General features: G+C 38.6%; 1 long non-coding RNA gene across 1 annotated transcript; it reads right to left on the reverse strand.

Moving 5' to 3' along the window:
* Nucleotides 1-31751: 31751 nt before the first annotated feature.
* LOC131874520 (uncharacterized) lies at nucleotides 31752-55919 on the reverse strand. Its single transcript, XR_009371882.1, has 3 exons — nucleotides 55699-55919; nucleotides 55409-55590; nucleotides 31752-31852 (listed from the first exon to the last, which is right to left on the reverse strand). It is a non-coding gene; the product is annotated as an uncharacterized LOC131874520 (long non-coding RNA).
* Nucleotides 55920-69602: the final 13683 nt, after the last annotated feature.

Here is a 69602-nt window from a genome sequence, read left to right on the forward strand (position 1 = left end):
GGAGATCACGTTGAAGATCATTTATACCTCAATTTTGCCTAGGCGAATTTTGTTCTTTTTGCATTCTAGAGCTAGCTCTCTATTGAGGTATGGCGATTTGATTTTATTTCTTTATTCATTCATCGTCATATTTTAAGTTTTGAAGTTTTGAATTTTGAATTTTATTGCTCAATCTTTTGTTTTTAGGAAATGATAACTCTAGAGACTTATCATGAGGTTTCCTAAAAACTTTATCTCTCTAATCAACGTTATTCATTGCAAAATATGGTTCTCATAATGAAATGGTGTGTAGGTATGGCGACCCCAAAGGCGGGAGCATCCACCAGTCGCTCAGCTCTCATGAAAGAAGATCAGAAGACCGAAGAAGTAGAGACCAAGATCGTGTCGAAGTGGAGCAACATTGGAGATACAAACTTGGGGAACTTTAGCACGAAGAAGTTTCGAGAGATCCCTTACATTGGCAAGCCATCACCTGTCGCCCGGAGAATAATAGAGAGTGGCATCATCAAGGCGGCCGGTTTTCCTCCAGCTATTCGGTGCCACGAGTTGATGATCGAGTGTGCCCGTCACTACAATCCACAGTCCAGGACAATTGTGTCCAATGAGGGAAACACTTTGGCGTACCTTTCAGAGGAAGCTATAAGTGAAGCTTTCCATCTTCCAGAGCACAGGGACATGATATATAAGAGCATTGAAGGAGCCAGATCAGTGTACGATGATGATCCAGATGCTTGCCTAAGCATAATCAACAAGAACTGGCTACTCAAGAGTCGTCCCCGTCTAAGCAAGGTACCTAACACACCGCACCGGATTGATTTCTAGGAGGAATACAGAGATTTGATTACTATGCTCAACCGAGTTACAGGAGCACCTCATGCCTTCTATTTTGAGAAGTGGATTTTTTACTTCATCCAGGTGATTGTTCAAGGAAAGGGTACGATACATTGGGCTAGGATGATTAGCCATTGCTTAGACGTACAGTTGAGGAGACTCAGGGCTACTAAGTCCTTCCACATGAGTTCATACGTCATCTATGCTTTGATCAAGAATGTTGAGTACGCAGGACTACCTCACAGAGGAATGATTGGAAGAGGACCCGGCGAGGTCAGAGCTTGTGATTCCTATACCTACTTGCATCATCCGCCAGGGAAAAACTATAAGTTAGTTAATGATACTTTCACAATGAACATCACAAGGACGTTGCAAGGAGGGATTCACAATAGATTATCTCAGGATGCCCAGGAATTCATCAAAAGGTACGGTGCTTGGTTCATTCAGTTTCCCAAGTTCACTTACATTAGAGTGCATGGATGTCCTTTACCTCCATACATGTTGCCGAGGTATCCGACAGACAGAATTGTGTTACTTGAGGTAACGAGGCAGTTGGCAGCATATGTGAAGGCATTCAGACACAGACATCAGAATGGAGTTCAGGTACCTATTATTTTGGGTAATTCAGTTGAGGTATGTCCTAATGTCTTAGCCATGGATGACGCAGAGAAGGAGTTAGCCTTGTGTTCTTTTTCATCTTTTGCTTGGAGAAATAGTTTTGATCCACATGGACATTTAGAGGAGACGGTCGGTAGAAGATTTAAACATGAGCACCAAATTGAAGATTTTATGATGAACCTCCTAGATGATCTTGAAGTGAAACGAAAGATACATTCTAGATTTCCTTTGGATTTCATCAGGAAATGCAGGATTTACAGAGTGGCCGACCAAGCTCAGGACAATGGCAGGCACATCCAGTCTTCCTATGATAGAGAAAGCAAAACCATAAGGTTGGATTGGAATGAGCCCGAGGTCGTGGATTTAGATGATTTGATGGCACCAGTCTTGTCTTGTACTCGCAGATGGGTAGACGTTCAGCATCAGAAGTTGAGAGAACAAGGCATAGCTATGTCTTTTACTTTGGAAGAGAAACCAGCCGAAGGTGGAGCAAGTGTGAGTGAAGGCAATCCTAATCCTAGGAATTCAGGTGAAGGTAACCTTCGATGTGCCAGTGAGGGCAATCTCCATCCGAGAGGTTCAAAGAGAAAGGAAAGATCAGAAAAGAAAGAGCCTTCCAAGAAAAAGCAAGGTGCCAACAAAGATCAAACACCAGGTACTTCTTCCAGACCAGAGGATAGAACAATTCGAGTGGAAGAGTCCATGGAGTCGATGGTACAGAATGACAGGCAGGAGGAAGGACAGGCACAGCATGTTTCATCAGATGGATCTCTCCAAGACTATGATTTAGAAGAAGATAATGAAATAACATCTCCTCCCAGACAAGAAGAAATAGTACATAAAGAAATTCAAGTTCACGAGACAAGATCGAATATCCCAGATTGGTTGAAGGAAAGATTGACTAGGGTGATCGTAGTTGAGGACGAGGACAATGCAATTGATTTAGAGAGCCTTGTTAGACGTTCACGTGAGGTAACAGAGAAGAAGAAGGCTACAAAGATGTCCAAGATGATTCGAGATGAGACTGGATCCAGAAAACTGCAGATAGCTACACCGGCAGCAGATAAATATGAGGGTGAGATCCTAGCAGAGGATTATGATATACAGACTATTGAGTTAGGACCATCCACAGCAGAGCAGACTTTAGATGATGCCACCGACACATTTGAGGCATTGAAGGACAAGCTTAGAGAAGAAGTGGAAAAGAATAGAAAGCTTGAGAGAGAAGTCGGTGCATGGAGGACATATTTCAGTCACATCAATGAACCTTTGGGACGTCAGGATCCAGTTAGATCACCAGTGCAGGCATTGCCCCTTCAATCGATCAATGAAGCAGAAAGATTCAGGAACCTGGTCCAGCGTACATGTAGTTGGATGGATAGATCTCATACAGTGGCCATAGAGTTTGTTACAAGGATAACGAAGATTATTCATCAGGCTATCCAAGTTCTTGAGATAATCCACAGGTTGATGGTAACAGTAGCTGCATTTGCCCATACCAAGGACGTTATCATCCCTGTCTTGAAAGTAATAAGACATACATCCAGAAGAATTTTAGCGCAGGAGAGGATCTTGGAAGGTGATTCTCACAGTTTATTTCAGTGGTCAACCTTACTCCATATAAAGAGTGTTCTCTTCGAGGACATCAGTGTTAGATGTAGTCAAGTTGAGGAGGTGATCAATCCGATCCAGGACAGAGTATTTGAGGTACTTCGTACCATTCTTGGCAGAAGGATCGAGGTCGAGACAGATGTGGATATGCAGGAATTTGAGGATAGAATCAAGATCATCTTTCGCAAGGACGCAGATGTTACAGATGAGCAGTATGATCAAATGTTTGCCACCATGCTCCTGATTGATAGAACGAAGGAACTTGAACCTACTTGGGACGCAGCTCTTCTAGATGCATTCGATCAGGTCATCCACTTAGAAGAGAGTATCAAGAATCTTCCCGAGATTCCAATCACAGAAATCGAAGGAATCGTGACAAAATTCATTGCATATGCTAAGAAAGAGAATTGGAAAGGGAATAAGATTCTAGATGAAAGGTTGTTACAGATGACATGACATCTTATTTCTCATTGGTTGATACCTCCTAGGTTTTTGTGCCGAATTTAATATTTGGCTATGTATTTAATATTGTTCAGTAAAAAGGAGGTCATTTGTAACAAACCCTAATTAGGGTTTAGGTGTCATGATCTTGTCCTTTGATTTACTTTCAATCTGGACCTTTCATTGTAACTGGGGATGCTATTTATACCCCCATTTTTCATTTCATTGGATAATAGATAATAGAGTAATAGTCAGATAATAGTCAATAGTTGATGTAAGAGAGATTAGAGTTAGAAGCAATTTTATTTTGTAGCAAGATTGAGTCTTGAAGGGAGAAATTCAAGCAATTGTTGTACATGATGACTTGGAAATCAATAAAATATTGAAGTTATGGTGTTTTGTTGCAAATTTCTTGAGTTATCTTCATGGTTGTTTGATACACTTGAATCATGCTCAATCGAAGTAGTTTGTTAATTTGAAAGACTAAGTGTGAGATTTGATATTTGGTAGGATTCGTAATCCAAACCACTAGCTTCTTGCTGATTGTAGGAACGCCTTGTGTGGTCGACTGGAGAACACTTTGAGTCCTTAATCTTCAATTATCATTGTGTCTTGGATATGTACCTTCGTAGTAGTGTCCTTGATCTTTGATGCATTGAACACCATTATATTACCTTAGAAGATCGCACTAATTTCAATTGAGTTGTTATCTTATGGTAAAATTGAAGTTGGTTGAGTCTTGCCAAATCTCGTCCATACTAAGTCATTCATAGGGTTAGGCTAGATTAGACCTCTTTAAACCCTATCTTTTGCTATTTTTTTTTGAAAGTTCCTTTTAGTTTAGTAAAATCTTCGAGCTTTAGAATGCGTAAGACCCCTTGGAGGAAACAGCAAATCACATCATACCACTAAAAAGCTTGTCCACACGTAGAGACCCTACTAAAAGAACCTTGGAGTCTACCTAACTGATCCTTTTTGCAGATCTTCAGCAGTTAGAGACTATTTTCTCAAGAGAGGATAAGATGCCTATTGGTATTTTATTCTGTGTATGATGGTGTACAAAATACACGTCAACAAAACCCAAAGAAGACAAATAAAGAATTCACTACAGCGGCTTCAAACATTGTATGCCAAATGTTTGACAATATTCCTTGGTGTTCATATAAGCAAAACAGGGTCAGATTAGCCAACGGATATTACAAGCGACTTTTGCATTTTAGCCTAGGATTATCAAGTTTTGAAGTCAAATCTTTGTTCACCATGCTTTAGAAGACCCTTTCCACCCTTGTACAACCTTGCCTTGATGTAATCTTGGAGGGAAGTTATTGGTTTTGTAAAAATCACCATGGTCCTTCAGTGAGGGACAGGAGCGCTTCTGAGTCCTTTGCACAAATTCTTAGTCACTTCAACCTTCAAATTACCCCCAAGGCGTAGAACATCATTCTCCACTTCCTTTTGAGTCTTGGAAACAAAAAATTATCTCGAAATGCAAGGAAAGTGGGCACACTTAGAAATTTCGCCCTGGACCCTTGGAGAGGGACAGGAGCGAATTTGCAAATTGTCATCAAAATTTGTAATCCTTGCATCTCAATTCCACTTCAAGGCATTTTAAACATCATTTCAAACTTGCGCCTTGGTTTAGATTTGTCCAAACTTGGCGAGAAGTGCTGGATATTAGGTTTTTCGCCCTGGTCCTTCAGTGAGGGACAGGAGCGATTTTGTAATTTCAAGCTTATCCGTCCTTTGCTAGCCCTCCAAATTATCTTCAACGGGCAAAACACACCTTCTTCCATTCGTTTCAATCACAAAACTAGCCTTGTCCTTGCAAGAAAATTGCACTTTTAGAAAATCGCTCTGGACCCTTGGAGAGGGACAGGAGCGCCTTTTTACTTCTTAGTATATTTCCTTGTTCTTTAGACTCCCAATTGCACCTAAGGTATAAAACGTCATTTCTCCCTCCTATCCAAGTCAGGCTTTGCCTCAAAATTTCAAACAAAGAGGAGAATCTTGAAAAACGCCATGGTCCTTCAGTGAGGGACAGGAGCGCCTTTAGTCATTTGGGTTGATTTCCTCCTTTGCTGACTACTCAAATTATATTCAACGGATAGATCATGCTTTCCTTGATCTCTTCAAATCATAAAATCACTTTGATCCTGCAAGAATAGTGCAAATTTGAAAATCAAGCTCTGGACCTTCAGTGAGGGACAGGAGCGAACTTTGTCCTCTAGGCCAAAATGCCTCATCTTTCACCATGAAATGTCTTTGCTAGGGAAGATTTCATCTTGTTACACGCTATGAATATGAGTTCAAGTCCAAGAAAGGTCTAAAAATGTGGATATAAAGAATTTCGCCATGGACCCTTGGAGAGGGACAGGAGCGAACTTACCCCTCTAGGCAAAACTCCATCATTTCATTGTCTTTAATCAAGTCTGGATGCTCTATCACGTTCAATCATCTCTCCACCATGCCTTTGATGTTTCAATTTGACCAAACAAGGTCAGGAATGACTCAAATAAGCCTTTTCGCCCTGGTCCTTCAGAGAGGGACAGGGGCGAAATTATCTTTGTTGCCCAAAATTCAACAATTTTCAAACTTTCAAACTTTCAAGCGCATCTAGTAACGTCCAATCTTCTCTCCGGGAAACCCTGCACAAAACAAGTTAGCCAAAATTAGCGAGAAATAAACTTGAACAACATTTTCGCCCTAGACCTTCAGCAAGGGACAGGAGCGAAATTCGCTCTGGATCCTCAGCAAGGATTAGGAGCGAAATTTACTTTTTGAACTCTCCGATAGGATAATTTTATGGAATATAACATTTAAGTTGTCACTTATACTTTAAGTTATATTCCATATATACTTTCAGGATAGACCTCCGGGAGTTATATTGCAAAATCTAGTTTTTGGAGGTTTTTCAGTTTCCAGACTTAGTCAAATTTCAGGATCAGGACATTCCAGACTTAGCCAAATTTCAGGACATTCCAAACTTCATCACTCACCAACTTGACCTAACTCAAGCGGAACCTGCTATCCAGGTGATCCCCTAGGCGACCCTCAAAATGCAAAGGCTAACTGACAAAACCCTAAAAAAACTAAAAACAAACCCTAGAAAGCAAAAAAAAGCAGGGGTCCCCATTTGCAATGGGGCGATGTGTGAAAACGTCACAACATGCCCGAAAACCACTTCAAGCTTCCAAAGTATCGATGTAGACCGAATAAACTTAAGCCTCTCAAATTCGGCTTCCAGGCCGAAACTGGCTGCAAACCAAGTCACCTTTCGGGTCATTTGCCCGAAATGATAGAAGACCCTTAAATCGCACTCTAGAGCCGAAATGAAGAAAAATCCCACAAGTTCGCCGAATCCCCAATCTGCCCGAAATTGAAAATAGCTCATAGGCCGAGATAAACTTAAGCTAGCAAATGATTCAAGCCGAGAGTCATAAAAGAGGGAGAAAAATCGCGCAATATGCCCAAAATCACGAATTCAGCTCATTAGCCGAAAAATGATGGTAAACTCTCAAAACACCTTAATAGGTCGAGTTTGCAAAGCGTTCAAGGAGCCCGAAAAATTGCAAAGGGAGGATGTCTATATTTGAAATCTCGCATTTTTAGGTCTATACCCGAACTTCAACTAGGCCGAAAATGAATGAAAACTTTAAAATTGCGCCTTGTAATTATTCAGACCAAAAAAAGGAGGCAAAGAACGAAATCGCTTCATAGTTTGCAAAAAGGCCCTATCAGCCGAAAAACTCAACAAGGCTCTCAAAATCGGCTTAGAAGCCTAAATGTCAAAGCGATGAAGTTTGCAAACACCTCTTCCGGGCCGAAATTGGAGGAAAAGAACAATTTCACGAAATGGTCATTTGGCCTAAAATGAGAAAAGCTCACAATCGCGTCATAGTTTGCAAAAAGGCCCTATTAGCCGAAAAACTCAACAAGGCTCTCAAAATCGGCTTAGAAGCCTAAATGTCAAAGCAATGAAGTTTGCAAACACCTCTTCCAGGCCGAAATTGGAGGAAAAGAACAAATTCGCGAAATGGTCATTTGGCCTAAAATGAGAAAAGCTCACAATCGCGCATCCAGGTCTAATAGGCCGAAAATCTCTCACTTTGTTCAAAGTCGCGAATTTCATAAGACATGAGGGCGTTTTTTAAACCAAAGTCTCTCAAAATGGTCTAAATGGCCGAAATTAGCAAAGGATGCATTTAAAAGACACTACAGTTCAACCTTTTAATAAAATGTCGAATTTCAATCAAAAGTTAGACATTTTTAAAACAAAGTGAAATTCGCACATCTTGGAGGAGCTAGCCGAATTTTGTCTAAGTAGGAGAGCGGATCGAAAAGACAGATCGAACTTCATGTAAGAAGTGAGAGATTCAAAAGATACATCTCACAAAGAGCTTCTCGAGCCAAACGTTAAAATTTAATATTTGTTAAATTAATTTAATTAATTTTTCAAATTGATTTATTAAAGTGAGATTGATTGTTCGCAGGTTGAAGGCATCGTCCCGAAGAACCAGGAGAAGGCCTGAAACGTCAAGGAGCCAGGCACTGAGCTGAAGAAGAAGATGCAAGAGCGCAAAATCTGAACCGAGCATTGGGAAACGTGCCACTATGCCACCAGACCACAAAGTTAAAGTCCACCACCGAGACCAAAGACAAAAGAACACTCTGAATGCAACAAGTCTATGCATTCTCGAGAAATACACAACTAGATTTAATTCCTCAAGTTCAGTTTCTGAAAACTAAAACTGTTTTATTGTAAAACTACCTGTGGGCCCCACTCAAGATATTTTGAAATAGAGGGGAAACAGGTCAGTTGTGGACAATTATGTCCAACTACCGGATAGACTCAAATTGAATCCAGACAGTTGCAGGTAGTTGAGATAGTGGTTGGATAGATGACTAAGAGTTTAATGGGCATGGGTTAAGGCTGCCAGCTTCTGGATGGTAGGTTGCAGCCCTTGGATGCAGTCAATCCTGCCCTTCGATTCAAAATTGTAAATTCTATAAAAGGCAGAGGCCTTTCTTTTGTAAGGGGTTAGAATTTTGTTGGTTAGAATTTTGTAGTTAGATTTTAGAGTTAGAATAGGTTAGATTTTAGGCATAACATAGAGATGCTGTAGAAATTGTTGTAATGGCAGCTGAAGCAAATATATGAACAATGAAATATGGTGTTTGTTGTCTTGTTTTTAGTCTGTTTGCATGGTTTCTTTCAGCTGGTTAACTTTAGAGTGCAAGGATTTTAATGGTGAAGTGTAGAGGGGTATTTGATGCATTTCTGGTTCATACCATTGGGGGTCTACTGATTGTAGGTCACCGTGCATGGTTAGTCTGAACCCAAACTGTAGACACCTAAAAATGGTCAACGCTTGCGGGATCATACTTTAACATTTGCGCATTGCCTCATCTTAGGTTTTTGCGTCGCATTAACATTTCTCCTATGTCACGCACTTGGTCTTTATCATTTGCGAGCATCGAGTCCTCCTTCTACATTCCTCATTTTTCTCGCTTTCAAATTAGGTCTTGTCAATAGCAATTTTCAGTCATGATTCGTCATCAATCCTTGTCCTCTTGTCAATCTCGTCAATTTTGTGATCGATTTGTCATCGATCCTTGTCCTCTTCAATCATGTCAATTGGCGCATATCAATTTGGTCTCTTTATCAATATTGGTCAATTTGTCAACCAATTTCAAATGTTTATCAATCAAATCATTTATAAGTCAGAATCATGATCAAATCGAATCGACATCAAATCAATCTTACATCAAGACCTAATTGCCATCCTTGCATTTCTAATTCATTTAATCTTGTTTGTCATTTTCCCTCTAGGATTAATAAATTATTTATTTATCCTAAGTCTTCTCATCACAATTAAATGTTCATTTAATTGGCTAATAATTCCTCTTTTTGTGAATTAATTAATAAATGACAAATTATTAATTAATTTACCTAATTCTTAATTCCTAATTTTTCCTCTTTTTCTAATTTTCTAATTTTCTAATTCATCTAATTTCAATTTCCTCCTATTTCTCTCCTAAATTCATGGGAATGACATTTCAATTTGTCATAATTTGTCATAATTGACAATCAATCAATTTTTGACATAGAAGTTGTCATAATTTGTCATAAAATATCAATCAACAAATTTTGCATAGAAAGTGCATAATTTGTCATAATTTGTCATAATTGACATAATTGATTTGCAATTTCCTTTTGAATTGAATCATGCTAATCTTGTCTTTTCCCCAATTTTTCTATAAATTGGATGATTTTCTTCAATCAAGATCCCCAATTGATCGCATTTTGATCCCCTAATCAGATTATCGAATTTCTAATCAATCACGCTTCGAGTACTTTTGAGCAATTTTCTTACCTACTTGCTTTCAATCATGTATGTGCACTTGTAGGTGAGATCCACAACCAAACTATTTGAAGAGGAAAGAAGAACAATGGAGCCGCATGAAGGAAGCATTTGGATTTACCTCTGGTTTGCAGAATCTTTTTGAATGTTTTCTCTTTATGTCTCTATTGGATGTGTTTAGGATAGATCATGGCAATTTGCTTTTGTGATTGAGCTAATGATTAGTATGTTTACCTTGTTTGTCCATAGTCCCGACGAGGTTATCGCCGCAAGCTCACAAATATTGCTCCATTGCCAGCCAGGCGTCTATAGACCGATGGAGTTACTCGTAAATTCCCTTTAGCCAATTTGATATTTCTTTTAGCTCATCTTTTTCCTTTTGATTTTCTTTTTTCTTTTTCTTTTCATCTTTTCTTTTGATACTGCTTTTCAGTTCCGTCAATTCTTTTGGCTTGTGAGTAGTGAAACTCACTAGGGTTTGAGGATTGCGGTGGCGCTGAAGTTAGACTTTAGATTTTTCACTGATCACAGCTTCGCCTGGAAACCATAATGACTCGGAGATTATAAGTGTGTGAAGATATAATAACTGGAGGACAAAAATACGTGAGTTCAATAAGCTAATCTACTTCAATGCAAATACGTCCTGACTCAAGACTTTATTAAAAGAAACTCCCTTTGTGTTTCCAAAAGACCTCATGATTTTCCAGATGCAACCAACAACCTAGTGGGAAGTTAGAGCGTTACATAACAAAATCACCCAATGTCAAATGGATACCCCTCAGGACAAAACGACTAACCTAAAACAAAAACAAAACACCTAAACTAAAAAAAAACGAAAAACAAAACAAACCAAAACAAAAGGCAAACAAACGGAAAACAACGAAAACAAACTAAACTAACTATGTACAAGGGAAGGCCTTGGGCATTTCAGGACTGGAAATAATGTTTGAGATACCTCCCATTGACAGGCAACGGGATGTCTTCTCCAGTTAAAGTCTGCAACCTAAATGCGTTTTCTCCCAATATCTCTGAAATTTGATAAGGGCCTTTCCAAAGCTTATCAAACTTATCATGTTCTCCTCTTTTCTCATGTGCTTTGTCCCAATACAGGACGAGATCTGAGATTCGGAATGCCTTAACTCTTGCTTGTCGATCAAACCATCTCTTCACCACTCCTTGGTGTTTCGCAAAGTTCTCTAATGCTTGATCTCTCTTTTCTTCCAGGTTCATTAATTGCGTCAATCGGGCCTGTACTGCATCAGTGTCTTCCATGTACTCCTGAATGAATCTTAAAGTCAGGATCCTGAGTTGCATGGGGAAGACTGGGTCTTGGCCATAAACTAGAAAATAAGGCGAAATGCCTAATGCGTTCTTTGTTCTGATTTTGTCCGCCCATAAGGCGAATCTTAACTGGGTGTGCCATTCTCTCAGACTTCTCTCTAGCAATTTCTTGATAACGCTGAGCAAATTTTTGTTGGTAGACTCAGCTAACCCATTACCCTGAGGATAATAATTTGATGAGAACTTAAGGGTTATTCCGTATTCAAAAGCCCAATTTGAGAATCTTAATGATGTGAATGCCGATCCATTGTCGCAAACCAACGCATAAGGACATCCAAACCTTGTGATTATGTTTTCCTCCAGAAACTTGATTACAACTTCAATAGAGCAAACTTTAAGTGCTTGTGCCTCTGACCATCTGGTACAATAATCTGTAGCTGTAATGATGTACATGTGTTGTGCTGAGGATGCGGGGTTAATGGCACCAATAAAATCCATTCCCCATTTGGCAAATGGTCTAGCTTCAATCACTGGATTCAGTGGCATGGCAGGATTCCTTTCTCTAAATGCTGCGACTTGGCATGTGTGGCAAGTCTTGATATGATTAAATGTATCTTTGAAAAGCGTAGGCCAGTAATATCCTGCTCTCAGGATCTGATGAGCTGTAGCAAGGTTGGCTCCATGTCCGGTTCCAAACTTGGAATGGAAATGTTCAATTATTTGCTTTGCTTCGTCTTTGCCAACACACCTCAAATATACTCCTTCATGATTCCTACGATATAAAACAGATCCTTGAAGCATGTAGTGTTGACACTTTAATCTTAGTGCTCTCTTCTGTGTAGGTGTCATACGAGCAGGACATCTGTGATTAAGCAAGTATGTCACAATATCTTTGTACCATTCATCAGGGGTGACATCTTCTAATTCATAAACTTGTTGGACTTATCCTGGTCCATCAATTGCCAATGTCTGCGCCAAAGCTTGTCCTCGAACAAGTTTCATGGGCTGTATTTCAATATCAAATTCTTGGATAATGGCGACCCACTTTCCTCTTCTTTCTCCTAATTCATTTTGCATGAGAAGAGTCTTGACTGCTGCATCTGGCACAATTGCATAAATCTTGGCTCTCAGGAGGTAATGTCTGAATTTCTTAACTGCCTTTACTAATGCGTATGCTTGCTTTTCAATGTTAGGATATCTGAGCTCTGCATCTTTCAGCGGGGTGCTCATAAATGCAATCGGATTCTCATCTCTTTCTTCACTTCTCTGGGTCAGAATAGCGGCACAAGTGTAGTCAGAAGCGAAGGAATATAAATAAAAGGGCTTGAGATAATCTGGACTGATCAAAACTGGTGCCTCTGAGATGGCGGTCTTTATTTCTTCAAACGCCCTTTTGGCTTGTGGAGTCCATTCAATTTTGGCGTCCTTCTTCAGCATCTCATTCAAAGGTCTGACAATTTCTGCAAATCCGGTGATGAACTTTCGGACAAAGTTGATCTTGCCGAAAAATGACTTGAGTTCCTTCTTGCTTGCTGGCAAATTGATAGTGGATATAGCCTTCACTCTTTCAGGATCAATGGATATTCCCTTTTCTGAAATGACATGTCCTAAAAGCTTTCCTTCTGTGACCCCAAATATGCATTTCTTCGGATTGAGGGAGACACCGTATCTTCTGCATCTTTGGAAGACTCTTCTTAAGTCGTCCACATGATCTTCTCTCTGCCTAGAGAAAACTGTGATGTCATCCATATATATAATAATGCATTTACCAATTAAATCTCTGAAAGCGATATCCATAGCTCTCTGGAATGTGGCCCCGGCATTTATAAGTCCAAAAGGCATCCTCTTGTAAGCAAACGTTCCCCACTTGGTGGTGAAAGCAGTCTTTAGTCGATCTTCAGGTTCGACTAGAACTTGGTTGTATCCTGAATATCCATCTAGAAAGGACATCATCTGCGATCCATTGACAATTTGCAACACTTCATCTAATGATGGTAGCGGATAATTATCTTTCTCTGATGCTCGGTTGAGATTTCTGAAATCAACACACAATCTGATTTCTCCACTTTTCTTTCTAACGGGTACCAGGTTGGCGACCCACGTCGAATGTCTTACTGGGAAGATAATCTTGGCTGTGAGTAACTTCTTCACTTCTTGGTATATCAGTGGTTCCAATAGAGGATTAACTAGTCTTTGTCTTTGCCTGAATGGCTTGCTTCCTGGCTTCAACGGGATTGTGTGAGTGATAATTGCAGTATCGTAGGTCTTAAGATCTTCATAACTCCATGCGATGACATCTAGGAAGTCCCTCATATTTTTCAGGATTCCATCTCTTTCAGTCGCTGTGCAGGACTTACCAATGAATACGTTCTTGGTTTGTATCTCATCACCTATATTGATCGTGTCGCACATGTTTCCTTCCGAACTGTGGTTCTTCTTTTCTTTCAACTTGTCAGGATCAAAAATCCTTTCTAATTCTACCATTCCTTTTGGAATAGTGTTTGTCTTTAAATTCAGGACACCTTCGGCATCGAATTCGGCTTCACCCACTTCATCTTCATCTATGATCTGTGTTAAGAACACATCTGTGCTGGTTAAGAAGTCTAGAATGTGCTTGTCATCTTCGAAAACCTGAAAATTGGTAATGTTGTCTGGGACTGAAGGGACTGATACTAACTCGACCGTGAACTTCTTCAATCCTTCCATTGCTAATGGTATCAAGGAACTTGCGGCTTGTGCAAGGGAATTAGCCACCTGATTCTGATGTCTATAAATAGAATTGATATTGAAAGCTTCAAAACTCTCAATGAGATCCCAGACTCGATTTCTGTACTTAGTCAATCTTTTATCGTGGCAAACATACTGCTTCCTGATTTGCCTTACGGCAATTTCTGAGTCTCCATATACTTGCAGTACTTTCGCCCCTTTTTGGATGGCTAATAATAATCCATGAATCAAAGATTCATATTCAGCTACATTGTTGGTACAAGGAAATTGTAATCTGTGAGCGGCGAGGTAGGTTTCTCCCGCTGGGCTAATCAATTCATAACCGGCTCCAGATCCTTGTTTAGATTTAGACCCGTCGAACCTTAATGTCCATATTTGATCTTCTGGATTTTCCGTTTCTGGACTTTCTTGACTTTCAGTTGATGTATCGGATAAGGTTCCGTCTTCCATAAAACTCTTGGTCTCTGTAGAGCTTTCATTCTCTAAATCTTGAATTTCTTCTAAGACCAATGTCTGTGGGGCTCTTTTGTATACTTGCTCCAATGCGGTCTGGCATAAAGCACAAGATAATTCTGAGTGGACGGCATTGTGAATTCTACACCAATTTGGAAGAAGCAAATCTCGGACGGACTTCAAATTACCAAGTTGCACACTTTGCTGGATGTTTCTATGTACGAACCTCCTGAAATTTTCAAACATCCCTTCATCCTCTTGGTCGGATCCTTGATCGCTTTCAATAACTATCTCTGTAGATTCTATCACCTCTTGCTGGGTATCTTTATCTTGTATGTTTTGTATCATCAAGACTTCCTCCACTTTGGGCTTGTACGTCCCCAAGTCGGATTCCAAAAACAGGACTTCGTTGTCTTCCCCATATTCAGTTATCATCAGTCTCAACCTTGGAGTACTGTCAATTTTGATCTGGTTCGGGACTCCTCTCCATGGTAGCCACATGTGTGCGAAATCAGTCGACACATACCCATTCAATTTTCGTGACCAATCTCGACTTAGGAGCATCCCATATGAATCTGGAATATCCACTACTGAAATATCTATGAAGTTCTGGACTCTTGGATCTGCTGCCAATTGCATATGAATGTTGTTCAACTCGCCCATGACTGGAACTTCTGTCTTGTCAAGCTGAGTGACTTTCCTCTTGGTAGGAGCGGGAGTTATACCCAGTCTTTGACAAACAGCCAGGGGCATCACATTACTGGAAGCTCCTGAATCATAAAGGCAATTGTGCAATAATTTTCCAAATATTCTTACTGATAGCAGGAACGGGGCCGGTTCGTCTTTTCCTTGAGAAGGGCCTGAGGTCTCCTCACTTGGTTCTTGATGTTTGACTTCATTAATCTTTGAATGATCGTCCTTTGCTAGGTTCTCCTCTTTTGAGTGATTAGCTTTGTTTGTAGATTTTCCTTTCTTGACTACATCTTTCTTGATTGCGACTTCCTTTTCTGGAAGAGTCTGATTAGTAGCAAGGCCTTCCTTGACGGTAGGTTGAGTCTTCTTAGTTTCTCCCCTTTTGAGTAATAGTTTTCCTTCCAACATATCTTCCTTTTTAGCTGGGAAGGTTATGGTCTGGACCATGCATTCATTCTATTCGAACTGCCCTTGGTCAGCGGCTTCCTCTTGGGTCACATTAATAGTGGCTTGAACATTTGACCTAGCTGTACTAGACTCACTTAGGCTATTCATCACTGCATCCTTGATTTCTGAAACTTTGAGCAACTCATAGAGTGGTAGACTTACTTTAACTTTTTTAAGTTCATCCAACACCAACGCGGCCAGCCTTTTCATTTCATTACCTGCGGGAGGTGCAATATTTCTTTGTCTGTATTCTTGTGTGTTCTGCAGGTACTCCGGAATGTTGCTGGCTTGGGGATCCGGCGGAGTAGAGAAATTGTTTGGAGGGATCGACGTAGTTAGAGGTTCTTGATTCCTTTGATTTCTATGATAAACTCTTTGATTCACGCCTCCTGAAGATTGGTGAAACACCTCCTTTATTCCTTCTACCAAGACACTGTCGTTCAATGGTGGAAAATAATACTCTGAATCCTCTACAGGTCCATTTGCAGATGCAGGTGGGAATTGAGATCCTAGTGGTACCATCGGTCCATTAGCTGACTCTGGTGGAAATCTTCCATTTTGTACTTGACTAATTTCTTCTGGTGAATACTTGCAGGTTTCCACAATCATGGCTTGACCATATTGCGTGGTTGGAACAATTTCGTATCCTGTCGTGGGAGGATTTTCAGGTGGATTAGTGGTGCGCATCTCTTGTTGGAAAATGTCAGCCGCAATCTTGAACTCAGGACACTGCAACTCGGAATGTTGATTCGTATTGTGGAGTCTGCACCAACTGGACAAGGCTGCTTCGGCTAAAAACACTTTGCTTGCAGAAGGATTTTCTTGATTTTGCGAATTTGGTGGGTTGTCTAGAGGCGTCACCACGTTTCCATTATTGGGAGCCGTATTCCAAGGTCTCCTCTGGAAGCCTTGGTTGTTATTTCCTTGATAGTTGTTTCTAAAGCCTTGATTATTATTTCCTTGGAAATTTTGATTGTGATTGATCCTTTGCATGCTTTGTAGTTGATTATTCTGGTTCCTCAGGTGGGTCACCTCGGTTGATAGCCTCTTGACTTGCTCAATCAACTCTTTCATCTCGTCCTTTTCTTCTTGTGTCCTTGACGAACTTGTGGCATTTTGCAGGTACACAGGTTGAGCGGGTGGAGCTTGAGAAATTGGAGCTCCAGGGTGAAGGACCAACTGATTTGCCAGTTGTATGCTTGGATATGTTGCTTGCGGAATTGGATTCATGACTGGAGTTTGGTTGGCCAACGCCGTACCAACTGCCTGCATCTGGTTTGGTGCTGCGACAGGTCCCATGTGTAGTAATGGCCCAGTGATATTCTGTCCCATGTGCTTACTCACTTCAATAGCCTTTGCATAGGCCGCATTTAGATCATTCGGAGTAGGATGCGTCCTTACGAACATAGCTATGAGATGATCTAAGGCTCCATAGTAAATTTCTCTTGGATCTACAATGAGATAAGGAGGACGTAGCATTGTGTATGCGCGGTGAAATCTGTTGTTGAAGGAAGTAATGGGTTCATGTTCTCTCCTTCGGACCTCTACAAATTGTCTATATAACTCAGCTGGTGTAGTTGGGATACCAAATTTAGCAATGAATGCATCTTTCATCGTGTCCCAAGTCCTGATGGACCCTGTAGGCAAGTGAATGAACCAAAAGTATGCCTCTTCTCCCAATGAGTAGGGAAAAAGCCTACATGCCACATCTCCATATTCAATTTGTCTGTTGCGAAGAAGGTCCTCGAACATCTTGATATGATCTTCTGCCGTGCGATGAAAATCACTGACATTGAACTTGGAACAAAAGTGCTCTGGATTCTTCGGCATATCATGATAAACTGCAAACTCCAACGGTGATGGATTGTTGACTAGCCAAGTCGCACCATTGAGTATATGAGGAGGAGGAGGTGGAGGTGGAGCACGTTGAGCCATCGTACCTTTTGAAGCTGAACTTGATGAACTAGCTTGGCCTTTTGTTTGAGAAATTGCCTGGATACTGGATTGGATCGCCGCTTGTACTTGTTCTTGAAGAATTTGTGATGACTCAGGAGATTCTTCCAATCTTAATTCGAACTCTTTGGGAGTGTCTTCTCTTTTAACTCGCTTTGCCTTTGAAGTAAACTGAAGTTCACTTAGATTCTTGACGCCTGGTGTGGACCTCAACAACCTTTGATGTTTCTCGGGCGAGAATGAACCAATGCGATCCAGCGTGAAGTCTTGTGAAGATTATTGTGGGTTCCTTTGATTGCGAAGTTCTCTAGCTATGACCCTTCGATGTTCTTCGGCTCTATCTTCCTCTTGTTCCAAGATAATTCTGACTCTGTTATACTCAACTTCACTTCTCCTTGCATTCCACGCTACTTGATTCAATTCTGAAATGATATCTTCTTGGGTATTGCCTATCTGCAAATTTGGTTGTACCACTTGATTCAATCCTTCATGTGGCAACACCATCGTACTTCATGATCACTTTTGCAATGTATTTCCCTTCAAAATCTTTGCTTTCAGAAATTCGGAAAACTGCCCTCCTTCTAGCGCCAATTCTGTTGACGTGTATTTTATACACCATCATACACAGAATAAAATACCAATAGGCATCTTATCCTCTCTTGAGAAAATAGTCTCTAACTGCTGAAGATTCGCATAAAGGATCAGTTAGGAAGACTCCAAGGTTCTGTTAGTAGGGTCTCTACGTGTGGACAAGCTCCCAGCGGTATGATGTGATTTGCTGTTTCCTTCAAGGGGTCTTACGCATTCCGAAAGCTAAAGATTTGCTAAACTAAGAAACTATTCAAAAATAACAAAAGAGTAGGGTTTGAAAGAGGCCTAATCTAATCTAACCCTAAAAATGACTTCGTGTAGACAAGACTTGGCAAGATTCAACCAACTTCAATTTTGCCATAAGGTAACAACTCAATTGAAATTGATGCGATCTTCTAAGGTAACAAAATGATACTCAATGCATCAAAGATCAAAGACACTACCACGAAGGTACATATCCAAGATACAATAATGATTGAAGGTTAAGGGACTCAAAGTATTCTCCAGTCGACCACGCAAGGCGTTCCTACAATCAGCAAGAAGCTAGTGGTTTGGATTACGAATCCTACCAATGATCAAGTCTCACACTATGTCCTTCAAACTAACACACTACTTTGATTGAGCATGATTCAAGTAAGTTAAACAACCATGAAGATAACCAAGAAAGTTGCAACAAAACACCATAACTTCAATATTTTATTGATTTCCAAGTCATCATGTACAACAATTGCTTGAATTCCTCTCTTCAAAACTCAATCTTGCTACAAAATAAAATTGCTTCTAACTCTAATCTCTTTAATCTCTATTCTCTCTTACATCAACTATCATCTATTGACTATTACCAAATGAAATGAAAAATGGGGGTATAAATAGCATCCCCAGTTACAATGAAAGGTCCAGATCGAAAGTAGATCAACGGTCAAGATCATGACACCTAAACCCTAATTAGGGTTTGTTACAAATGGCCTCCTTTTTACTGAACAATATTAAATACATAGCCAAATATTAAATTTGGCACAAAAACCTAGGAGACATAAACCAATGACAAATAAGATGCCATGTCATCTATAACAACCTTTCATCTAGAACCTTATTCCCTTTCCAATGTTCTTTTTTGGCATATGCAATGAATCTTCTCACGATTCCTTCGATTTCTGCAATTGGAATCTCGGGAAGATTCTTCATACTCTCTTCCAAGTGGATGACCTGATCGAATGCATCTAGAAGAGCCGCGTCCCAAGTGGATTCAAGCTCCTTTGTTCTTTCAATCAGGAGCATGGTGGCAAACATCTGATCATATTGCTCATCTGTAACATTTGCGTCCTTGCAAAAGATGACCTTGATTCTATACTCTAATTCCTGCATATCCACATCTGTCTCGACCTCGATCCTTCTGCCAAGAATGGTACGAAGTACCTCAAATACTCTGTCCTGGATCGGATTGATCACCTCCTCAACTTGGCCACATCTAACACTGATGTCGTTGAAGAAAACACTCTTCATATGGAGTAAGGTTGACCACTGAAACAAACTGTGAGATTCCCCATCCAAGATCTTCTCTTGCGCTAAAACTTTCCTGGATGTGTGTCTAATAACTTTCAAGACAGGAATGACGACATCCTTGGTATGGGCAAATGCAGCTACTGTTATCATCAAATTGTGGATTATCTCAAGAACTTGGATAGCTTGATGAATAATCTTCATCATCCTTGTTACAAACTCTATGGCCACTGTATGAGATCTATCCATCCAATTACTTGTACGTTGGACCATGTTCCTGAATCTTTCTGCCTCATTGATTGATTGAAGTGGAAGTGCCTGCACTGGTGATCTAGCTGGATCCTGACGTCCCAAAGGTTCATTGATATGACTGAAATAAGTCCTCCATGCACCGACCTCTCTCTCAAGCTTTCTGTTCTTCTCCATTTCCTCTCTAAGCTTGTCTTTCAATGCCTCAAATGAATCGGTGGCATCATCTAAAGTCTGCTCTGCTGTAGATGGTCCTAGCTCAAATGTCTGTATATCATATTCCTCTGCTAGGATCTCACCTTCATATTTGTCTGCTGCCGGTGTAGCTATCTGCAGTTTTCTGGATCCAGTCTCATCTCGAATCATCTTGGACATCTTGGTAGCCTTTCTCTTCTCTGTTACTTCGTGTGAACGTCCAACAAGGCTCTCTAAATCAATTGCATTGTCCTCGTCCTCTACTACGATCACCTTGGTTAATCTTTCCTTCAACCAATCTGGAATAATCGATCTTGTTTCTTGAACTTGAATCTCTTTATGCACTATTTCTTCCTGTCTGAGAGGAGATGTTATTTCATTGTCTTCTTTATCTTCATCTAACTCATAGTCCTGGAGAGATCCATCGGGTGACCCTTGTTGTGCTTGTCCTTCCTCCTGCCTATCGTTCTGTACCATCGATTCCATGGATTCTTCCACTTGAATTGTTCTCTTCTCAGGTCTAGAAGATGTACCGGATGAACGATCTCGGTTAGCCTCTTGTTTCTTCTTGGAAGATTCTCTCTTTCCAGGTCTCTCTTTCCTCTTCGAACCTCTTGGATGGAGATTGCCCTCACTGGCACATCGAAGGTTTCCTTCACCTGAATTTCTAGGATTAGGATTGCCTTCACTCACACTAGCTCCACCTTCGGCGGGTTTCTCTTCCAAAGTGAAAGTCATGGCTATGCCTTGTTCTCTCAACTTCTGATGTTGTATGTCAACCCATCTGCGAGTACAAGACAAGACTGGTGCCATCAAAGTATCTAAATCCACGACCTCGGGCTCATTCCAATCTAACCTTATTGTTTTGCTTTCTCGATCATAGGAAGACTGGATATGTCTGCCACTGTCCTGAGCTTGGTCGGCCACTCTGTAAATCCTGCATTTCCTGATGAAATCCAAAGGCAATCTAGAATGCATTTTCCGTTTCACTTCAAGATCATCTAAGAGATTCATCATAAAATCTTCTATTTGGTACTCATGCCTAAACTTCCTGCCGACTGTCTCCTCTAAATGTCTATGTGGATCAAAGCTTTCTCTCAAAGCAAAAGATGAAAAAGAATATAAGGCTAACTCCTTCTCTGCGTCATCCATGGCTAAAGCATTAGGACATACCTCAACTCAGTTACCCAAAATGATAGGTACTGGAACTCCATTCTGATGTCTGTGTCTGAATGCCTTCACATATGCTGCCAACTGTCTTGTTACTTCAAGTAACACAATTCTGTCTGTCGGATATCTCGGCAACATGTATGGAGGTAAAGGACATCCATGCACTCTAATATAAGTGAACTTGGGAAACTGAATGAACCAAGCACCGTACCTCTTTATGAATTCCTGGGCATCCTGAGATAATCTGTTGTGAATTCCACCTTGCAACGTCCTGGTGATGTTCATCGTGAAAGTATCATTAACCAACTTATAGTTGCTCCCTGGCGGATGATGCAAGTAGGCATAGGAATCACAAGCTCTGACCTCGCCGGGTCCTCTTCCAATCACTCCTCTGTGAGGTAGTCCTGCGTATTCAACACTCCTAATCAAGGCATAGATGACGTATGAACTCATGTGGAAGGACTTAGTAGCCTTGAGTCTCCTCAACTGTATGTCCAAGCAATGGCTAATCATCCTAGCCCAATGTATCGTACCTTTCCCTTGAACAATCACCTGGATGAAGTAAAACATCCACTTCTCAAAATAGAAGCCATGAGGGGCTCCTGTAACTCGGTTGAGCATGGTAATTAAATCTCTGTACTCCTCCTGGAAATCAATCCTGTGCGGTGTGTTCAGGACCTTGCTCAGACGGGGACGGCTCTTAAGTAGCCAGTTCTTATTGATAATGCTTAGACAAGCATCTGGATCATCTTCGTACATTGATCTGGCTCCTTCTATGCTCTTGTATATCATGTCCCTGTGCTCTGGAAGATAGAAAGCTTCACTTATAGCTTCCTCTGAAAGGTACGCCAAAGTGTTTCCCTCTTTGGACACGATCGTTCTGGACTGTGGATCATAGTGACGAGCACACTCGATCATCAACTCGTGGCACTGAATAGCTGGAGGAAAGCCGGCCGCCTTAATGATGCCACTCCCGATTATTCTCCGGGCGACAGGTGATGGTTTGCCAATGTAAGGGACCTCTCGAAACTTCTTTGTGCTGAAGTTGCCTAAGTTTGTATCTCCAATGTTGCTCCACTTGGACACGATCTTAGTCTCCACTTCTTCGGTCTTCTGATCTTCTTTCATGAGAGCTGAACGACTGGTGGATGCTCCCGCCTTTGGGGTTGCCATACCTACACAACATTTCATAATGAGAAGCTAGATATTGCAATAAATAACATAGATTAGAGAATATTTTAGGAAACCTCATGATAAGTCTTTGAGTTATCATTTCCTAAAATAAAACGATTGAGCTAGGAATTCAAAATTCAAAATTTAAGCTATGACGATCTAAAATTTAAAAATTAAAACAATAAAGCAAATATCGCCATACCTCAAATCGAGAGCTAACTCTAGAATGCAAAATAAAAAGGATTCGCCTAGGCAAAATTACTTGTAAATAGTCTTCAACGCAATCTCTCCTTTAAAATATCAATTTCACCACCTTTTGATATGTCCTCGATGTGATCTTCAAAGCAACGTTCCTCTTATCAAGTTCGCCACCCTTCAAGTTTTTTGACGTGTTCTTCAATGCCTTTGACAATTCGCTTCAAATGGAAACTTGGACTCGCACCACTTTGGATAGTAGTTCGCACCACCTAGCTTTGTAAACTCCAAATCGCACTTTCAAACACAATTTCGCACTTCCTTGGATATAAATTCGCACTTCTCCCTTTGATCGCATATGAGATGAAAAAATGATAATGTGAAAATAATGATTTTCACCTCTCCCTTTATAGCGCTCACCTCTCCATTCACCCCAAGGCCGACTTTGGTAAAATATAAGGCAATTTAAACGATTTTTAAATAAATAACAAGGCCGACCTCCATATCTTAGCGCTCCTCTTGGTTTTTTATTAATTAATAAATAATTAATTAAATGCCTTTATCATTTAAATTGACAAATTAGGCAAAATAATTAATTAACATTAAGCGCAATATTTAAATGCTAATTTTCATTAAATATCGATTTTTCTTTTTTTTTTTTAGCATTTTAAATAAATTCAAAAAATGTATGTTTGAGCGCCAAATTTTGAAAATGGAAGATACGTACCTCATCGCCCTGGTCCCTTGGAGAGGGACAGGAGTGATCCATCAATTTTGTCATGATTCTTGCAATTTCGACGTCCAAAGTCTCTATCCTTACGTTCAAATCGGTATTTTTGTTGGGTCTTTCGAACTTGAGTGTCTTGCATGTGTGAATAAATGCATCTCATGACCATTATCGCCCTGGTCCCTTGGAGAGGGACAGGAGCGATATAGCTTCTGTGTTCAATTTGGGGATCTTTTAACGTTTGAAGCCTTTGAATATCATCTTTTAATCATGTCCTGGACCCCATACGACCTTGCAAAACCTTGACCTTACGTGATTTTTGAGAGATTTGGCCAATATAATAGATATCGCTCTGGTCCCTTCCTGAGGGACAGGAGTGAACTTCAAGTCTTTGGGTTCATGCTTGCGTTCTCCAACTTGCAATTGTCCTCATTGGGTAAAACGTGATTCCTTGATCTTCCTTAATCACTTGATGCTTGTTAATCTTTCGAAATCTATGCCTTTATGCAAATTTCGCTCTGGTCCCTTCCTGAGGGACAGGAGCGAATTAGGTGTCTTGATGCAAATTCTTTAACTTGGCGAACTTTGTAACTTTGTGCTTGATGGAGATGTCTTAAAATGTCCTCGCCACCTTGTTCTTCGCCTTGGAGTGTCTTGAACTTGGAGGAACGGCAATATAACCATTATATCACCCTGGTCCCTTGGAGAGGGACAGGAGCGATCTTGCTCTTGCAGGCTCCACATCACATTGCTAACCTCCAAAATTATCTTCAACGGATTCGTAACGTCCCATTCCATTCATCCATGCCTTGGGATCGGTTGTAACTTGGCAAGAAATTTGTCTTAGACAAAAATCGCTCTGGTCCCTTCCTGAGGGACAGGAGCGAACCAGGCATTTGAGGTCCCTTGTTGACATTTGGTAATCTTCAATTTATCTTCAATGAGTTCATCTCGTCGTCTTTCTTGCCTTCAAACTTATAACTTGCTTGATTTTCGTCCAGAACACGCCCTATGAAGAATATCGCTCTGGTCCCTGGGAGAGGGACGGGAGCTACAATGTACTTCGCCCTGGTCCCTTCCTGAGGGACAGGAGCGATTTTGGCATTCTGGGTCATTCTCCTTCATGTCGGCACTTCAAGTTATATTCATTTGATAAAATGCATCTCCTTGGACCTTTTCAAATTGTCAAGTCGTCAAAATCCTGCAAGTACAAGGCAAAATTTGATTTGTAGCTCCGGTCCTTCACTGAGGGACAGGAGCGATTTTGCCTCTGGAGGTACTTCCGCGTTCGTGAAATTCTTCAATTTATATTCAACGGAAAGATCACGCCCTTCCTCATCACTTGCAATTCGAAATTCACTTTGACTCTGCAGGGACAGTAAGATGTTTGAAAACGAGCTCCGGTCCTTCACTGAGGGACAGGAGCGATTTTGCTCCTACAGGCCAAAATAACATGATTTCACAAGTTTAATCAATTCACGAGGCAAAAACAAATCATTCCCAATGCCCAGGATTAAAAAATCAAAAAAGTCAAAATTTGGTCAAAATTACTCAATTGGACAAAAATTCACATTTCATCTTCAACACTTAGACAAATTTAAGCTCTGCACTCAAAATTCCAATTGAAAATAGACCATTTTGGCGAAATCATTGCATTCAAAATTTGCATTCTACAAAAGAAGCTCAAAAGCTCTCAAAATTGACTGGATTCTGGCCTGAAAAGACGGCAATTAAAACCCTAAGGCTTGACCCTAAATCCAGACAATTGACTGACTAACAAAACCCTAAAAGCGAAGCGAAAAGCGAGCGAAAAACGAGCAAAAAGAGGGGGTCCCCATTTGCAATGGGGCAATGTGTGAAATGGTCACAACACGCACCAATGACGGATCGAGAACATGTTGCAAGCCACTCCCTAGTCCCACTATAATACCTAATCATAGGTTCATTCCGTTCCAAATGAACAAGGCATAATACAAATAAAATTAAATCCACAATGAATATCTCATAAAGTTACATTCAAAACTCAAGGCACTATAGCCATTATCATTTTTGCATATATCATAATTTGCCCAATTGGCCATAATCACATGATATTGGTCGAATGCTATCCACTAATGAAATTCAATATATATAATTCATTATTCCACATTAAATATCATATAAAAAACCATCAAATTCCTCATTTATTCCATATCTCAAAATTGACGCATAACCCGATCCAAGGCTTTACCACCACCAAAGGACCTCCAAAAAGCTTCAAAAAATCAAAGTGCAAATACCCAAAATATAACAATACCCTTCTAGTTCTAATATGAACAACATCACATTCCAATAATAAAATTCACAATTCATGCAACTAATCAAAATTTTGATGACATAACACTCCCTAAGGAACGTTTTTGAAACTTTACACAATACAAAACATAAGATGCATAATACCATTTGATTAAAACTAAGAATTTTCTCTAAATCATTTTGCTAAACCAAATAAACAAATTTGAATAAAAAATAATAAACAAATAGGGAGAAATCAAAGTTTTTTCTACCTCAACTTGAGCAAATTTAAAACGTGAAGAAAATGACAAACTCACAATGGATGATTGATTCCTTTGAACAGCAAGACGGTCTCCTTGAGAGAAATCCTACAATCACCCGGTACATACAACCACCTAGAAACAATAGGGGTAGTTGAGCAAACATATGCCAAAGCACACACACATATTAGTATTCCCCACTCGGAGTCCACATAATAACATGGGCCAACCACTCTAGGTAAGATAGTGCCTACAAGTGTGCCCATACCTTCCCAAGACTTCCTTAGCCTCGTACCAGAGCTTAAGGCATGGATTGGAGCCCCAACCATCCTTATTAATGTTTAATCCCATCCCAAGTTTTAATTAGGTTTCCACTTGATTAAGAGACTCTTGAAACGTTATTACTAGCGCACCACTTTCGAGTTGGGGACATGTTGGGAGCCACTCCTTAGGCCCACTGTAATAACTAATCCTAGGCTAATCGCATTCAACATGAAAAAGGAACAATAAAAATCAAATTCAATCCAAAATAAATATCACATAAAGTTCCATTCCGAACTCAAGGCACTATAGCAATTAGAATTATAAAATAATAAACATTGTTAGTACATCATAATATAATCATATCAAGCTGAAAACAATAAACTACAGAATCTAACATATATATTATCAATTGCAATGATAAGAATTAGCATCTTGAATGTAATTGAATATCATAAACTATCACTTGTTACATTCTGATAATCAATCAAATCAGCATTTATATAATCAACATCTTAAATATGATCATCCCAAACCCTGACATCAACCTATCTCAACAGCCATTTGGTATAGAAAGCACAAATCGTCCATATCAAACCATTACACAAACATCAATAGGTCTACAATCCAAATCAAGTAAAATGTCAAACCAAATTATTCTCAAGAATACAAGCAGCAACAGTACATAGCTCCTAGCAAGTAGGCATAAGAAAGAAAGCATGCATCTCAATTGCAACGATGCCATAGTCATCATCCGAAAGCGGTCCAATAACATCGCTGGGCCAAAACAACCACGAAATATATAACAGGGTAAAACACAAAATAAAAACGCATAAGAAAAGTGCAGCAACACAAATTATCCACATCACCAAACTGAAAATGATAAAACCAAAGGCACAATGCCAAATCCACATCACGAAATGCGCAATGCAGAAGTCGAAACAAGAGAGGCATTACACCCTCACCCTCAAAATTTAGGCTTACTCTTGGAAGCCTACAAGAAAAGAATAACCCACACTCAAAGCATGATCCAAAAAATGCATCAGGCATACAAAACAAGACCATTTCACTCTCAAAAATCTAGGCCACAACATAGGACTCTTACCAACTGCCACTACAACAGAGAATAGGACCCACCACAAGGTCCAAACGAGCATCAAAAACTCTTAAGGCTCTACAAGCGAACCACTATCAGTGCTAGAAAACTCCATCCAACCACCAACTCAACCAAAAAAAACACAAAACCCTATAGGTCTTCACCATCACGAGACCACAAAGCAAAAAACTATGTCCATTCACACTCTCTTTTCAAACCATGGCATAACACTTTTAGGACTACAATCCTACTATGCTCACCCTAAAAAGTTCTCATTTACTCAACATTGCCTTAGAATAGTCAGGATTTCCTTTTAACAATTGCCTCTCTTCAACGAACTAGAGGCCTCTTTGCAGTTCTCAAAGGCACGAATATGTAGAATTTACCTATCACAAAGAAGAGGGCCCACACCACGAAGATTCAACAACCCCCATTCATTACAAGAACATCGACACAACTGCAAACAAAACACAAAGCATGGGAGCAAAACTAGATTTCTCTATTGTTGAACCCTCAATTATAGTCGAACAAGCGTTACACAACCCAGCTTGATCATGAAGGTGATGAAGAACCTTCAACAAGGTCCAAATGACATTCTCCCAACTACAAACACAATTGGGATAGCCAATTCCTCACCTAACAGCTACATTCTCTTCCAACTTTACGCTAGGCACATCTCAAACTGCTAAGGAGAACTTCTCCAACACAAGACTTACTTCCAACAATGAGTCTAAAAAAGATACACACTCAAATGAGTACAATCATAAGGTGTCGAAGCACTAACTTGGACACTTTCTCTCCCTAAACTATGTCAACAATACATATAGTTAGGGTATCTGCATCTATGGTGACACCATATGTACCTACAAGCAATTAAATAGAAAAACTAATGGTGTATCAAACACCTCCACAGTCACTCAACAAATACAACAATGCTAGGAAAACTAGTTATCAAGACAACACAAGGAAGAACAAACACCGTTTCTAGACTAATTCAAACTCAACTATCCATTACCAATTGGAATCACGCACAATGAATACACATGATTTTACTATCACCAATTACGATTCATTCAAAATCATTCACATGGAATTCACACCAATGAGCATTCATTGGGAACAAGGAAATTACAGTTTATGAAGATTTCAACAAATGCAACACTATTGAATTCACTTATAAGTTCCCTTGTACATACTATCAAAGATTCACAATGAACATGATAGAGAACAATACTTAACACGAACATAACCAGTAACAACAAATATTTGGAATAGACACCATGAGATTTGAAAATTGAAAACCCAAGTTGGGGAATCATCAAGTTCAACATTAAATTACAGAACTATACACAATTTCAACAATAAATATAATGTGACAAGTGTTGCAAGATAGATAGACAGAAAGGGTTCGTGACTAGTTCAAGTATAAGAAAGTTCAAAAGTTCAAGGCTAGCCCATACACCACATGAAACAATTGATCAATAACTGAAATAAATCAGCATACACAGAACAAACTGACATAACATACTGACTACTATCAGCCACATTTCAGGGAGTAACCGCTACGCCACACCTGATAATACAATATCCCAAGTGCGTCAGAGAATGTACCCATGCACGACAAACAATTCAGTTATCTACACTTCAATACTAAGAAACATTTGTGCAACAATACACGCAATAATGCTTTCTACTCACTTGCAAGCATTTACTATTTTAATGCAATGCAACCACTTCCTCATGTGAGGAAACATATACATCGAAAACAATACCATACTCAAATGAAATACAATTACATGCAAGGGTTCAGCTCACCTACAAAATCACATTTATGAGGGAATTTACTATCACATGGGTAAGATATGCATAATCAACTTCATCACATGTTCACAATACAAGGCCACCTCAAGGCACATTATGATTTCATCACAAGGATACTGTACACATTGACATATACAGGTGCGACTAACATAAGACACATAGGAACTATCGACACACAAGACATGCCTATACTCACATCACAGTTTAACATCAGAATCTAAGATACAATGATATCCACACATTCTCCATTATGAAGATTTCATTTCACATATGCAACAATGCATTATTACCAAATCAAATGCACAATGCACTTAATGCAAGCACAACCATATTAAATTCTCACTATCATGATTCCATTCAATCTCTTTCGAATTGAATACAACACTCGAACAATGCCATATGCAATTCACAATTAGGAGCGGATCATTAATATCCAAGTCAAATGAAAAAAAAAAAAGTAATCAACCATGCCAACAGAAAAAGGGACACAAAATCAATTGGGGCTACTCAACAGCCACTAAATATCCATGATAAGAAAGAACTGAACATTGAGAACAATGTCACGTTAGAGAGGACTCCTCGGCACACAAAAGGGTCCAACTAACCCTCAACAATGTACACCCAACAACCAAATCATACTAGGTCAAACGAGGCAACACAAGCATTATCATCAAAAGCATCCAAACACTCCAAATTGCACAAAGACTAAACAACAACTCACACATGACAAGGTACCCACCAAAATTCATCCTAGTCCTTATTAAGACGATCTAACAAAGGGGTATGCATCCATCCTTGACAGATGCAAAAGAGTCTATGAGGTACTATTCGTCCACCACATAATACTCTAGCCAGCTCATCCGAAAATCACAAAAAACGCCACACAAGGCACCCAAGCAACAAGCCAATAATTTTCTCACCATATGGTCACTCGCAAAACTATATGTTAACAACATCTTCATGGGTGAAGACTTAGCCAATCATCCTAGTTCTGCAACATGAGCTTAGATGCCAGAGCTAATGCCTTGCCAAGGACACTCAAGGATATGAGCTAGATACACATGAGAATGCATTGAAAAAAAAATGAAGTAACTAAGTGTAACACATTCATCACACACAACTACTACAACTCAACCATCAAAATTACATCAATAGGTCATCATACAATACTACAAGATAAGGGCAATGAGCTTCTCGAATGGACAATAAGGACTCCCAAACACCACAAATGCATTGGTGAAGTCCAAATACGTAGACAACTCCCAAGGAATGAGAAAATGAAGTAAATGTGTGGTGATAAAGCATCAAAAAAACCTTCTATCACAAGGTTACACTTACAAGCGTAAGCAATAATTGGGTGGACTGTGATCATGTCCAATCCACCCTAAACTTCCCTAATTCGCTTCCAACACCCTCAAATAAGTCTCGATTATCAAAGCTAAGCTTTTGGGTTAGATTGCGTGTTAGTTTTTTGCATCAACGTTTTGGATCACACCTCGTGATCCATCATCAGGATAGAAAAGAGAGCTTGGAGGCATAAAAGGAATAGTTGCAGATCAAACTAGGACTAAAAAGAAGAGGGGATAGAATAGTTGACACGAGGTTCAAAGTATATATCTATATTCTATTTTATTTTATTTGTTCCTTTCTCTTTGTTTGTTTCCTTCTTTTTGTTCATTTTATTTTATATCTATATTCTTTCTTATTTCCTTTTTTCTTGTGTTCAATTTGTTTTTTCTATTAGGATTTTGAGTATGTTGGCATGCTTTTTATTTATTGTTTTGGTTTGGTTTTTCTTCTTTTTATCCCCCCATTTATATGTATTTGGTATCTTTTTAGTTTGGTTTAATTTTTCTTTTCTATTTTAGTAGTTCTTCAATTCTTATTTTTCATTCTTGATCACACTTTGAACCTCTTGCCAACTATCCTGTCCCTTCTTCTTTTTAGTCCTAGTTTGATATGCAACTATTCATTTTATGCATCCTAACCCTCTCTTCTATCTTGATGATTGGTCGCGAAGTGTGATCTAGAACATTGATGCAAAAAACTAACACACAATCTAACCTAGAAGCTCAACTTTGATAACATCATGGATTGTGGAAATCTGATATCATTAATTCCCCATTACCATAACATCACTTTCAGACACTTTGCCAGGCTTTTTGAATTGTCCAAAATGGACCCAAAAAGAATCTTAAGCACTCAAATCCTACCTAGATTCACTAGAATCCAATTGCATAGGGAAGACTACAAGGGGAGGGGAATAAGGAGAGAAGAACAACTCCCCAAGTCGATCCTCCAAGCCAAGTCACTGGTCCCTAACAGTAGTTTCCAACGCAAATCAACTGTGTGGAACCTTGAGGTCTACACCACCATCCTCATGGAGATAGTAACAAAGCCCAAAGACTCAAACAATAAAGCCACAAGCAATAAACCTATCATGAATGCCAACACAAAGTATTCACTCAACATGAATAACACATACCAGACATGAATCATAATGCAACATCAAGTAAGAGATGCCAACAACAATGGATCAGCATCATCACAAAGCAACATTAACCAAGAAAGGTGCCCAAACAACAATAACATGGGCTCAGATACCAAATCTAATGCCTCACCAAGGAACACTCGAGGATATGAGCTAAATAGACATGAGAATGTACAAAAAAAAAAATTGAAGTAAATAAGCATAACACATGCATCACGCACAACTACTACAACTGAATCATCAAAATTACATCAACAAGTCATCATATGACACTACAACATTAGGGCAATGAGCTTCCCAGATGGACAGTAAGACTTACCTCAACTTGAGCAAATTTCAAACTTGAAGAAAATGACAAACTCACAATGGATGATCGATTCCTTTTGACAGCAAGACGGTCTCCTCAAGAGCAATCCTACAATCACCCAGTACCTACAACTACCCAGAAACAATAAGAGTAGATGGGCATATGTATATAATAGCGGAAGCGTGCAATAATATAACTATTCCTCAATCGAAGTCAACATAATAACATGGTCATTACACAATCCATCATCATAAACATAATAAACATCATCAATACAACATAATAAGCTGAATATAATATTCTATTGATTCTAACATATTTATTATCAATTGCAACGATAAGCATTAGCATCTTGAACATAATTAATCATCATAAACTAGCACTTGTTACATTCTGATAATGAATCAAATAAACATTACATATTGACATTTATATCAACATCTTAAATATGATAATTCCAAATTATGACATCAATCTACCTCAACAAAGATTTGGTACCCAAAGCACAATTAGTCCATATTAATTTGTTACACCAACATCAATAGGTCTACAATCTAAATCAGGTAAAATGTCACATCACATCATTCTCAAGAATACAATCATAGACAGTACATAGGTCTTCACAACCAGGCATAAGAAGGAATGCACGGGTCTCAATTCCAATGACACTAGAATGGTCACCAAGAAGTCCAAACACATAAATAGGCCAAATCGATCATGAAACACATATAAGGGCAAAACATAGAATAATAACCCAAAAGCAACATGTAGCAACGAAGCATCTAGAAACAAGGTCACAACACAAATTATCCACATCACCAAATTGCAAATGGTAAAACCACAAGCACAAAGCCAAATCCAAATCACGAAATATGCAACACAGAAATGCAAAATGGAGAGGCATTACACAATTCCCCTATGGGTCTAGCAAATTGCGTAATGCTAGATTACCATGGATGACCAATGCCCCAATAGGAATGTCTTATTAGGTAATCAATGTAACTATCTAGCCAATTTATCAACAAATTACATATATGCAGTGCAAATGAATTAAAATAATTGCAAGTGTAAGCTAAGTCAAGTAACCAAAATGATGTGTGTTAAAAGTGATCCTAGACTAACATGTGCTTGAGCCTATGTTAAGCCTTCTCCCATACAAAATTAGGGATGTGAGTGGGCTTGACTTGCTATCCACAAGGAAGAGACATGTTGTCTTGGACTCGCATATCTACTAATTGCATGTGATTAGGATTTCATTGTGTGTGTGTGATAAGCTACGCTAAAGAAGGCTAAATTGATAGAATAAATAAAATATAGAACAGAAGAACAAAAGAGAGTTATATATCTAGAAATGGGATATAGAAAAGAAACCGGTGTTGAAATCTGGTGCTCATTCTACTCAACTAAAGCTCCAAACGCTTTTGTTCTAAAGACTATTTGTTGGCAATTGACACTCATCCGGTGATTTCAGGTGACTTCCGGTGGTTGATTGTTTGTTCAAGGTTGTCATTGATGGAAACTCTTCGCAACTCTCTGTGGTGGTTCGATCTGGCAGTTGTGATTCATCATATCTATAAGTTGGTGTTAACTGGTACCCAATTAACGGGTAAAACAAGGTATTTCGGTAACGTGTTGGTCCGGAATGATTTCCGATGATTGCGGTGTTTTCGGTGATTGTTTTTGTGATCTCGGTGATAGGGAAGACCTTTGGGAAGCGTGTAATTAAAATCTTTTGGTCCAATGCTATGTTTTGTTCGAGATTGAAGCCGACTTTGAGCTACACGTTACATTTGTTGAAGCCGACATGAAGGAGATTGCTTTTGTGTTATGACCGAATATATAAGATCGATTTGGCGATTGGTTTTCGGAATAATATAGATGTGATGATCAGTTTTGGTGCGATTGAGCGCAGTTCACGTGCGCATTTTTCTTTCCGACCAACCGGTAGCTGACTGAGACAGAAACAGAGTATTCAACAGAGCAAAGACAGACAAAGATTCAAAGCTTAACCGGAACTCATTTTTGCATAGTTAGATGCTGATTAAGAGTTCATTTCATTGTATTTACTCATTGTAATCAAATTGTAAGTCAATGAGACTTCCCTGAGGGTTGTAGCCCTCCGAGCAACTTTATTTGGGCAATAAGCTCTAGGCAGTGAGCCTGAATGCAAGTGCATTCCCCATATATAATATTTATGTACTCCTAGCCATAGTATATGAATATTGTGGGTCCCAACCCCACCGTGGTTTTTCCCTTTTCGGGTTTCCACATAAAAATTCCAATGTTGTCGATTTGTGTATTCTTTGTTTCATGTTTATGTTCTTTTTTTTTATGCTTTGTTAACCGGTGGATAAAGAATAAGTTTGTGGTTTCAATTTCCGGTAGATCACTGATTCACCCCCCCTCTCAGTGATCTTTGATTCTAACAGTTGGTATCAGAGCCTAGTTCCTCTAAGGAAGCTTAACCGCTTGAGGAAGATCTGGGAGATTGATTCAATGGATTCCGGTTTTCAGAGACAACTCAATGTGGCACTTGAGGATCTTGATGCATCCAGAAGTGAGGTTTGTACCTTGAAGAAGAACATGAATGTTGTTGATGAATTCATTAGTGAGTTGAAGAATCAAGCAAGTATCTGCAAAGAAAAGAGGAAGGAATTAATGGAAAAGTTGAAGGAGAAAGAAGATCGGATCATGGAATACCAGGACAAAGCTGATGAGGTTAACAAGCTTGAGAGAGAGAATGTTGCTCTGAAGAATGAGATGCAATCCATTGTGATGAGACAGACTAAGGAAATTGAGGACCGGAAGAAGAATGAAGAGAATCTGGCACAATCATTGAAGGAAATGTTGACGGGAATAATCATTATGTTATGTTGTTATATTATGTTTATGTTGTCGTCGGTAATAATGAGTTACGGCGGTCAGTTAGTTAGCCGACGGGTAGGTAGTTGGAGTCGCGACGGTTGTGTCGCGCCCCTTCGGGTATTATATATTGTGTACCTTTTCTTCGAAGGAGGATCATGTTAGTCGTGTGAGATGTAATGTTATAAGCACTTATTGTACATGGATTGTGGAATTAATATAGAGGATGGTTATTTAATATATTTCATTATGTTCTGTGCATTTACGTTCTGCATTTAACCGTTTACCCGAGAGGGCAAACATTTGGCGTCGTTGCCTAGACGAACTCGGGAACGGAAGACACGGATGGCGCACAGACACAATGGGCCTACCCGTTGGTGAAGTAAACCCGGAGGCCGACGACGCGCGGACAGAACTTTATACAGGAGAAGACACGGCAACGCGAGAATTTTCAATTTTGCTCCAGGTAGGGTAGAAATCCCACCAAGTGCCGTGTGGACAGCGCTGGAGGTTAGCCCGACAGTAAACTGGTTGATGAACCACCTCCCCCAGTTGCTTGCAGAGGCATCGCTGGCACAGCAGGCCCACCTGGAGGAGATTGCCAGGAGGAGCGACGACAACAAATCCTGCAACGCTACGAGGAGAACAGCCGACGGGACACGGAGAGAGATGGCGCCAGGCCAGGAGGGAATTGAACTGTGAACTTCTTATTTTCAAATAAAAGTGTCATTGACATGAGTTGTACTTGAGCAGATGAATTAATAAAGACATGTTTTGATTTAAGAATTGAAAGTTATGGAGATGTGTGACAATTAATGCCAAACCTATTGAATAAAGATAGGAATAGAAAACCGGAAACAAACGAGTGGGAGGCCGCACAGAGGGCTTTGATTCTGGAGCAGCAAGTAGAACGTAGACGGAGGCTGAGGCAACTTGCCGAAGGACGACCTGTCGAAGGGGGACCCGAGGGGAACCAAGGAGGTGTCACGGAAGGTGCAGAGGCCAACGAAAATTTCTACGCGTCGCCAGATCATCGTAGGACGCGGAGCCACGAAGAATTTCTAGAAGAAACAAGGTTACGGCGAAATCTAGTCGAGGAGACTCGGGATCAGTTTAGCAACTTATCCCTCACACCACGGAGTGAAGATCACCAACGGGAAGCAGGAGTAGGAGTGTGTCAAAACGAAGGGGAGGGCAACAGTACGGGTGTAGGTGCCACAGGCGACAGGCAAAACACCGTACCTCCAGGACACACCACCAACACTACCGGAGGTAGCAACGCAGGGACACAGACACAGACACAGACACAACTGCCTCCAGAAAGACGACAAGGGATGGCGAGCAAACAAAAGTTACCAAAGTTCACAGGGGATGGCAAGGAAGACCCCTTACGGCACTACCGTACATGTGAGACCATTTGGTCCGCCAACGGAGTAACAGACCACGACGACTAGGTACAGCAGTTTCCAGCCACGTTACGAGGAGTCGCCATAGATTGGTACTCCGATGTAGATAAGCAAAAAGTGGCCACATGGGCTACCCTACAGAAGGAATTCACGGAGGAGTTCCGGTTGCTTCGTGATGACAACGAAATTGTGACAGAGATATACAGTACCAAGCAAGGTACTAAGGAGACAGTACGGGCATACAGTCGGAGGCTGAAAGAACTCTTGGGTAAAATGGAGAGCCAGCCGGTTGACGGCTTAAAAAAACGATGGTTTGTGGAAGGATTGAAATCCTCCCTACGAAAAAAAATGAAGATTGTACCCCCGACGTCATATGATGACGCCTATAACAGGGCGATGGATCTAGAAAGCGAATATAAAACATCAAGGAAGAAGAAAAGTAATAGAGATTCATCTGATGATGATGAAGATTCTGACGGGGAGAGCAATAGCGGTGGCGAATCGGGTAAAAAGGTACACGCGCTCCAGAAGGACATGGAACGAATGTTGAAAGAATTCAAAGCCATGAAAGGGAGTACAAGTAAGACGGAAGAAAATGAAGTGTGGTGTACAGACTGTAGGAGTGACGGACACACAAGGGGTACTTGCCCGAAGAAGGCATTCTGTGAGATTTGCCAAGTGATGGGACACTCCACCAAGGAGTACCCATACAATATGAAAACCCGAAGCACGAACCAAGTGTTGTTCACGAAGCAGGCCACAACATCCGCACCAGCGGGTACCGGCCAACATACTAACACAACGGCATCATCTGGAGGATACCGGGACAACAGACGCAGCGGCGGAAGGAATAGCAACAATAACAATAATGGAAGCCGTATCCAGTATGACGCCAAGGGCCGGCCAATTATCCAATGTAGGGCCTGTAATCAGTGGGGGCACTTCGCCCGTGATTGCACGAAGGAAGCCACCCCTCAGCACCTCTACCGTTGGTGTGGGCCAGGCGACCATGAGGACGCAAATTGCCCGCAGGCAGGGGTTAATCTCCTCAACATTGAGAAGGCTGAGAAGACTGGTGAGAAAGAAGTACTGGCGATCACCCGCGCCCAGACGAAAAAAGCCACTTATCCAGACCCCCGTACGGAGAAGGAGAGATTACGGGAGGCAAAGGCCAATATTGAACGTGAGATGACGACCGAACGACGGGACAACGAGGTGGCGAGTACATCATCCCGTACGGAAGCGGAAAATAACATCATTGGGCAAATCTTGCAGATGGAGGTGCCGATAAAGGTAAAAGACCTTCTAGACTCTATGCCACAATTGAGGACTGCCATCCTCACCAATGTGCAAAGCACCACAGCGTCGAGTGCACCACAGGTAGGGGTTCCCGCCACCGCATCGTCAAGTGCACCATAGGTAGGGGTTCCCGCCACTGCATCGTCGAGTGCACCACAAGTAGGGGTTCCCGCCACCGCTTTGAAGAGTACACCACAGGTGGAGGTTTCCGTCAGCCCTTCGACTGACCCGATGTTACTAGCCTTGAGCAGTGGTAGACACCCAGCTGTGGTAGAAATGGGTATCCGTGGGACCATTCTGAAGGACACCATTGTGGATGGTGGATCTGGGCTGAATGTACTACCAGAAGAAACATGGAAGCGGCTGGGGAAGCCCACCCTGTGGCCACCCACATTCAACCTGGTGGGAGCATACCAACACGGCATTAAGCCACTCGGCCTGTTGATGGCCCAGCAAGTGACAATTGGTACACAACCATTCTTGTTAGATTTCGTGGTTATTCCCTCAAAGAAGAAAGGCTATGACGCCATCCTGGGGAGAGCGTGGTTGATCAACGCAAGGGTAAACCACAACTGGAAGAAAAATACACTTTCCATGGAGAAGGGAGGGCGGAAATATACCATTGACCTACACACCCAAGATGTCGGCGAAGAGCTCGCCTCTTCAGACTCAGACTCAGAGGACTCTAATAAAAGGGAAGGGGGTCCCGAAGAAAGCAAGGGCAAGAACGCGATGGAGCCGAACAGTGAAGGGGTGCTAGAATTGGAGGGATGTTCTGAAGATGAGGTATGCTCGACTAACGGGCTCTTCCACTGGCAAATGGAGGATTACGAAATGTTCCAAAGCTACAGGCTCGAAGTAGAGGAACCAGAGCAACCAACAGAGGTGTACCTGCCGGAATACAGAGAATATTGGAAGGGAGACACCCCAAACCCTAGAGGCATAAATAATCCGAAGAGTGTCGGCAACGATTGGAACCCTGTATGGAAGACCGCAGTCTTCAAAATCTTTATTATCCTCCTTCTTATGTACGGGAAGGAGGTCGTGGTCCCTATAGAATTTGTGGTTCTAGGTCTTCCGATGGCCATTGAAAATAGACTTGCCACCAACGGGCCCAAATTGAAACCCTACCACGCGAAGCGCGCAGGGGACCCGAGAGGCCGGACGGACACCCGAGAGCCCGAAGGGGGACCCGAGAGCCCGAAGGGGGACCCGAGAGGATGGAAGGGGACCTAAGAGGCCGGGCAAGCAACTCGAGAGGCATGGGACAAAAGCAGGAGACTTTTGGGCGAGAAAAACCGAGAAGGATGAAGGGCGATCCCAGAGACAGGGGACCCGAGCCGAAGACTCTCTAGACAACTTTAAAAAAAAAATTTGAAAAAAAAATCGCACGGTCGTACGACAACGACCGTACGGTCAAAAAAAAAAAAAAAAGAAGGGGAAAATGGCCACCGTACGGTGGGACCAAGGTGAAAAGGTGACACCACCGTGCGGTGGACGATGCACCACCGTGCGGTGGAAGCACCGACGGTGGCACCACCGTGCGGTGGAACCACCGACGGTGGCACCATCGTGCGGTGGTCACACCGTGCGGTGGGAGCCACCGAAGGCGGTCACCAAGCAGCCCGCGGAAGAATAAAACGCCGCCAAACATCAAAGACGCCGCACAACACCACCGCGACGAAGAACAAAACAACCCCGCACACCGCCATCACCGCACAGCAAGGGGTAAAGGGAAGAAGACGCCGAACATCGCACCACCACGCCACCACGTGATGCGAAGGGTAAAGCACGGGCCGACCGCCACAGGTAGACCGTATAGGGAGGTTGTATGGCCGGGGTGCCATCGGGGACATTACAGTGCCCAAAAAAAAAAAAAACGACGACGGCCAGATTTAAAATGATTTGCTGAAGTCTGGAGCCTAGACACTGAAAATATTGGAGTGTAGAAGAAGGGTTTTGACATCATAAAATATCACAAAAATGATTGGCTGCCCCAGGACCCCGCAAGGGGCGCTGCCCCTCGACCCCGCTGGGGCGCTGCCCCAGACCCCGCGAGGGGCGCTGCCCCTCGACCCCGCTGGGGGCGTTGCCCCCAGACCCCCAGTTTATTTTGAGCTACAGAAGACCACGGCAAGTGTTGTGCCCACAACTAAGCATTGGCAGGGAAGCCATAAGCCGTAGAGGGAGACGGATTTGGAGGTTGGGAACAAACAGAGTTTGAGGGAAGGCATTGCAGGTCCGCGCAGTTGTATGACACCAGGGAGTTATTCAGTTCAGTTTTTAGCCTTTGGGGAGTGTGATGGAGGATTTGAAGTGTCTCCTAGCATTTGTGCCAGCGGATTGTGGCCACCTCCAGGCATGATAGGTATGCTTTGAGGAACTCAGAGTATGTCTCGGCTGGACGTGAGGTTGCCTTGGTGGATGCACAGAGGGCTCGAGAGGAGCTGACCACCAGGTTGGAGGCAATAGTCTCGTGAGACTTAGTTCAGCGTACCCAGGAGTTGTATGCCGGGAGAGCAGCATGGGTGGCTATCGAGGACAAATTGGCTAGGGAGACAGTATCATTTGAGTAGCAGTTGGTGGAAGCTGAGACTGAAAATTATGTTTTGCAGACAAGTTTGGGGTAGGCACAGGAGGACTGTGCTGGCAAAGGAAGCAATATTGGTGAAATCCGCACTTGAGCATCGGATGGTAGCAGAAAAGGGTTTTTAGGCGAGGATGCAGCAAGTGTATAAGATCCGGGCCCGACTGGCGTCAGTAGTTCCTGCCGTTCATCTCTATTTTGTATTAAGTCGTCGGAGTCGACTTCTTTTCTTGGGGGGGATGATGTTGACGGGAATAATCATTATGTTATGTTGTTATATTATGTTTATGTTGTCGTCGGTAATAATGAGTTACGGCGGTCAGTTAGTTAGCCGACGGGTAGGTAGTTGGAGTCGCGACGGTTGTGTCGCGCCCCTTCGGGTATTATATATTGTGTACCTTTTCTTCGAAGGAGGATCATGTTAGTCGTGTCAGATGTAATGTTATAAGCACTTATTGTACATGGACTGTGGAATTAATATAGAGGCTGGTTATTTAATATATTTCCATTATGTTCTGTGCATTTACGTTCTGCATTTAACCGTTTACCCGAGAGGGCAAACAGGAAAGAGTTGATGAATGCTTTAGGCTTACCTATGAGAATGATTAGCTGAAACTTGAGTTGACCCAATCAAGGAATAATGGTCAAGAGCTTGAAAGACAGGTTGCCACCTTAAGGGATGAACTTTCTACTGCCAATGAATACAAGGACAAATTCAAAGCTAGTTCAGCAAGACTTGGTGAGATGCTAGAAAGTCAGAGACATGGAAAGGATATGCGAGGTCTAGGATTTGAGAAAGGTGAATCCTCCAGATCTGGACGAGGCAATGCTAAACCTGATCAGAAGAAGAGCAAGAATTCTTCGGTAAGACAGCCTAATGCTCATAAATTTAATGGTAGATGTTTTACTTGCAACGAATTTGGTCATATGGCAAGTCAGTGCAGAAGTAGGATGAATAATGGAATGATGAACAACAATAATAATGTTCCTACCTTTGTCGGTGAATGTTTCATATGCAATAATTTTGGACACAAGTCAAATGTGTGTAGAGCAGTAATGAATAACTTTCAGAACAAAAGATGCTATGCTTGTGGAATGTTTGGACATATTTCTAAGCAGTGCAGATCAAGACAGAATCAAATGAACTTCAGACCTATGCAGAATAATGTTGTTTGCCGAGCATGCAACAAAACCAATCACATTGCAAAGTACTATAGAAGAAAGAATAGTGCTCCGGTAGACAAGAACAAATCAGATGAGAAAGGAAAAGCGAAGGTAGAAGATATCAAGGAGAAGCATGAGAAGATGTGGGTGAGAAAGGATGAATCCAGAGCTAACAACGGGTCTGCACCCTAATCCGGTGCAGGATCTTCAACCGGCAACTAGGGCTTTATGCCTTAGGGGGAGCTTTTCATGCAGATTCTAAGAACCCCCTCTTTGGTGGTCTACAATCGATTCTGGAAGGTTGTAGAAGGAGTGAATCATATGAGCAGATGATATCCGGAAGTTTCTAAAGGATCTTGTGCTCTGGTATGAAATTTCATAAAGATCATGATAACCAGTTGTTGCATTTATAACAGTGAAGAATTAGGTTTTCGAAGAATAAAAGTGCATTTCAAGACTTCATTCATCACAATGCGATCAAGCAAGTAAGGGCAGAGCGAGAGCAAGCAACTTGGCGACCTCAACAGCGATTTTAGCAACTTCTAAGTGAATTCTAGCACCCAGTTGTGAAGCAAGGTACTTATCCGTTCAGATTTTTTAGCTCTTCGCAAACCCTAGGATTTGAAAGGGCTTCAGTTTCTGGTATTGTGACTCCTTTGGTGGTTGAGATCAAGGATAGGGCTCGTCCAATCTTCAAGAAACATTCATTCAAATCAGTCAAGGATGATCCGGCAGGGGCATTCTCATCTGTGTCCTACGACGTGTTGCACAATGAGGATATCAAGGCCTACATTCACTATGACCTTGAAGAGCTCGGGAATGACGACATGTTGGACCTTTACAACAAGCATTTGGCCGACAGTTTGGGAAATCTCAAACCCGAATACAAGAAGCTGCATGATAAGGGTTTCTCTCACTTCGTACATTTCCTGTTGTTTGACAAGGCAGAGTAGATCCGCTAAATCCTGAGTCGTGTGCATGAAGAATTCATATGGCTTGATAGACCTCACAAAATCACCAAGCAAGCGATCCACGATGTAATTGGTTTGGCTGAAACCGGTGATGTGCCCAGTCTGAGAAAGGTGTCAAATGACACCGTTATTGCTACCACTGGTTCGAAGTTTGACAGCAGAACCATGACTGTAAATGATATTTTGGAGAATGATGTAAAGTTTGCTTCAATGGTAGTCGGATACAAGGTCTACCAGTCCAACCGGTACAACTCTATCTCTGGTACCACCATCTACTCCTCATATCAGATGCTTAAAGAGGATAAGAGGCATGACCTGTGCACGACACTTTTGAATGAGTTATTGAGCAATCTAAAGAAAATCAAACAGGACAAAAAGCATACTTTTAAATATGGTACACTCCTTATTTGCCTGGCACTATACTTCCTGCAAGAGATACCCGGTATAAATGGAAAGGTCCAATGGGCCTATGATAGACCGATGGCTATGCAGATCAAGGAAGGTCTGTGGGGAATTGGTGATGCTACTATGAGGAAAACTGCCCTCTAGGGATACTTCAAAACCTTCCAAGCCTCAATGAAGAACAAGGAAAGGATTCCTAAGGAGGTGGTTGAGAAGTATGAGCAAACCATTTGCTTCATGGTGGGTAAGGATCAATGTCGGATGGAAGCAGTGGAGCCCCGGATAGTCTGGATCATGCCCATGGTGTATGAAGTTGACTCTGTTACACTTGAAGCATATGCACAACATCTTCTGAGTCAACCAGTAGATCCCAAAGAAGGGAGATTTGGGACATTTAAAGAAAAGGACCTTAGTTTGCACCAGCAGTTCACTGCTCCTGCCCGAAAGAGAAAAGTGACCAAGATGGCAGAAGAAGTAGCTGCTCAAATGGGCTTCACCAAGGAGGAGGTGAAGAAGGCCAAAGAAAAATATGCTCAAAAGGAGGCAACTAAGTCTTCTCCTGCTCCGGTGGCACAGCCTGCTAAGCCTACTTCATTCGGAAAAGGTGTGCTGAAGCAAAAGGAAAAACCCAAAAGAACTTATGTTGTTGTATCTCCATTGGCCTCAGAAAAGAAATATGAGGAAGAGGCAAGAAGGAAGAAAAAGGGTGAATTTTTCCGACAGGTAAGGAAGCCTCAATCTGATGGAGCACAGTGCAACAAAAAGGCCAAGTCAGATCTTGCTCCCTCCGAAAGACCCCAAAGAAGTAGACAAGTCAAAAGTCAATTGGACAAGAACCTTGAATCTGGAAATATAGAATGTAAGTATACAATAATTCCTCCACTATCAGCAGACCAGTTGATAGATGAGATATTAGAGGATGGAAATTCAAAGAATCTTCAAGCAAATTTTGACAATTTTGATGATGGTGATCAAAGAAAAGTAGAGGAAGCGGTAATAGTGTATTTACACAATTTTAGTAAGACATTGATTGAATTAGAGAAGTCCATTCCAAAGGACCTGTACATTGTAATAAATGCTAGAAGGATGAATGTGAGTAAAATGGATAGAGAAATGAAGGAGAGAGAACTTGTAAATAGGTGTACATGTATCACTCATGATGAAGTTAACAGATTGATTGAAGAAGCCAATAAAAAGGAATTCAGAAGCAAGAACAGAATAAACAGGTTGATGATTGGTAATGTAGAGGAGGTCAGAAAAGAAACAGAGGAAATATGGAAGAAGATTATTCAAAATGACCCTCTGTATAAGGATGCCTTTAAATCATCTCAGTCGGAAGACAAGTAAGGTGATTCTGAAAGTCAGAAGGTTGAGACTCAGTTTGATCAACCGGAAGACCAAGGAAACATCACAATTGATGCTGAGACCGGCGACAATCCTCAGGTGACTGACAACACTGTAGCCCTTGAAATTCAACAGACTGATATTGGGGACAAGGGTGAGAAGAAGGATGCTGAGTCTGGTGAAGCTGAGGTATCCAAGGTGGACAAAGGTAAAGGCATAACTGATCCAGCAATTGCCACTCCTCCAGTAACAAGGATCCCACCTCAAATCAATCTTGATGGGTCAGTTGATCTTGGCAAGATGTCTCCTACAGAGAAGCTTATGCTTGCTGCTGTAGTCCAAGCTCAAGCCATCCAAGACCTGGTGAAATCTGAGATTGAAGATAAAAAGCTAATTTTGATGTCCATTGATGTTTTGCAGAAGGTGGCTACCAATGTACAGCTGGATTCAAATAACAGCCCCTCTGGTAAATTGATACAATTTATTAACAATGTAAATAGCAATTTTGATTCTTTAGAAAAGACAGCTACTTAGAAAGTTTTGGATAGATTTAAGGAAGTCAAAAAACAGGCATTCTTGAAAATGATTAAAGATGACCGGGTTACATTGAATAAGAGACTGCAGACCATTTCTGACACATTGTCAGAAGTCGGTAAATTGTATAAATCTTGTCTCATTTTGCCTAAATTCACCATTAATATTGACAAACAAATAAATGACTGCCAAGGCAAGCTCGCAAGTATCTCACAATCTTTTGACCCTAATGTATCATTAACCAAAAGCATTGAAGGACAAATTATAGCCTTGAATGATCAGATCTTCGGCCTTCAAGCTAATAAGGAGAGTTTTGAGGAAAGTGGGTGAACTGACAAACAAATAAATGACTGCCAAGGCAATCTCGCAAGTATATCACAATCTTTTGACCCTAATGTATCATTAACCAAAAGCATTGAAGGACAGATTATAGCCTTGAATGATCAGATCTCCGGCCTTCAAGCTAATAAGGAGAAAGTTTGGAGGAAAGTGGGTGAACTTTGGAACCTGATTGTTGTCCGGTTAGATACTATGCTGAGCAATAAGGCAAATTGTATGAAGGAAATGGCTCGGCCTGTACCATCAGATCTGAGAGAGTTAGAAATTCATGCCACTATATTCAATGCATTTATCACAATTTTGGATAACCTGAAGAGTGGGCGGGAGACTCGCTTGGAATTTTTGAAGACCGTTTATGCTGACCTATTCAAATATTTGTAAAGTGTTCATTTGTATATCAGTTTTGGGCAGCATCCCATCTTTGGCATTGTTGTCAAAGGGGGAGAGATAAGGTGAAAAATGTACAGACTAATTGTGTATAGAATGTATAGTCCGGTGTAGTGCAGATTCTTGGATTGTTGATCTAAGGGTGAGCCTTAGAATTCTTTTATTCTTTCGTCCGGTGTACAGGTTTCACAGGTTTCAACACTTAGCCATTTTTTAAAAGTGTTGCCATCAATGCCAAAGGGGGAGATTGTTGGCAATTGACACTCATCCGGTGATTTCAAGTGACTTCCGGTGGTTGATTGTTTGTTCAGGGTTGTCATTGATGGCAACTCTTTGCAATTCATGGTGGTTCAATCCGGCAGTTGTGATTCATCGTATCCAGAAGTTGGTGTTAACTGATAAAACAAGGTATTTCGATGACATGTTGGTCCAGAATGATTTCCGATGATTGCGGTGTTTTTGGTGATTGTTTTTGTGATCTTGGTGATAGGGAAGACCTTTGGGAAGCGTGTAATTATAATCTTTTGGTTCAGTGCTATGCTTTGTTCGAGATTGAAGCCGACTTTGAGCTACATGTTACATCTCTTGAAGTCGACATGAAGGAGATTGCTTTTGTGTTATGACCGGATATATAAGATCGATTTGGCGATTGATTTTCGGAATAATATAGATGTGATGATCAGTTTTGGTGCAATTGAGCGCAGTTTCACATGCGCATTTTGCTTTCAGACCAACCGGTAGCTAACTGGGACAGAAATAGAGTATTCAGCACAGCAGAGACAGCTAGAGATTCAGAGCTTAACCGAAACTCATTTTTGCATAGTTAGATGTTGATTAAGAGTTCATTTCATTGTATTTACTCATAGTAATCAAATTGTAAGTCAATGAGACTTCCCTGAGGGTTGTAGCCCTCCGGGCAACTTTATTTAAGCAATGAGCTCTAGGCAGTGAGCCTGAATGCAAGTGCATTCCCCATATGTAATATTTATGTACTCCTGGCCATAGTATATGAATATTGTGGGTTCCAGCCACACCGTGGGTTTTCCCTTTCTGGGTTTCCACGTAAAAATTTCGGTGTTGTGGAATTGTGTATTCATTGTTTCATGTTTATGATCTTTTCTATTATGCTTTATTAACCGGTGGATAAAGAATAAGTTTGTGGTTTCAATTTTCGATAGATCACTGATTCACCTCCCCCTCTCAGTGATCTCTGATTCTAACACTATTATGTCACAATATGATGTTGGAAATGAGGTTAGGAGGCTACTGGGTTGTTGTCCTCAAATTTTAAGGAAAAAGTGTCTAAACACTAGCACCCAACTCCATTATCTAAGGATTTTTCACTATTTGAAATCTATGACAATTCATCACTATCTACTCTATTCATCTGTATCCTTGTCTCGATCGCAATCATTCGCATCTTCTCTATCTATCTATATCACTTCTAGAGAGGTATTCACTTTTGAACTCTAATTTTTTGCTGAATCTCACCTCAAGTCAATGGCTTCAAACCACCATTAAGATTCAGCCTTAGGAAGTTCAAAAACAGATTGATGAAGAGGACCCCTTTAAAGATCTTTTACTGCAGCAGCAAAATCATGTCAATGAGTTTCTAAACATTCCCCGTAAAGAAGAGATTATATGGAGACTGAGATCTAGATTGATTTGGCTCTCTATGGGAGAACATGATACCAAGTGCTCTATAGAAAAATGCAACAAAGAAGAAATTCTAACATGATAATGAAACGTAATCTACTAATGGGCACTATTTTGAGTTTGTAATGACATCAAAGAGCAGATCTACAACCACTTCAAGCAACTTTACCGACAAGATAAGGTGGACAAAAATCTGATCAACACAAACTTTTAGCAAATCCTCTTCCAATGTCTCAAGAACGGAACAGAGATTGTTCTCAATAAATCACAATGGAGGAATTACAAAAAGTTGTATTTAGAATAAAGGACAAAGATCCTAGCATTGATAGATTTAGTTTTAATAATTTTTCCGAGATTTATTAAAAAACATTTTTTGGCAATGGTGGAAGATTCCGAACAATATCATAAACTCCATGGAGGAATAAACACTTCCATTCTAAGATTTAATTGAAAATAAGTGCATGCAATGAGTATTGATAGGTGCAGAGCTATATCTCTTTGTAACTCTCCCTAGAATATTGTTAAAAAAATCAATTCTGAAAGGCTTGAAAGGATTATACCCTTTCTTATTTCAAAAGAACAAACTGGCTTTGTCCCTCATAAACATCTGTGAAGGTATCATCCTTACCTAGGAATCCCTACACTCCAATAGACAAGAAAATAGGAAAAACATGGCTATTAAATTGGATATGGCTGATACTTTGATCATTTGAATCATGAATTGTTCTACAGTACTTTGGAAAAATGGGAATTCGATGATGAATTTTGGAATGGATAAGGAAATGCATAAATTGTCCTTGGAATTTGCTCCCTTTGTGCATGGAAGCCCTACAAGCTTCTTTAGACTATTTAGAGGCTTGAGACAAGTATGCCCTTTCTCTCCTTTTTTGTATATCCTATCTACAGAGCTCCTAGTCTGCACTCTTGAAAATAAAAGGTAGTCAAATATCCTCTCCCATGACAGTCATGCCAAATGGCAGTGAGCATGCAACAGTTCTTAATGGCAGACCAAAGTACAGTACACAACGACTCAAGGTTTTGCAAGAAGATATACGACAGAGGTTAAAGGCTTAGTAGCATGACTCACTAACAGATGGAGGATAAGATGGCAGTCCACTAAAGGACATTCGTCCAAGGCAGCACTGTGCAGAGCATAGTACTAGGAAAGGTGAAGTTTGGTAATGATGGATGATGCCAAGGTCAATGAGCAAGTAAAAAATTGCAGAGAAATGATAAGAATGTAGTGATATACATTAATCCTTGCTATAGAAGAGATCGAAGAACAAAATATGGATATGTCAAATTAAGGTGACAGTCAAGCACAGTGAGCAATCAAGAGCATAGTAGAGTCTTCCAAAAAAATACTGAGCAGAGATAAAGCATTTATGACAGTGATAAAAGGATATCACAAGCTAGAAGATATATTCCCAAGTATGACAGATCATGGACAAACATATGCAGGTAATGAAAATGGATACAGTCTTGTTAAAGTGGCACCTAAGGGAGATATAGTTATCACTCTAGCGGATGATAACAATCCAAGTGGTCAGAGAGAGCCACAAGACCATCTAAGATTTACTGTTCAGAAGCTTAAGCAAGAGCTTACAAACAGTGCAGATGTCAAAACGAGAAAATGATAAAGTGACAGTAGTCTCACAAGTGAGAGACAGGTTAAAGAATTAATGAATCACACCATGAACGTGACAAGAACTTCAAAAGAAGATATCACAAGGCCAAGGATGTATGGCAGTGTTAAGGACAGGAGTTTAATGAGACAGAGGTCTAATAAAAGAATACCCTGTGTTTTATGCTTTAACAGTGCACATTGAAACGAGCCTAAAAAGACAGTTCTAAGACATTGCATAGAGAAGGATCCCAAAGGTTTTAGGAACTAAATCATGCCATCTAAAGACCACAGACCTAGATAGCAGGTCAAGCAACAAGCTCGTGACAATACAGAGACTAGGGCCAGTTTGTGTGAAGTAGGCAAATGCCTAAAGAATAGTCAAAAGTAGAATGCATAGTGTTTTCAAAGTAAAACACAGAGATGACTGTCTCATTAGGATTTAAGAGCCAACGAAAGATGATAGTGACTTTTTATATGATGATGGAGAGAGCAGGGAGTTTTCCACAGGGAGTAGAAATGAATGAAAAGATAGAACAAATTTTCAGGCCTATTGAGGATAATGAAAACCTAATGAAGATATGAAAGATGAATGTCAATTGTCAAACCATAGAAGAATAGCCACGGTGAACACATGAACATCATAACAGATCAATGACAAGCTTCAATTAGAAAGAGACATGACACATCCAAGGGCAAGCCAAAGAGTGCAATCAATCAAATATTTTTGAGACAATTAAAGTTGATGTGACGGAGGAGCCTATCATGCAATTTAAGACATCCGCACAAAATGCAATGTAATCACTTTATAGCACATGTCAATTCAATGGATATAAAAAGCTTAAGATTTGCAAGGCCAAAAACTCTATAATTAATCTTTAGGTGGATTTCTAACTAATCTAAAAATCATGAGAGTTCTTTGGGTGATTTCTGAACAATTCTTATATGACAAAATAAAGCAAATACACTCCATCTAGAATTAGACGGAGAATTGGGACAATCTGATAGTAATAAACAAAAGAAATTCTAAACTTTCTTACCAGCCAGTTACTCTACAAGTGAAACAACTATATCCACCTATATTTTGGATTTGCTCAAAAATTCAAAATGTGTGGATAGACATTGATATAGACAGTGATTCTTATGATTGTTGCTCCCATGTTAAATAAAACCATAGTACATAATTTACATTTATTCTGGAGGAATAGTTTAAACACAACAATAACCTTATTAACTCTTTTAAACACATTAAAATAGAAGGCAAACAAATCAGCATATCTCCTAGGCAATTGAAAGTAGCAGAATTGTTTCAAAATAATGGATGAAGGTGATAAAGGATCCCTAAGGATACTAACCAATTTAGGAAAACCTAATATAATTCCTTATCAACTAATATAATTCCTTATCAACTAATATATATTAAAAGCATCTAACACCCTGTCAAGCATGATATATTTATACATAAGGAATAATTTTTTGTAACTTTGCAGACTAGATACATCTACAGATTGTTATAGAGAAAGTCAATGAGGAGCTTACAAGAAGCAAAAGTTGTGCATAGAAAAACAAAATAGATATGGCTTGGTAATTTAATAGATTCAAATCATGTCATGATTCAAGATATGGGTTCATTATCAAAGAAATTAACAAAGGGATATATCATAATAGAGAAAGAAGAATGTAATGCACAAATGTTTGGGCATGATATTGATTAAATTGCAACTGTTGACATTTTTTCGAATTGGCCTAAATGGTTTCCTAAATGAAGTCAAAATTTCATCAAGTTAAATTCTTGGTAATGAGTCCTAAGAAGGTATTATGTCATGTTAATTAAAACACAAAATTACTTGTAAGGGGTGTTAGGCGCCAAGAGAAAGGAGGAGAAGCAAGAGATGAATGTTTGTTTACTATCATTATCCAAAGCTAACAAAGGACAAAATTAGTGGACAGTCATATGTCCAAACATTAAGGTTGTGTAGAAGCAGTCTATAAAACCTTATAAGCAAGACAAGGACAACCTTTGAAAAGGTTGGAAGGCATGTTGATAATGGCAGCCCTATAGAAACAAAAAATACAAACCATAGAACAGTCAGTCCTATGAAGAATTAAAAGGCAAAAACAGAAGACAATCTAAATGGTCATGTGACAATCACAAATTTTGTTGGAGTTGAACAAAGCAAACCAGTCCAGGGGCATAATGAACTAATAGGTAGGACAGTAAATGCTAAACAAGTTGGTGTCAAAAGAAAGTTGATCTCAAAGGGTTTATAGCCAACCATGAAGGCAGAATTTTGAAGACTAGCAGCAGTCCAAGTAGGGCCACAAGAAAAATCATATTGAGGACAGTTATCCCATGACAGTCATGCCAAATGACAGTGAGCATGCAACAGTTCTTGATGGCAGAACCAAAGTAGAGTACACAGTGAGTCAAGGTTTTGCAAGATGATACATGATAGAGTTGAGGCTCAGTAGCATGACTCACTGGCAGTCCACCGAAGGACATTCATCCAAGGCACCACTATGCAGAGGACAGTGATGCAAAAGGAAAAGTTTGGTAGTGATGGATAATGGCAAGGTCAATGAGCAAGTAAGCAATGGCAAAGAAATGATAAGAATGCAATGATAGACATTAATCCTTGTAAAAGCAGATATTGAAGAGCAAAATACAAGATATGTCAAATTAAGGTGACAGTCAACCACAGTGAAATTTTTAGTAGACAATCCCCTAGAAGGCAGTGAGCACAGATAAAGCATTTGTGACAGTGATGAAAGGAGATCACAAGCTAGAAGATAGATGTCCCAAGTATGACAGATCATGGATAGAGGTATGCAAGTAATGAAAATGGATATAGTCCCGTTATAGTGGCACCTAAGTCAGATTTAATTATAAGATCAAGAGATGATAACAATTCAAGAGGTCAGAGAGAACCATGAGACTATCTAAGATATACTATTCAAAAGCTTAAGCAAGAGCTTACAAAGAGTGCAGAGGTCAAAACAAGAAAATGTTAAAGTGGCAGTGATCTCATAAGTGAGAGACAGGTTAAAGCATTAAAGAAGCATGACATGAACATGACAAGAACCTCAAAAGAAGATATCACAAGGCCAAGGATGCATGGCAGTGTTAAGGACGGGGATTTAATGAGATAAAGGTCAAATAAGAGAACACCATATGTTTTATGCTTTAACAGTGCATATTGAAAGAAGCCTAAAAAGACATTTCTATGACACTGCATAGAGAAGGATCCCAAAGGTTTTAGGAACTAAATCATGCCATGTAAAGACCACAGACCTAGATAGCCAAAGAAAGATGATAGTGACTTCGTATACAGTGATGGAGAGACAGCAGGGAGTGTTCCACAGGGAGTAAAAATGAATGAAAAGATGGAACAAGTTTGCAGGCCTGTTGAGGATAATAAAGAACCTAATGAAAATATGAAAGGTGAATGTCAAACCATAGGAGAATAGCCACAGTGAACACGTGAGCATCATAACAGATCAATGACTAGCTTCAGATAGAAAGAGACATGACACAGCCAAGGGCAGGCATGTCTTGACAAGGACAAAAGACAGGGGTGGCATAGAGAAACAATCAAGAGATCTTGTTGATAGGTACAAATGTCATGATAAAGAAAATATACAAACAGCTTAATTCCTATTTTATGGTGAATATATATTCCAAAAGAATTGAACATGTCGGTGTTAAGGAGGAGATAAGATCAAATAAGGCATTCAAACCCCTTGTCTTACACCCTCTAAGAGAGCCATTCAAATTCACCATAGGAGAAAAGCCTCGGTGAAGACGTGAGCATCATAACAGATCAATGACTAGCTTCAGATAGAAAGAGACATGACACATCCAAGGGCAGGCCTGTCTTGACAAGGACAAAAGACGGGTGGCTTAGAGAAACAATCAAGAGATCTTGTCGATAGGTACAAATGTCATGATAAAGAAAATTTACAAACAGCTTAATTTCTATTTTATGGTGAATATATATTCCAAAAGAATTGAACATGTCAGTGTGGAGGAGGAGGTAAGATCAAATAAGGCATTCAAACCCCTTGTTTTACACCCTCAAAGAGAACTATTCAAATTCACCAATAGATCAAGGGCTCATTGAGGATGTAGAAGCAACTTTGAATTTCATCTTGGCAGTCTGAGTCACACAAAACTAACAGATATTTTAGTACCTTGAAAATAGAATAACAGCATACATAATTGAAGCAACGGCTTAAGGAAGAATAGTAGAAAAGCTTAGAATAGATTGGAGGATTAACTGACAAAATCCCAATGCTGACCAAGAACTAAGTTCCATCTTGTAACACAATTTTATCCCTACTGATTACAAGCCTCTACTCAGAATTGAAAAAGAATGATCTATAAGTAACTTTGAATTTTATCTTGGCAGTTTAAATTTCAGCAAAACTAAAAGACATTTAAGTACACTAAAAATAGAATACTGGTTACTCGATTGAAGCAACATCTAAAGGACAAATTGCAAATAAGCTTAGATTGGAGGATTAACTAACAAAACTGCAATCTCAGCAACGAATTGAGTTTCGTATTGTAACATAAGTTTATTCCTATAAAGTATACAAAACCATGCAACTGATCAAAAACATCAAAACACAGTTAAAAAACAATGATGCAGAGTGATCTCTTAATCAACTGTTTCAAATAATTTCGATTTATGGACCAAAATTAGATTGGAGAGACTTTTTCCATGAAACCTAATGTAAGAGTTTAAATATTTCATATAAATCAGATTCGTTCCTCACATCTAAACTAGGAATGGTATGCCTATTTTTAAAATAATTTATATTAATATTTGAATATTTTAAATTTTCGACTTATTTCAAATTATTATATTAAATTTGGACTAGTATAAGCACCATTATTCTAAAAGTCAAAATTGTTAAATTTCTAAGTTGCATTACATCTAGAAGATGTTTTGCATTTAATATGATCAATAATTTGATTCAAAGTTTGTAAAAATAATTGCAAGAGTGGATATGTCTGAAACAACTAAGACATAATAGCTCTAAAATATCTTCAAAGACATACTTTCAACACATATAGGGTCATTTAGGCTTATTCCAGGAGAATTTTCTAGAGAAATAATAGAGGGAGAACAAGGACAAGATATGTGGACAACGTGAAGATTTTATACAGTTTAACATTCTACTGGAATATTGAAACTAGATGATGCTGCTGTAAGAGGAATGACATTCATTTGAGATTGCTGAAAAAACTAGAATTCCACCAACTGAAAATCATGAGAAAGGAACTGTCATGGATTTTGATCTTGTAAACCATGTAAATCCCCATCATCATGTATGTAAAAATCATGAAAAAGGAACTATCACGGATTCTCATCTTATAAACTGTCAAACTCAGCATCAATTTTGAAATGCATTTGTTGCGACTTCTTTAAGGAATGCATAAGATGAGGTAGCATATTTAGCCTTATATAAATGTGAACTAAAAGATGCATACAATGATCAAAAATTTACGAGGGAAGTTATTAGGAAGATGCTAGAAGATGATTACCAGAAGATCATGCACAACTGAGAGTTATTTGTCACAGTAATGTCACAAAGGGGAAATATCCATAAATCTAGTGCAGTTTTAATTCCTCTGTTAATCCAGAGGTAGTTATAGTAGCTGATTCACAACAGATGGCATTGCAGCAGGACATTCAAACTCATCAGTTGGAGACCATTTTCTTCCTATTTTAGAAATGTACGACACAACTAGCAAAGAATCCATGGATTATACAACATCAGTTTTGAAATACAGCTGTTGCTGCTGTTTTGATGAATGCATAAGATGAGGCAGCATGTTTAGTCTTGAAGAAATGTGAACTGAAAGATGCATCCAATTGATAAAAATAAAAAAATTACTAAGGAAATTATTGGGAAAATGCTGGAAGATGATGACTATATATAAATGAGACAAAAAACAAAAACTGAAGTAGAGAGATCCCATGGTAAGCAAGAGCATGCACAACTGAAAGTTAATAAGTCACTGCAATCTCAAAAAAGGGGAATATACATAAATCTAATACAATTTTAATTCCTCTTTAATCTAAAGGTAGTTATCATGGCTGGTGTACTATAGACGGCGTTCAAGCAGGGCATTCAAATTCATCAGTTCGAGACAATCTTATTCCTGATAGAGAAACATATAGTGTGACTGGCAAAGAATCTGAGAATAACTATATGGGGACAAAGTGGCAGCTGGCTCACCTTGAAAAAACAAATGAGGAAAACAGGGAATGAATGTGATGGGGATTTTGGGGTTGCCGATGTAACATACAACACACAGGTGAGGAACAATGGCAAATTTATTAGATGATAGGTATTATGAGCCATGAACTCTTTTCTATGAACCAGGAAACTGGGTTTGGTGATGATACAACCCATAAGTTGACAAACAATGGCAAACTTGTTGATGTATAATGAGCTATCAGATTACTTTAACGATTTGGAAGGTTTTAATTCAGATGAGTCATAGCCATTCTTCCCAAGACATAACACTCGGGTACAATCACTAGCCCTGTTGGGAACAAAATATTGCAGTCTTGCTAATCTTGGTATGATTGTGAAACTTCAACTTTTCTTCTTAAATTATCTTCAAACATATTGGGTGGGATGTTTTAGCAATTAAGTGGATAGTCTAACAATAAAAATTTATGTAAAGGAATATAGTCTTAATTTTTAATCAGATATATGGACTACCGAATGATTTTTGACAGGTCACAGTTCAGTTTTTCACGACAGTCGCATTACAATGGTTTTCACTGTTAATTTTTCACAACTGACATAATGATTTCTAGCATCTAAAGAAAATAATCATGCTAATACAACATGAATGTTAAATGCACTAGAAGGGTTTTAGGTAAGAAGTACAAACAAAAATTCTGAGAAAAGCATAAGCATGTTATAATTAAATTCCAAACATACACGAGATATTCACAATCTGCATTACCTATTCTGTTGTTGTTTGGGAAAATCTATTCATTGTTCCTACAAATTTAATTTGATTATAATGATAATTTCAAAAACACGAAAACTTTACAAAATTAAATTATGCTAAAACTGACCTCTGGTAGTGCTGTTGCAATTCCCTTCGGAGTGGGCCGCTTGATAGACGTCAGGGGCACTGAGTATGGTGGGACGCACTGACCTCTGGTAGATGCGTATGAGTGATGAGGAGCGGCGGGTGCAAATCAAACAACCCACGGGAAGGCCTTCTCCAGGTGGGCGAGAGGACTTGCAGGGCGTCCTTCTCAACCAGACAAAGAATAAGAACATGAGAACACGGGCAAATTGAAATAAAAAACAGATATGAGAGCTGAACTCATGCTTTTTTAAACGGTAATGTAGACAACACCATGTTCTGGAAGGTTTCAGAGCCGTTGGCGCGCGCTCCCCTATGCGATGAAGTCAAATTTTGAAAAAAAATCACACTTGTTTTTTTCTGAAAAACAAATAATAAGGACGCATTGCTGCACAAAAACATGAGAACACAGGCAAATTGAAAAAAAAAACAGATATAAGAGCACGGGCAAATTGAAAAAAAAAAAAAAAGATATATGAGCTGAACTCATGCTTTTTTAAACTGTAATATCGACAACACCATGTTCTGGAGGGTTTCAGAGCCGTTGGCGCGCGTTTCCCTTTGGGATGAAGTCAAATTTTTAAAAAAGACACACTTTTTAAAAAAAAAACTATTCCAAAATTACGATATTTAATTTATATAAAATTACTAGAGTTAGATTTAATTGGCTTATTAGACTAGTATATTTATATTAAAAATATATATATATAATATATCGAGAAATATCTTATAATAGAAAAGAATTATCTATAAAATAAATAATGTTATTCTAAAATACTAAACATGAAAGTCCTACATGAAAAAACTTGTGAATCTAGTTGGAGACAAGTGGTGAGGGTTCTATTTTATTTGGAGTAATAAAATAACACCTCCACAAAAACTGAAAGATGGCATATTTCATGCATTTACCTGTCATTTGCATGTCAAATTGTTTCAAAAATGGCTTTTTGTTTACAGACATTTTGATGTCATTGTAGATGCTTCTCGGCTTAATAAATTGAAAAATAATATAATTTAATTTTGTTTTATATTATCTCTAATGTGAACATGGATACATATACACAACAAATGTATACATATAATAGACAAACAATATAAAAAGTAGTAGAGCATAGCTATTTATACATCTATATTTCTTTATTTTACATAAGGTTATCATAAATCTCCTTTAGTAAGTGTGGACCAACTAGTAGTTGATACATTAACAAGGATGTGGACATAGCATAAAGCAGATTGGTAAGATTTGATAAGAGTTACTTTTAAGTGGTTTTTATTGTTTATATAGATTGGTAATATCAATTACAACATCAATTAACTTAAAATGACCATAATTGTTTGATTCTTATTGTGGCATCTTGACAATTGTGTGTTTCTTCTATTCAATTTTTGTTTCTATAATTCTATTGTACCTAGTCTTGTGTGTATTTGTCATTTTCAATTCTTGTTGAGCTTATAAGTTTAAGAGGATGGAATATGTGCATTACCTTTCGAATTTGTGAATAATGTTATTTCAACGTATTTAAGTCAAATTGGCAAGCTATTAAGTAAATGATGTTCTACACTCAATGTCCCTATACATGAATATGTGGTAGCTTTAATTTTTGACACACACAAAATTCAATTACTTTTGAGTTTAGCTCCAAGTGTCACCCATTAAATTAATTTTCATAATGTAGTTACACTTTAAGTACGACATGTTTTATGTCATAAAGCTTCATTCCTTCTTACAAAACAATGATGGGAAAAGTCCTTTGAAATTGATGCATCGACAAGAACCTCAATTTAGGATGACATGTAGGTATGAGAGACACGATATAGCATAGACTTATTTTCCCAAATCATTTATAGTGTTAAGCTATGTTGCATCATTTGTTTGAACTTGATATTGATATGATTTTGTGATGGTATAAGTGGCCCCTTCTTTTGAAAGAAGATGAAATATTCGTAATTTTTAGTATGTTGGATTTTGGTTCATTGATTTCTAGATAAATATGGTTGGGAAAATCATTATCTATTAAGATATACATTATTTTCATGTATTAAAAACTATTGATATCAAAGAAACTCTTAGGGAAGCATCGCATGTAGAACCAACTTGTTCTTTTGAAGAGAATGTTCCTATTTGCTACAAAAAAAAAAAAAAATTGTTTATCATTATTAAAATTGATGCAACATAGAGAGGAGGTGTATAAATAGAGATAGAGCATGAGAGAAAGAGAGGAAATAAAGTGTAAAGTGAGTGAGAGAGAGAGAGTGTGTGTTTAAATCAATTGTTCTGTGCTAACAATTCAAATATGGTACATATCCATGGGCTCTCTCTCTCTCTCTCTCTCTCTCTCTCTCTCTCTCTCTCTCTCTCTCTCTCTCTCTCTCTCTCTCTCTCTCTCTTCTCTCTCTCTCTCTCTCTCTCTCTCTCTCCTCTCTCTCTCTCTCTCTCTCTCTCATCTCTCTCTCATCTTCTCTCTCTCTCTCTCATATATATCTGGAAGTTCTTTGCTATCACTCATTCATCCCAAAGGAAAACTTCATGTTCCAAATGTGGAAGATTGTATGATTGTACCAAGGATCATTTTTCATGGATGACAAGTATATGCATAAACAAAATTATCTACATTGACCTCATTTGCTTCTAAATTTTTAATTTTTCATCAATTTGGCCAAGCTTTTCCCTCTAACCAATTTTGTTTTATATACCCTTAATTAATATTTTTGGATCTTACTAATCCATTTGCATCTCTTTCTTAAGACTTCTTTCAAAATAAAAATATCTTTTACTAATGCATGGGACACATACACGATTATTTTTTCTCCTATTAAAAGTATGGATTATAGTTATTGGGAGATTTAATAAGGGCATAAACATGTTTTTTCATTATTGAATAATTCAATTATGCACCTTGTAATGACTTACTAAAAATGCAATGGTTTTCTCATGTCCTTGTTCTTTTGGAGTAGCATATAAGCAATAGTATGAAGAGAAGAAAATGAGAAAAATTTGAAAGATTTGGAATCTTGGACTTACCAAGTTTGGTGAATGTTTGACATGTTTCCCTTATCTTCGTAAATTTCTCGTTTGTTTCATCACTCCATGCAATCAATTGTTCCTTCTTTAAAATCTTAGATATCACTTTGGTCTTCTCAATAAAATTTGGTATGAACCTCCTCATGAAGTTCATTTACCTAAAGAAGGACTCCACTACCGTAATTGTTTTAGGCCTTCTATTATGGATAATTATTTTTACTCTTTGTGGGTATATCTTTGTTCCATCTTTAGACATAAAATGTCATAGTAGTTTACCTTCGTACATACCAAATTTGCATTTTTGGGGTTCTACATAAATCATGTATTCAAGTCACTTTTTAAATATTCCAAGTGTTCATAGTGATCTTCCCTATCCTTGGAGTAGTGTGGTTGTGTCATCTTGATAAAGAGGAATCATGATTTCATTGATTAGGCCTACAAATGGAATGTTTCATGGCTCTTTAGAAAGTTGATCTCGTGTTTTTGATCCATGACTCTTTAGAAAGTTGGTCTTGTTCTATTTGGTCCAAATGATATTCTCACATAATCCTAGGTGTTTCAAGTAGTTGTTAATGCAAAATTTTATGTTATTCTAACTCCTTGACCAATACTTAATTTTATATTGAGAATCCACCATTCATGGGCATTAATTCTACTTTTTAAATCTTCTACAACATATGGATCAATGGAAGGGAAGAAAGTAATTATCCCTAAGTAATTTTGAGATAAATACATGGGGGCAAAAAGATAAGGTGGAGATAAGAGAGAGATGAAGAGAGAGAGGGGGGGGGAGAGAGATAGAGATTTAGGGATAAAAGGATATTAGAGATGGCATATGAGAAGAGATAGAGAGAGATAAGGGGAGAGAGAGAGAGAGAGAGAGACGAGAGAGAGAGAGAGAGAGAGAGAGAGTGAGAGAGAGAGAGATGAGAGAGAGAGAGAGAGGAGGATAGATATGGATAGGGAGAGATAGAGACAAAGAGTGTAGTGTCCCTCTTTGATTCACCTTTAAACTTATGCATTATTAGACTTGCTTAGACTCTATGATGATGTTTTGATTGATGCTTATGAATCTACTGATATTTTAGCTAATATTTTCATGATGCTAGACATTTATATGGATATATGTCATATGATGACTCTTATGTGGATGGTGACATACCTTGGATTATTATGATGATGGATTCTATATTTGTTGACTAGGTATATGTACTCATTATCCATGATGGATTGGATTATCTATGTGATTATGATGGTATCTTGATTATGCTAACCCTATTCCATGATTACATTGGTTGAATTGATGCTATAACGATTGTGATTGTCTTGCCGGTGTATTTGTGATAGAGACAACGTCATACCACTCATTATGAGCACGATATGACATTGTGATTCTCTTCACTTGCTTGATTATTTATGATACACATTAGTGTATATATTGTCTCGTGACCATTGGTGGTTGCAGGATTGCAAGTACTAGACATCAACTCCACCTATTTTCACAGGTATAAGCATGTCTCTATCCCAATGGAAAGTTGTTAGAGATGGCATGAGTTCCCTCTATACACTCTAGCCTTAAGTTGTCATCCTTTTTGGTTAGTGTCGTGGCTTGAGTCAATGATTAGAGTCTTGTGTTATGATGTACGACCCAATGTCGAGTTGCCCTATGGTGTTGTGATTATTTGATTATATAATTAATATAATTTATTGATGATAAATTAAATTAAGGTATAGCTTTGATATCTAATTATATTTGGATGATTAATTAATATTTGTTAATGTTGTTTGACTATTGTTTATTAAGCCTTGATTTATTGGTTTATATTAAATTGGTGCTTTAATGCTTTTTTATTATTTATTTATTGTTTAATTATTTATGATTTTATGTTGTTATGGCTTTATATTTATTTGATGGTATTTATTTATATTATCTTGGGTTATTTTATTGTTATTGGACTTTCATATTTTATTGTGCCCATAGTTATATATACTTCTATCTACCATTTTATATGATTGGTTGAAAGATTGGGGTAAGTAAATAATTTTATTTTGTATCTTACCTCGAATTCAGGAAGCGGGCTGGTATGAAATATAGTATTTTTCTTTATTTTGACTGGTTAGTTAATTGCATGGTTTTTTAATACAATTTTATTTATTGAGCTCTCTGAGCATTTTGTCAGGTTAGCCTTTCTAGAATTATTTCCAGCGCATTGGAGATTTTTGTTGCTTGGATTTGGATTTGGTTGAAGCTTATTGGATTTTGGATTTGCTCATCTCTTCTAGTTCCAAGTTGGTGAATTTTTACCTCTTTGCAATTTTGTTTTTCGCAAAGAATCATGTATGCATTGTGTCTAAGAAAAGATTGTTTACGGGTGTGTTGGGATAAGATTGTGAGATATTATTTACATTTGTGCATAAAATATAAGGTTTGGGGAAATTATATATATATATATATATATATATATATATATATATATATATATATATATATATATATATATATATATATATATATATATATATATATATATATATATATATATATATCAATGAATGTGTTTCTGTGAATTTATCTGTTGGTATATTGTCATGAACGACTTTGTGATTGTTTTGAGTTTGTTGTTGTTTCATGTGAATCTGTGCTTGGTCTGAGTGAGAATGTCATATATTTATGTACTTGGTTTTATGTGAGCCTTTGAATCTATCTGTTATAATTGTATATCAACTCCCTGGGCATTGTCGAGAGCCGTATCTGTATTCGGAAGATAAATTTTCCCCTGGTTAGTTTTCCAATTGTAATCTGTTGTCCTATGAATTATGATTACGATTGCATCCCTGTTGGATTGAATTTTATGTCATACTGAAGTCTTGATAATTTACCTATGATGTCATAACTTTGATGTTCCATTTTTAAGTATATCTATGTGTATGCATTAAAACAACATAAGTGTTGTTTCTCTATGCATAATCGATGTGCCTTAGAGCCTATGCACTACCCCCTTTGGTGTATGTGCTATACTATATGCTCTATGCGCTATTAGCTTAGGTGAATGTGTTGGTTAACTATATATATGAGTTGGAACCAGTGTTACAGGCGTTGCTTCTATGGGTATATGCGCTGATAGGTTTGGCAAAGGCACTGGACAATTTTGTAGAGGCACTAAAATATTTGATGAAAGCACTATTATGTTGGGTAGAAGTGTTGTAGTATTGATCATATGCATTAAACTGCTCTGTGCATGCACCAGTCTACTCTGTCAACTAAATTTTAATGGTTTTGTACTTTTGAGTCATTTTTTCTAGTTTTGTCTTTTGTACCAGAGGCAATGGATGATTTTTTTGAGATTTTCCAGCATTGTTTATAGTTTAGATTTGATTATTTGATGTGTTTATGGCTCCGACAAGATGTATATTGGCTTGTCGTTGAGGTTGTCTTCTTTGCTCCAGCAAGTTGATAAACCTTGTTGTTGAGGTCGATTTCATGTTAGCTCTAGTGAGATGGTTGTGCCTCATTGTTGAGGATTGTTGTTATTCATGGCTGAATAGGATGGATTTATGCCTTACTCTTATTCATTGTTATGTTGACTATTGATGAGGCTCTTGTTTATGTATTGGCATCTTGACTTTTGGTGATTGTTCTTATTGCATATGTTACGTGGACTCTTTCATAAATTTGTTATTGAGCCTCCTTGATACTTGATGCTTTTGCTTATGTTACCCTAAGGCTTTGGAACATGGTTAGGGGGCAGTGGGATTTTATGTGATGATTGAGGTCGTGAGAGATAGGCTACTAAGAGGTTTCTAGTAAGGATGCTTGGAGTCTATACCACTAGGGCACATTAAAAATTTTCCTTGTTTAAATAAGTGATAACATTAATAATTAATTATATGGGTTGGGTAATTAGGATTCATCTAAACAAGATAATAATTGTGTGATGAAAGCCCTGAGACTTGGTCCTAGGGAGGATGTTTTAGGATAAACTTGGGAAGGCCATTGAGATGGCAAACTGAACTCCCTTGATCTCTTATAGGTTTAACCGGTTCCACGTGTCTATCGGGGTTGGTATTTCCCTTCTATGTGAGGATAGCATGCAATGACATGTCTATCAAGGTGTGGCATCTCCCTTCTATGTGAGGATAGCATGTGATGACACTCCACTCCTACATGTATCCTTGTTCCTTATGCTATGGTTGTTGTCATGCCTCTGGGAGTTTTTGTTTTAAGATTAGCCTTGTGATGTGAGTTGGCTTATTGCATTGGGTTTCTTCTTGGTTGTGGTTGTCTTTGTGGTTAATCTATTGGAGTTGAGGAAAAATCAACTCTATAGCTCCCAAAGATCACCTGCATGCAAACCTATCACAGAAAGAGAGAAGCAAAAAAGCTATGGAAGCCAGAATTCAGAGATCCAGAAAAGAGGAGTCATATTGATTGTGCAACAAGAATGCAATTCAATAATTATAGTTGTTATGAAAATACAAAGAGAGAATCCTTGTAAGAGGATACTCGAAACCCTAAAGGTGAAAACCCTAAAGAGTTATAAGATTCCTAAGTTTAGCTTAAGCATGGAGTATAATAGACTAATAATTAAATAAATAATTATTAGTTAATAAAAGATAGCTCCAACACCCCCCCTTAAAATGAACTTAGGGAGTAGCTAAAAAACAACTAAGGACTAAAAAACAATGTAAAAAATGCAAGAAAGCAACAATGGGTCCCGACAACTAGGCCTGATGAGGTACCCAAGTACAATAAAATATCTGAAAAGTGGAGAAAAAGGAGAAAACCCTGTGGGAACAAAAATCCTCTCCAAGAAGAGATGAATGCTCAAGTGAAGGATTAAGAAGCCTCCAAACAAGAGTGTTCCAGAAGATAGGAACAAAAAAGAGAGAATGAAGAACACCATTGAAGCATGAAATAACTGCAAACATTGTCGAAGAGTAACTGCGGATATGAAGAACCTCCACTGAAATAGAACATGACCAGGTAGAGAAGACTGTAATCTGCATGAGTGCCCTCAAATGACACTACTCGAATCAAATGGCAAACAAAGGCAAACAATTGAACTCGAAGATAAAGATGGCACGAAACACCAAAGCTTGAAGAGTTGATCAATCAAACCAAGGAAGCATTAGAACAATAGGACAAACCTCCCCATAATGTTGAAAAGGGAGAGGAATAGGTACACTGAAAAGAACGGCCAACAAGAACTGCATGACGAAGAACCAGGAACATTGAAGGTGCAAAGAAAGTACATAGTGTCATGGAAGGAACACTCACTTGACACACATCATGAGGCTAATTTCATGGAAGGAACACTCACATGACAAAGGTAGATGACAAACAAAGGCAAACATCAACCCCCCCATGGCACTTTATAAATAGTGCATGTACAATAAGACACAAGATGTGCAAGATCCCAAGTATACAATGCATGATGGCACTTTATCTCAGTGTGTTTGCATAAATAAAATGCTACAATGATCAGAAGAGACAAAAGACTAGAAATAGAAAGAACAACCAAAGACGAGACATCCTACTCAAAGAAAGAGATCCCAGGACCTGAAACATCCAAGATATTCACCAGAGTGCTGAAAAGCAAAAAATTGAATAAAATATACCTGGAGCAGAATCTGGAAAGAAAACTTATATGAATGGAAAGAACATAGAACAAGTTTTCCAACAATATAAAATTTATGAAAAACGGAATTCGGATGCTCAAGTTATGTCTTCTAAAGTGCAAAAATGAACCTTTGGCTTTGACAGAAAAAAAAAATGCAATCAAAAAAGAAAAATCAATAGTTCAAACCTCCAGATCTGGATAGAGATCGGAAAGAGCTTTTCTACGATATAAGGTTTGTCGAAAACTGCCTCTGTATGACCAAGTTATGGCTAAAAGAAAAAAAACCCCTCTTTTAGGGCATAAAGAGAGTTAAAAAAAAATTATTTTATTTTTTTTGATGAAATTTTTTGACACATTTGTAGGTATAGCCGTATGGATTTCGTGCCTCAAATAACGTGCCAATAAAAAATCATGTCCCGGATGCCCCTATCACCAAAAATAGACAAATTATATATCAAAATTCATGGAAACGACCTTCTGACTCCAACCATGAGGTCCTTTTGGCACCAAAATGTACCAAAAAAATCAGCTACCCCCAAAAATGAAAAAAAACAACTACATAAACCCCCGAATACACAGATCTGAAGAACAAGGCCCAAAATCTGTCATGAAGAGAACATGGGCATGCAGATCTAGATCTCTGATACCATATTGGAGTTGAGGAAAAATCAACTTTACAACTCCCAAAGATCGCCTGCATGCAAACCTGTCACAGAAAGAGAGAAGCAAAAAAACTATGGAGGCCAGAATTCAGAGATCCAGAAAAAAGGAGTCATATTGATTGTGCAACAAGAATGCAATTCAATAATTACAGTTGTTATGAAAATACAAAGAGAGAATCCTTATAAGAGGATACTCGAAACCCTAAAGGTGAAAACCTTAAAGAATTATAATATTCCTAAGTTTAACTTAAGCATGGAGTATAATAGACTAATAATTAAATAAATAATTATTAGCTAATAAAACATAACTCCAACAGTATCCTTCGGTTGGTAGGTGTCAGCCTAGGTCTAGAGTGTGTGTGGGACTTTGTGTGTCATCTCCTAGCACAAGGGGGCGGTTCCTTTGGTTCCACATGGTCGAGTGGTTTGATACCTTCTTCCATTGGGATGCTCTTTGGATGCTCTTGTGCGTAGATGTGGTTTTTATCTCTACATCTTACAAATGGATATTGTAGCAGATGGATGTGCATGTTTCATATGGCATATGTACTTGTAGATTTCATGAGATTATTTTACTTGTAGATGAGAGCTATGCAACTTGATGTAAAATGGATATGTAATGATAGTTGATGTATTAGGATATGATTGTGCCTCTTGTAAGAGAACATATTGATGTATCTTGTTGAATCTTGGATATTGAATCATTAATGGAAATTATGTAATCAGTTATATTGTTGTGCATATAGTATTATGTGTACATGGTTATGGATCTAAGGAAATGGAGTTAGTAATGAGGTAGATCATGTTGGAAATGAAATAATGATGTTAGATGATGATTAAGTAACTGGGAATAGGGACATTTGGATTGGTGTTCTTAAAATGAACCTAATGGGGTTTATTGCCATTTACATTATTAATGATTGAGTTCATGATAGATAGGTTAGAGAATGATCTTATGTATATGCATGAAAAGAGTAGATGTTAGTTGAGTTAGTTTACATTGGATTATAGTAGTAACATGATGTTATGTTTATGATGCTACAAGTAATGGTGTTGAGATACCCTAGGGAAGATAAATGTTGAGTTGTGTTTATTTCCACTTGCATTATGATTATGCTTTTATGTTTAAAATTCATGATGGATTTGTGTATATCTTGTTAATGGAAGTTAATGCATATGAGTATTTGGTTGTATGTGATGCATTAGATGTGTTTTTTTTTTTTAAATTATCTCTATTTGTATGTTAGTTCATTGTATTTCTCTAGGGTACTTTGGCAAGCATTACATTTGGTATCAGAGCCCATGTTCATACACTAGGTACTCTGGTTTCATATAAGCCCATTGTGCATATTATCACTTTATCTTGGGTTGGCCATGTGGTTATCCCTGCTAGTTTTTTTCTTGCATGTGTACTTCGTCATGCATAACTTTTTTTCTACAAAGGGTAATTTTTTATTTTTTTTAAATTTAGATTTGAAACTCTAATATCTAGTGTCTGCATTTGGTTTCATAATGTTTTATTTATTTGTTTAATTAAGTTTTGAATTCAAACCAATTATAATTTAGACATAGGTGTACTTTATCCAACATTACTTTGTTTGTGTGTATCGAAATTCTTTTTTTTTTGTGTTGGATCCAAGACATTAATATCTAGTGCCTAGATATTTTTTAGAATTTTTTTTAGTAATATATTATTTATCCACATGTGTAGAATAGAGAGCTTGATGTTCGGTAAAAAATCTATGTTTAGTTAAACTAAAAAAAGATCATAATAAAAGTAAAATATATTAAAACTATACTTGTTGGAAAGCTCATTACAAGAACCTTGATCCTACAACTAGGTTTGTCAAGTTGATTCCATTTTGATCTTCAACCCGAGCCTTGAAAGCCAAAATTTTATAGAAAAATTTCAAATGGAGGGGGGAAAGTGCAAAATAAGGGGGTTCAAATGAAGACCCCTTCATTTGAACCCATCTATAATCCTTCATTCAAACACCAATAAAATGGTATTAAAAGATTGGTACGACAACTTTCAAACGAAGGGGCCCAAAAAAATAGTGGGGATTTTTTAACAAGTGACCTTTGTTAAAAGGCCTAGCTGACCAATTTATTTATTTTTAAATTCATAATGCATATAAATATGAATTTGTTTTTTCATTTTTTCAAATCAATACTGTAAGATTAATTTGCATTTTTGTTCATCAAGGCATATTTTGGATGAGAAAACTTTTGATAGAGGAATTGTCAAGTCATATTTTACAAAGAAGGAAATGGGATCAAAAGAACAAGACAAAATAAGATTGCACACAATGCATTCAATATAAAAGACACAAAAGTTTCATGAAGAAAGTTCGACAAGATATCATAGAAAAAAAGGTATGCATATTTTATGTCCTATTTAATATTATTCCTAAAATATGTTTTTAGTGAAAACAAAATTGTCACTTAATCTACTATCAATATAATTATCTAATTTCTAAGAGTTGAGAATCCCATAAAATTGTAGCACCACTTGAATTTTTCTATGCTTATTTTCTTTGTCAATGCATTTGTAGCATTTTGTCAAGTGTCAACTTTTTTTAGAATCATTTTCCCATTTTCTATCATATCACAAAGAAAATGTTAATGAACATCAATATTATCTTTCATTGTATCAGAGGTATGGTCCTTTCTCTAACATATGAGATTTTGATTGGTAGAATTAAATATAATGGCTCCAACCATTAGCCTGACATCTAAATATAATCTCTTAAGATAGATGACTTCCTTACAAGCATGATTTATTTTCATGTACTCTAGTTCTATAGTGAAAAATGTGACTGTGTACCACTTTTTCAATTGATTGCACCACCAATTATAGTGAAACCATATCCACTAGTATATTTATTATTGATATCTCTAGTCTAATCTAAATCCACAAATCCATTAATATAAAGTAAAAATCCATCTTAAGTAGGATAGCCATGATATCATAAGGAATAATTAAATTTACCCTACAAATATATAAAGACCCTCTTTATTGCATCCCAATGTACTCATATAAGATTAGCCATAAATCAACTAGAAGCACTCCCATTTCCTGAACAATTTCTAGTCTTGTATAGACTATAGCATGCACTAGACTCTTGACTGTATTATAATAAAGTACTTTGCTCATATTCTCCATCTCAATAGAATAAATTGGATACTATATAATAGATAACTTTTTCCCCATCATAATGGGAAGAAATAATGACTTGCGATTTGTTATGTTAAACCTCTTCAACATTAGGTCTAGCCCAACCAAAGTTTAAAGTTATCTATCTCTTGTGATGTCCATTTCCAAGATGCACCTAAGCTCGTTTCAAATTGTGTTAAAGGTTGAGAATTTAGATGACAAATGAAAATTTTCTCATTCCAAAAAATAACATATCATTAATATATAACACAACCACCGTTTACATTATAGTAGATGTAATGATATAATTTTAGTCTTATAAACCTCAAACTCAACACAAAAGAATCAAAATTTTGGCACCACACCCTAGGAGATTTCTTAAGAACATATAAAGAGTTTTCAATTTACAAACCAAAGGTTCTTTATTTTTCTCATTATAGTGCTTCAATTGTGTCATATTGTAATGGTGATAAAATTGTTGGATGTATGGGGAGATTTTTGAGATATTATTGATGAGTGCTACAAATATGTTCTTGTGAGATATTTGAGGATGTTTGAGAGATGTGTTGTCATTGATGTCAACATATTTTCTCTGTTTGGTGCAGTGATGCACTGATGTTCAGTTAGTCAATTTGTTTTGTATATTGATGATTAGTGTTTTCGGATTAAAGGGTTTGTAGATAACTATCTCTAGTTGATTTAGTGCAAGATTCAGAGGTTCATATGAAGATTTGGTTGAGTTATGAGTATATGTGTTGTGGCCAAATTTCTAGTTGTTCAGTGGTAGCAGTGTTCAATATTTTGATCTACATTGCTCTACATTGTAATATCTTGATCTACAGATTTGGGATTATGTTTGGGATGTTGATGTGTGTCCTCAATTCAAGTGGTTCGTGATTTGGAGGTCCACATGTGAATCTTTTAGGTTGACAGTTAGTGCAGTTAGTGTTCTTGAGGTCCAGTACATAAATAATGTTGATTCTAGTATTTTGAGTTGGCACAGATGTTATTGTGGTAATTCGTGATGCTTGTGGATGTTTCTAGACTATGTGTCATTTGTGTTGGTGGTCTGCATTGATTGGTGAGCACATAATTGATGATTTCATTGGTCTGGTGGTATTCTTCATGTTCCTGGCCAACTTGATGCATGTAGCATGTTGTGGATGTTCAAGACATAATTCTTGGAGGTGTCTCATGTTCGAGGTGGTGATTTAGGTCTATGTTATATCTTAGCCGACATTGTTTTGGTCTACATATGATATTTTGTATTTGATCAACAACTATATCATTGTAATTATTTTATTTGTGTTGAGCTGACCTTGATCCAACGCTGATGTCATGTATAAATCAATGTAATAATATTGTGTGAGGTATAGAGAGTGTGTGAAGAATCTATTAATCTTTCAAAAGTTGAGAAGAAGTGTGAAGGAGAAGATGAAAGTTATGTGCTTAACCGAAACTGCAACCAGGCATTAAGGATGCTATTTCTCAGTTCATGATTTTCCAGAAGTAACCCAAATTTGTTTGTAAGGTAGTGAGCCTTCCCAGGGTTGTAGCCCTTGTTTTTTTTAGCAATGAGCTCTAGGTAGTGTGCATGAATGCATATGCATTACCGATTGTAATAATTATAACAAAGTATACCTATTTTGTGGGTTCATCCCCACCGTGGTTTTTCCCTTGACCAGGTTTTCCATGTCAAAAATCTTGGTGTTATG

The sequence above is a fragment of the Cryptomeria japonica genome, chromosome 3 (assembly GCF_030272615.1).
Source record: "Cryptomeria japonica chromosome 3, Sugi_1.0, whole genome shotgun sequence".
Taxonomy (NCBI): domain Eukaryota; kingdom Viridiplantae; phylum Streptophyta; class Pinopsida; order Cupressales; family Cupressaceae; genus Cryptomeria; species Cryptomeria japonica.